Here is a 72,089-nt window from a genome sequence, read left to right on the forward strand (position 1 = left end):
CTTTTATTTAAATTCAGTCTCATTAACATATGCCGTATTATTAGTTTCAGAGGTAGAATTCACTGATTCATCAATTGCATACAACACCCAGTGCCCATTACTTCCAGCGTTCTCCTTAATGCCCGTCACCTAGTTATCCCATCCTTCGCCCTCCCCTCCAGCAACCCTCAGTTTGTTTCCTAGAGTTAAGAGGCTCTTGTGGCTTGCCTCCCTCTCCGTTTTCCTCTTATTTTATTTTTCTTTCCCTTCCCCAATGTTCATCTGTTTTGTTTCCTAAATTCCACATATGAGTGAAATCATACGGTATTTGTCTTTCTCCGACTGACTTATTTCACTTGACGTAATACTCTCTAGTTCCAACCACACCATTGCAAATGGCAAGATTTCAATCTGCAAATGGCTGAGTAATTCATCTTCCCAAAATTGTCACTCAAAACATTTTAGGAAATATTCTTCTGGCACTTTTTTTTTTATGCTTATCAGCACACATGGCCACCCTCCCCTCTAGCTGGGATCATGCTAGACCTACTGTTTCATAATACACTTTTTTTCACCTACTATAGTGTAATCATTTTCCTATTATTAATTTTGCTTATCTATTGTTTTATTAGTCATTATAAAAACCCAGAGAAGTAGCAAAGCAGTTATTAGCCCCATTTTAGAGATTAAGGGAATGAGGCACAGAGTGACCGTATTAAAGCCATAGAGCAGCTCAGCGTAGGTCTTCCAACTGCCAATACAGCACTCTTCTCCTCCATCAAATCAAAAGGGCAGAAAAGCACAAATTGAGGTATCATTAATCTTCCTTTGCAAGGATTAGAAGAATTAATGATAGGTAGTTTCTATAGTGACTTCTTAAGAAAGAAAGGCTAGATAATAGTTTACTATTATATCTATAATGATACTAATGTACGGATGAGAGAAAACACAATGTTTTCAGAAATTTAAAAATATTTGGGAAAGGTTGGTGCAGATGTGGGATTCTCATCCATTGCTGGCAGTGATAAATTGGTATGACCACTTTGGAAACTGGTAAAATATAAGTAACGTACAACTATTCTAACACCCAGCATTTCCAGGCATAGATATAGACCTAAGAGCAGAGCAAGGCTCAACAAACTATGGCCAAATCTGGTCTTTATAAATAAAGTTTTATTGAAATACAGCCACACCTATTTGTTTATGTATTAGGTAGGGCTGCTTTTGCACTACAATGGCATAATTGAATAATTGTGACAAAGACCATGTGACCTGCGAATCCTAAAGTATGTACCATCTGACCCTTTATAGAAAAAGTTTGCTGCCCCCCTGCCTAAGAGGAAAAGTGCACATATTCACAAAAGGACAAGTACAACATTTATATGTACAAGACATTTATATGTACAAGACATTTATATGTACAAAAAGACATGTGCAAGAACAGTTTTATATACATTTGCCAAACGCTGAAACCCACGCAAATGTCTACAATAATAGAACAAAGAAAGGTTGGTATATTTACACAATAGAATACTATACAATAACAAAAAAGACAAAAAAGCTATTGCTACCTGCAATACAACATGACTGTACTTCATACGCATACTGTTGAGTCAAAGAAACCAGACACAAGAGAATATCTACAAAATGATACCATTTATATCAAGTCCAAGAATGGTCCAAATTAATCTGTGGTGATAGAGGTCAGAATAGACTGTAAGGAGGTATAGAGAGGCTTCTGGGATTCTAGAAATTTCTATCTTATTCAGAGTGGTAGTTAAATGGATGCAACCATATTTTAAAACCCATCCAATTCTATGCTTAAAAGTACATTAATCCTCAAAAAAAATTATGAAGAAAACTTGTAAAGTATGAGAAATTCTCTGAAGAGCTAATAAAAGAAGTATACCAAAAAATCTAGGATATTGTCAGATGTGAAATTCCCACCATATTATGAGAGGTCTCTGATTAGACAGAATAAAGTGGCAGTGTTTTTAATTGAACTATGTTTGACATATATAATATTGTGTACTATTAAGGTATACAACATGTGATCTAATTCATTTATATATCGCAGTATGATTGTAAGTGGTAGCTAACATCTCTAGCACATCACATAATTATCAGTTCTTTTTTGTGGTGGGAACAACTAAGACCTAGTCTCTTCGCAAGTTCAATGTTTATAATATAATATTATCTATTATTAACTACACTGTGCATTAGATCTCCAGGACTTATTTCACTTTAAGTTGCAAGTTAGTACCCATAAACAACGTCTCTCTTATCCCTTCACCCTCCAGCCCTGGAAACACCATTTTTTGTATTTGCCTTTTTATATTTGTATTCAATCACTTCTCTTTTTTTTCTTAAATCTGTCTGTATGTATTTATATTTATGCTGGCTGTTACCTATACCTGGAACTTTCTTCCCCTGTAAACATCTGAATTGCGACTCCCCTGCTTCCTTCAAGTCTTTGCTCAAATTTCACTTTCTCAGTCTGACCTACACAGACCCCCTATTTAAAACTGCAATCCGGGGCACCTGGGTGGTTCAGTTGGTTAAGCGTCTGCCTTTGGCTCAGGTCATGATCCCAGGGTCCTGGGATCCAGTCCCACATCAGGCTCCTTGCTCAACAGGGAGCCTGCTTCTCCCTTTCCCTCTGCCTGCCGCTCCGCCTGCTTGTGCTCTCTCTCTCTGACAAATAAATAAATAAAGTCTTTTAAAAAAGAATAAAAAAAAATAAAACTGCAGTCCATACTCTCATCTCAATATTGTGGATTTTCCTCACTGTGCTGGGTTTTTCCATTGCACAAATCACTTCCTTATATACTATGCAATTTACTTCTTTATTACGCCTGCTATCTCTTTCCCAATAAACTGTGAGCCCCATGGAAGAAGAGATTTATATCTATCTTATTACTTCTGCATTCCTGGCATCGGATAGGCATGCAATAAATATTTTGTTGTATAAATAAGTGAATGAAGATGGACAACTATTCTTTTGACACTAGTATTTAGAATTACTATGATCCGTAGATTCTTTCTTTCTTTTTTTTTTTTAAGATTTTTTATTTATTTATTTGACAGAGAGAGACAGCCAGCGAGAGAGGGAACACAAGCAGGGGGAGTGGGAGAGGAGGAAGCAGGCTCCTAGTGGAGAAGCCTGATGTGGGGCTCAATCCCAGAACACCAGGATCACGCCCTGAGCCGAAGGCAGACGCTTAATGACTGCGCCACCCAGGCGCCCCCATGGATTCTTTCTGAAAAGAGTACAGTCATTCATCCTCCCAACTAGTAATACATGAGCATGCTTGTTCTTTTCTATTTTTATTAGCATTGCAAGTTATCAGTCTTTTTAATTGTGGACTATTAGTCAGAGGCAACTATACTTCGCTGATCTTTTTATATTTCATATGTTCATTAATCATTTGCATTTTCATTTCTAGGAACTGATTATGTCATTTGGCCACTTTTATTTTGGATTGTCTTTTTTTAACTTAAAGGGACCTTGTATAAATTAACTTAATCCCTTATCTATCAGATATAGTCTAAATATTTTATGCCATTCTCCCTTTGTATTTTAAACATTTGACTCGAAACCTTTTGACGCTTTTCTGTTCAAAGAAGTGTAAGAATATGAATGTTCCCTTTTATTATCTAGATGAAACAAAGGATGTTTATTTTATAGCCAAACTTTATGTTATCTTTTTGCAGGGAAGGACAGGGATCAAGGCTCTTAGTCAAATTGCAGTAGTCTTTAGTAGCAAGGACAGGAAATCATCAGTCTGTAACTTTGCAACAGTCTTGCCTTTCGGGAAAAGGGAAAGAGAAAGATAATTGCTAGTCTAGGTTTAAATCATTGGACCTATAGCAGAACTCTTTCTACATCAATGAGAAGATTCAAAGTTTGTTGATGTTGCCTTTCCCTTTGTTTTTCTTAAAACAGAAAATCCAGTTTGGTCTCAGGATAACCAAGCCATGATTCTGTGAGCAAAGAGTAACAATTTTACAACACAATACATTCCATTTGTATAGTGACTTACAGTTCCAAGGTACTTTCATAAATATTATCTCATTTAATCCTCAAAAACAAAACTGTTTCACAAAAAAGTAATCAGAGTTTCATTAAAAGCTAACCCTGGTGACCAGGGTCTCATCACATTGATTCTGTGACAGAGCCGAACCCCATGGCATCTCTGGAGAATTTCCAATGCAACCGAATTATTCAGAAGTTTAATAAGTAACAACATTAAAGAAAATGATATTGGAATATAAGTTGAAGAGGTTGGGCCTAAAAATAGGTTATTTCTTCTTTTTGTTTTATAAAAGCCTTCAAGTTCCTGTGTATCTCCTCTGTCCTACACAAAAACAGTGACATCAGCCTGGTGCTCGTGTCTACTCTTGATCTGCGCCAGTATTTACGATCCACAGAATACAAGCCAGGAGTGTCAAGAGAAAAAGCCTTCTGGCAAATAGAACCCTATTATTTTACCAACTCTTAAATCTTGAGGGCTTTCTTTCTCTACAATACGTTCTTCTTGGTTCTGGAGGTTGAAGAGATTTTTTTAGAAGATGAAAAAGAATATTAACAACTTTTTAGAGAATTACCAATGCCTTTTTATTTTAGAAGTACACGAGCTTACAAGATGAAGCCTATAAATGTATTTGAAAGGTCTTGAGTCATAGTCAAATATGTTTTGTTTTATATACTTTATTTTTTTTCTTAGGAAATTCACAGTAAAGACCATAATGAAGATAAACATAAGGAATAGTGCATTAGGTTTACCTTTACAAACGTACCTGGTGAGGCGTTAATACCACTGAGCTCTGCATGTAGGGTACAGAACTTTATTTCTAAGGCAGGGCTCATGCATGTATGCTCTGAAATAATGTGGGCTCCCTTCGCTTTATAAACTAAGCTGAACTCCATATCTGCCCACATGTTCCTCACTCAGCTGGCTCCTGCCATTCTTAATTAATCCAGTCTGTGCCAGATATTTTTAATCTTTTATGCCATCTGTTTCCAAATACTGTGCTGGTCAAGGCCTGGCTGGGTTTCCATACTCTTCAACCTTTCCTATTTTAGCTTTTCGGGTTTTGATTGCCGTGTTTCAGAGTCTGGTTTCATTAACTGAAGTCGTGAACTCAGCAAAGGCACCAACTCTGCCCTTACTTCAAATAATTCTGGCCTTGGGCACTTCCTTAGTATTTAATGGGAGAATGAGAAGACCTTGATCTGCCTAATAAGGCAGCTGGCCAGCCAGGCAGTGTATCAATCTCAGTCTCAAGACCTACTCATCTCATCATCGCCCCGTGTCAGTAAACCGAGGACTTGCGGCGTTCCAAGGGAAAGGTTCAGAGAATCATGCTGCTTTTCTTGTGCTATCAGCACAGAGGGACTTTTGGCTTGGAACCCCATGTGGAACTTGCTCACATGGATTTATTCCAGAATATCCATTTTTCTCCAAGTAACACTTCACCAAAAAGATGAAAATAAGGATATGTCGAGGATATCTCTACATAAAATGCTTATTCACTTTCTATTAAAATGGACTTCTTCTTGCATAAACTTGTTTTTCTTCTAGAGAAAACTTATTAACCTATATATTTCTGAATTGTAGCTTAACTCAATACTAGTCCCAGGCAGTAGAAATTTCTTTGGGATGAAAGCATGGCACGCATGTTGAAAATAATGTTACAACAGCTGACCCTTGAACAACACGGGCTTGAACTGCGCAGGCCCACTGATATGTGGATTTTTTTTCCCATGGCTATAGTACCGTACTGAAAATGTATTTTCTCTTCCTTGTGGTTTTTTTAATAACATTTTCTTTTCTCTAGTTTACTTTATTGTAAGACTAAGGTATCTAATACATATAATATACAAGATAAGTGTTAACCTACTATTTATATGTGTTAACCGACTGTCTATGTTTTGGTAAGGCTTCTGGTCAACACTAGGCTATTAGTTTTGGGGGACTCAAAAGTTACGCAAGGATTTTTTTTTTTTTTAAGATTTTATTTATTTATTTGATAGAGATAGAGACAGCCAGCGAGAGAGGGAACACAAGCAGGGGGAGTGGGAGAGGAAGAAGCAGGCTCCCAGCGGAGGAGCCTGATGTGGGGCTTGATCCCATAACGCAGGGATCACGCCCTGAGCCGAAGGCAGACGCTTAACCGCTGTGCCACCCAGGCGCCCCTACGCAAGGATTTTTGATTGCTCAGGGGGTCAGCACTCCTAACCCTGGTGTTGTTGAAGGGTTAACTGCAGTCTAAAAATCAACTTAATAGCTTATAGTGTTAATACCTTTCCTCAACGTCAGTCTAAAAACCAAGTTTATAGCTAGCAGTATTAATAGCTTTCCTCAACCTAGGTCACTGTTTTCCACCTAGGATTTCATTTTCTAAGGTAAGGACCATACCTGTTTAATTTTTTCTTCACCTACAATCTGCCCAGGACTTAGAGATAATATGCAGTGACATTCTTGAATATTCAACCGTGGGGGCCCTGCATTTTGTATTTGGCAAAAAGGATGAATGAATTTATACTTCACCTCTCCTTGCAATATAATTCCCTCCCAATATTCTTTACTAACCTTTTCTTATTTTTATTTAATGAGCCCCCAGGATTTTCCCCCTCTTGTCACTTCTTTTTCTTCCCTTATGCAAAAGAAAAAAAAAACCATAACTCAAATATCTCCTTTCCGGGAGTGGGGGTGAGGGGTGTTTTACCAAGATCAGGCCCACTACCTTTCGGGCACTAGCTAACAGGCGCAGGTGCTCTCCCCACCGCCCCCATCCCACCCACCTTAACTCTAGCGTCCCCTGGTAGGCTGGCCCCTCTTGTTCTGGTCTGGGCATCCACCATCCACGAAGAGGAGACAAAGAGCTCAAGAGCCTTACATACAATTCTTGATCCCGCTAACTCTGCTTTAAAGTCTTCAATAACTTCCTGGCAGTTTTGCTGAGAGCAAGAGCCTATGCGAATACCTACAAAAAGAGGGTAAGTGCCCTTTCACTTTTTCTCCTCACTGAAATGGATTATACAACTTGTAGTTGTTGACCCCATGTGCTCATCAATAAGTCATCAGTTGCACAACCGAGACTTCTTAGTGGTTTAGGGGGACTCCTCCCACATCTTCTCTAAACCCTATTTTAGAAAAGGGGACCATAGGGGAATTCTGGTTATAACACCCCCTTCCCCCATCTCTTCCGGAAGCTGCCAATGTACTATCTCTAGAAACCTCAGGTAGGTCTGAGAAACCCCTGATCCAACCCCCTGCCCAAGTTTCAAAGGGCTCTGATAGGTTAGGTCATGACAGAAATTTCCAGTCACTTTTTGGGCTGTTTGGGCTTAAGCAAAATCACTAATAAATATCAGTTTATCCTCATGCTGCCTTCACTTTCACAATTGCTTCTATGCTGCACTGAAAAGAATGAGCCAGACTTTCCACAGAGTTTCATATCCTCCTGAGAGAACTTGAGAAGCCAGGATCCTCTTTGTTGACTTTTCCTGAAGAGAGCGAAGGAACCAAAGAAATGAACTGTCCCAAATATTTAAAGATCTCTCATTGCTGGGGGCCACTGGGGCACAAAAGGTGTCCTGAAATGAAGTAGGTAATTCCGCAGAGACCATTCGCACATACACTCTTACTCAGAGGCTTTGGGAAATGGATGCATTTTGTTTAATTATTAGTTAAAATACAGCTTATAAGTCAGAATATTGGTTTGGCTGCAGTAACAATGAGACGAAAGAACAGTGGCTTTAGAAACATAGACTTTTTATGTCTTTCCTGTATAAAAGTACAGGGAGGCAGACAGGGAGGCAGCTCCATGATCTTGATCTTCTTTTCATCATTCTTTCATCCCCAACAACTGGTTTCCATCAGAAGGTCCACAGTGTCTGATGTGGACCCCACCACCACACCTGCTTCCCAGCCAAAGGGAGGAGTACAGAGCATGGGCTGCCACCCCTCCCCCAAGAGCACCTTTGTTCACAGCCACTGGGCCAATGTCTATGGCCACACTGGTCTGCAAGGAAGGCTATGAAATATACATTTTACCTGGGTAACCACTACCCATTCATTCATTGATTTTAGAGGGGGGCAGGAGCAGAGGGAGAGAGAGAATCTGCCCAGCACAGAGTCAGACACAGGGCTCAACTCGGGACTCCATCAACCAACACCGAGACCATGACCTGAGCCGACAAAAAGAGTTGAGTTGGACGCTTAACTGACTGAGCCACCCAGGCGCCCCACCATTTACCCCTTTAAATAGGAGAGAATGGATATTGGGGGCAGCTAGTAATTTCTGCCACAGCCTCCCCTCCAAGGACTAGGATATAGTATCTACAGTCAATACAGAGAGTGGTTCTGCACTGTTTTCCAATCCCTTCTTACTAAGGAATGGATGAAAACCATAGTCTGGAGTTACTCTATTTTCTTTGTTTTGACTCCAAATCTTTTTCCTGATCCTTTTCTGTGGCCCACATGTTTTAGAAGCCACATTGTTCTAAAAATACACAGCCATTTCTCTACATGTTCTTTATTTACATTTATACTAAATGCAGATACTTGTATTGTCTTGGTCTCAAATTTATAAATGTTCACCTTAAGGTAAGTCTCTTCATCAGCTACATTTCTGGACGTATTGATGATCCGCTTTCTATGTAAGAGAGACAAACAGCGTGTGAACTTTAAGGAGGCAACTGGGAGGGATGTAAGTATTGTGGAGTTCAGAGTCAGATTTCTCTGTATCAAATCTCTGCTCAGGGACACCTGGGTGGCTCAGTCGGTTAAGCATCTGCCTTTGGCTCAGGTCATGGTCTCAGGGTCCTGGGATCGAGCCCCACATTGGGCTCCCTGCTCAGCAGGGAGTCTGCATCTCCCTCTCCCTCTCCCTCTGTGAGCTCTCTCTCAAATAAATAAATAAATCTTTTAAAAAAAGAAAAGTCTTAAAAAAATCTCTGCTCAACGTTTTACTAATTGCCTGCTCTTAAACAAGTTACTTTACCTCTCTGAGCTAGGTATTTTTCAGTAGGAAGTAGGAAGCGAGATAGATTCCCTTATGCAGATATTGCCAGGGTTAAATGATCGGCTGCACAAGTGTCTGGCACAGTCCCCGCTGTGGAGCAGGTGCTCAGGAAACGATCATTCTTTTTGCTTGACTTATGGACATACTTCATAAAATTCCTTCATCTAGAAATGTTGTTCTCTTCCCCCTGCTCTGAATCATGACGAGTTGAAGACAGCCCTGATTTTTTGGCCACTCAAGCACCGCTTTAACATGACATATTGCCTAAAGAACTCTTGTCCAGAGTGCAGAAATCTTCGGTTCTGTGACACTGAGCCTCCCCATCTCTCACAGTTCCTTCCCCAGTAGTTATAGAAGCGCTGTCTGTTGCCGTCAAATTGTTTCGTACCAACCATGTATGAGCTAAATGTGCTCGGGCAAGACAGTATTTACTTACCAATCTATATCATCTCTAAATCTAAAAAGAATTGCAGGCAGCTTGTAGATATCCAGTACAGTGAGGTAAAACTAGAAGACAAAACCAGAAAAGGAAACAAATGGAAAACAAAGAATGGGGCATAAACCAAGCCAGGAAAGAAACGAGCGCTACAATGCACACTCGAGAGTTACCGAGGCCTCCCTCTGCCCGGGGACTAAGCAGTGGGCGTCATTTCGCGGGGCCTCTCTCCTTGGCTTACAGATGGCCACCTTCTTGTTCTCACGATGTTCTCCCTGCACATGTGCATACAGATTTCCCTTTCATATAAGGACACCCGTCATCCGATAATGAGGTTAAAGACCTCATTTTAACATCAATGCCTCTATGAAGACCTTGTCTCCAAATAAGTTCACATTCTGAGGTACTGGGGGTTAGGACTTCAGCATGTATGTTTTAGGGAGACACAATTTAGTCCATTGCTTCCGATAGAACAAACTCAGATCATGTTACTTTGTTTTATTTTGCGTTTTTTTTTTTTTTTTCAGATTTTTCTAAATCTTGCTTCTGGTTTTCATAGGGTCCTAGGATGATCATTAAACTTCAATGACTGCAAAGAGGGCTAGAGAGACCCTACTCACGTGGGCTTAGGGATCCCTAGGATTCTGCTAAAAAGCCATTTGCTGCCCTTTGGGTGAAAACTGCTCTGGGAGCAGCTGGTAACGGAGGCGCTGTCAGCTCTGTCTCTTCCCTCCTCCTCTACCTAACATAAGTCAAACTTTCTTCCACTGTGTTCCATAGCACTCTCTGGAGTTCATGACTGCGTCTGCCTTCTAGTAGTTTCCTACAGCTTTGCTGAGTGCAGTAATGTATCAAAACATCTATAGAATTTGGATGAATGCCTTTTCATGCTGCTGAGAGACATGTCATAATTCAAGAATCTGTCTCCAAGCCCAAAAGACCAAGAAAAGTTTTTGCCTTTTTAGATTTTCCCAGCAAAAAGAATAAGACCACAATCGAATCTTTGCGGCAGTCATGCCTCAACATTTGCAAGAGCAAGAAGGTGTGAAAATCACAATTTTAGAGTCAGAAGGCCTTCAATATCATCTCCTCTCTCATTTTCACGAGAGAGAATGGAGGCCCAGAAAGGAAGTCTCCTGGGTCCCCATGCAGCCATCTTCCTATTAGGCTTTCTTATTATCATCAGACCCAAATATAACTGCTTCAAACACTGCCTACGGATGGGACATGAGAACCTAACCCAAGTGCCCTTTATCTGAACCCCTTGAGGCCATATGTGTCTCTGAGTTCAAAAAGTGTTTGCACGTCAGAAAGGCAATTCGGTGCGTACACCATACATCCCATGACATTCCTGGTGGGGCTGCGGCAACACCTTCTGACCAAACACATTCTAAACCTCTCTGCAGCAAAGTGTGTGAATGTGCACGTTACATGCAATAAAAAAGGATCATATGTGTCTTCATGGCACTTTGTGGGTCCTACCTAGAGTGCGCCCCAAATGAGTTAGGAAAAACTTACAGTTCTCAAAGTTTTCCATTCTTTCTGGATTTGGGGACTGGGGATCAAAGACTGTTGGCTCACGTCCCTCTAGAAGAGAGATTCTCAAGCTTGGTTGTGCGGAGGAACCACAGAAGCACTGAGTCAGCCTCTTTGGGCTGTGGCCTGGGAATTGGAATTTTTGACAAACCACCCAGATGATACTGAAGCAGATGGCAACAGACAAAATCCAGAAACACTGCAGCGCTACGGCAGGAGAAACAGGTGGGGACCTCAGCTGGGCTATTTTTATCACTCGTCTCTCCCAGCACCTCCCTTTGACATCTGTTTGACCCTGCAAACTAGCTTCACAGAATTTTTCCATGACATTTTGATGGGAAGTGGGTGTCCAAAGGGCATGCACATGCAAATAATAAAAGAGACAGGAGAGAAAAAACAAAGCTAAACGAAGAGGAGAAAACTTCTGTTCTAAGAATGCTCAGGGTACGGTCTAGTCATCAGATTATGTCACAGGTATTCATTCATTAGTTACTGAGCACCTACCACGAATTAGACACTGGCACAGGCAGTTGCACAACCACACAAGAATTCCATACTAAATAACGTTATTCTTCTTATATTTTTTGCAATGCTCCTTCTTCCTCCCCGAGGGTCTTCTTGTTATTGATTTTTTTGAGGGGTGGGCTTTGGCCGTGGAAGCATACTGAGCCCCTCCAGGCTGTAGCTCCATCTGCTGGAATAAAAAGAAATTAACCAGTGTCTCACTATTCTTTAATATAGATGATTCTTTGCACCCGTGTTATATCATAACTCATTATTTGACCACTTCACTTGCGCTAATGGAAGTTATTTGTTTGTTAGCTGTATGAAAGCGTATGAGAGAATTATCTATGAACGCCAACGGAGAGCATTACTCTAATCTACATGGTTGAGAAGGCTTTCGTGTTAAATAGGTTAAGACCCAGGGAAACATCCCTAATATAGCCTGCACTTGCTGGAGATGAAGAACTGACCTTCCTTGCAAAAGTCTTACTCTGAGCCTGAGCTCCTGAGAAAAGCCCCCAAGTGTGGCTATCACCGCCTCTCGGGCTTGGCAATAGGTAACAAGCTAGGCAAGGGAGCACAGAATAGCATGGAGCGCTCGTTAGTGGACCTTCTGGGTTTACCATCTGTCTGCGGAGCCTGAAGTCGTTCTGCTGATCACTCCTCTCCCCTCTCCTTCATCTCTTCTATCACCATTCATTTTCTCTGCAACATCCATTTTTCTCCCTAAATCCCCTCTTGTGTTTTACTCACCAAAGCTGGTGTTCTCACTCCTCCTCTTCTGAAGGTCTATTCCTCCAGGTTTGTCTCTTTGTATAGTTTACATAGGGAGATCTGTTGGTGTCTGCAGACGTTTCTATGTTGATGTCTCCACGTGGAACAGCATCTCTGCAGGTAGATGTGTATCTCAGCAAGAGGGAGTGGAGGGGAGAAGGCCACGGCTATGTTTAGTCCCATCAGCGGCTCACATGTGGCCGCATAGCAGGTGCTCTTCTTAGACTGTTTGACTTCTTTGGAAAGGAAGGATTTGAAAAAGTGGGGGAGAGGAAAGAAGGTAAGCAGGAAGAATGAACACTTGTGGAGGTGGGAATGGATGTGACCCAGGGGAGGGCCGGTGAGAGAACTGGAATAGAAAGGCCTGTCTCCCCAATGTCAGCTCCACAAATGAGGGGACCTCATCTATTCTGTTCTCTGGAGTCCCTGCAGGAGCTTGAACAGGGCCTGACACACAGAAAGCACCCAATATTTGTTGAATGAATGAGTGTTGTTGGGGTGGTGGTTCCACGCTACCTAGAGGAATACCTACAAGTATCTAGAAGTTTGTAAATTGTAGAGTGTTTCTCAGTCGACAAATACAGGAACATCTGTGGTGCCAGAAAAGGGTTGGGGAAGTAAGGATGAGTCAATCAACTTCGGCCCTGAATGCCAGACTCAGCATTCTGAAGCGGAGGAAGCTGTTACAGTAATCCAAACTGCAGAAAGGGGGGTTTCCATGTGCTGGAGCCTGAGGCACCCTGCGGGAATCCTCACCAGTGATCACTGCTCAGCTCCTTACAAACTGGGTAACTTGGGACAGGTTTCCTTTCTCATATCTCTGGATTCTTCTCCTCTGCCTGGTCTATGAACTATAAATGTTAGGGGTCCTCAGTGCTTATGAGCTGCCTTCTCTTTAAGTACGTTCTCCCCTTCAGGCCAATGGCTCTAAACACCACACATATGCAGATAACCCCCTATTTTTCTCACCCAGATGCATGTATCCAAATGTCTAATTGGCCTCTTCCTTTGGAGGCCTGCTCATCTTTTTCCTACACGGCCAAAACTTAACTCTTGATTTCATGTCTCATTTCTTTTTCCCAAAACCTGCTTGTACTCCAGTCCTCCCAGCTCAGTTACTGGCCCTGCCATTCACCCGGTCACTTCAGCTAGAAATCTATCTTTGGGTCCTCCTTTTCCTCACTTCGTCCCACATCCACCGGCAAGTCAGAAAGACTCTACCTCACAGACAGGCCCCTCATCCTTGTACTTTTCTCCCTCTCCGCTCACTCCCAAGCCCAAGTCCCCACCAGCAACTGCTTTCACTGCTGCATTTGCCACCCTTCTGGTCTTCCAGGCCTCCGTCTTGCACTCCTACAAGCCATTCACCACACTGACAGAGAGCTATTTTATTTTATTTTTTAAAGAGATTTATTTATTTATTTGAGATGGAGAGTGTGCTTGTGTGAGTAGGGGGAGGGGCAGATAGAGAGGGAGAGAGAGAATCCTCTAGCAGACTCCCCGCTGAGCGTGGAGCTTGGTGCGAGGTTCAATCCTAGGACCCCAAGATCATGACCCCACCTGAAATCAAGAGTCAAATGGTAACCAACTGAGCCACGCAGGTGCCCCACCCCCAGAGAGTTACTTTAAATATTAACCTAGATTAGTCTTTTCACTGCTCTGAATCTATTCAGTCTTCTCATTGCATTGGAATAAACCCCAAACTCCTTGCCAAGGTGCACAGAGATCTCCTCCTCTGGGGCTCCCCCACCGCATTTCCTTCAACATCCCCAGCCCCACTTTGCCCTGGTCACTCAAACATGCTAGCCCCCACTTGTGTTAAGGCCTCTGAACTCCCCCTCAGGCCTTTCCTGGTTGAATCCTTTCTTATCACTATGTCTCACCTTAAAGAAAAGCCTTCTTGAATTCTTCTAGCCAAAGTGGGCCAATCCACCTGTAACTCTGTCTCACAAGCCTCTGCTGTTTACTTCACAGGATTCTTCCCGGTCTGTACTTATTTTACTTATTGACTTGGTTATCCCCGACTAGGAGATAAGCTCCTTAAGATCAAAGACACTGTCTTATGCACAGTGCATCTCAAGCGCCTAGAAAAATCCTTGGAATAGACTAAGGATTCAGTAAACATTTGTTGAATCAATGCATGAGCCTCTATAGGCTTTATTTTCTTATTCCGGGACCTAATGATAATACAACATGCCTCACAGAGTTATTACGAGGGTTAAATGAGAAAATACTAAGAAAGCAATAAATGTTAGCTGTTATCACTATTACTAATGCTATTTTTCCATATTACTACTAATAGTAGTCATGGTAGTAATACCATTGTTCTTTTCAATAACCCTTATGAGGTAGTCAAAATTAACTACAATTTACTGATAAGGAAATGCAGAGCAGAAATGTAAATAACCTCCTTCAGATCACATAGCTAGTACAAAATAGAGCTTGAATTTTAAGAGTAAAAAATTAGAAATAAGTACAGGTCTCAAGCCTGAGTGGTTGGAGGAAAGGTAACATAAACTCCTGACAACATAAGTTTTGGACAGTGGTGGCTCCAGGGGTAAGACGTATGGTGCTGAGCAGAGAACTGGATTCCCAAGGTTTGATGCATAGTAAACTATTGGAGATACAGAACTTTTATTCAGAGGAAAAGACAAGAGAAGACAAGAGTTGAGATTGGAGCATTAAAAAAATATAACCTCACTATTGTGATCACAGTAGCATATCTGGAAAGCTGTGCAGGTAGAGTCTATTAGCAGACACACACACACACACACACACACACACACACACACACACACACACAGTCCTTGCGACTGAAGGACGGTGCATGCTCCACAAATGGGTCTCTCACCCTCTCTCTCTAATCCACCCACACTCCTATCTACCCTGCCCTCACTGGAATCCCCTTTGGTATTTCTGTTTCCAGACCCTTCCTCACAGCATCCCAGATCCATTTGGGAAGCTCCTGCTCAGCTCATCAAGGACTAACTTTAGGACTCTAAAGTAAATGTCTCCCACCTACTAGAATAACAAGGCAAAATATGACAACAAAAACTCTTTCTCTTCTTTTTTTTTTTTTTTAAGATTTTATTTATTTATGTGACAGAGAGACAGCCAGCAAGAGAGGGAACACAGCAGGGGGAGTGGGAGAGGAAGAAGCAGGCTCCCAGCGGAGGAGCCCGATGTGGGACTCGATCCCAGAACGCCGGGATCATGCCCTGAGCCGAAGGCAGACGCTTTAACGACTGCACTACCCAGGCGCCCCAAAAACTCTTTCTCTTCTTATATTCAGATTTCTAAAAGTAGCTAAAGTTTATATAGCACTTATATGCCAGGAACTATTCTAAGCACTTTAAGCATGTTAACTAATTTGTTCCTTGTAACAACCCTATGAAATAGATGCTATCATTTTCTTTATTTTATGGTACATTGAGACACAGAGTGGCTAAGTAAAGTATCTAATGTCACCAAGCTACTTATAAGAGTGGGGTTCTAATCCACACAGCGGGGTTGATTCCAACATTCAACCAAGCTTGAGAATCACTGATCTAGGACACAGAGAGGCTGTCTCTTCTTTGAATGTGAAAATAAGAACAAAGAAAAAGATGTAAAGATAGGTTGTTCGAATGGAAGATAAGTTCAATTGATGAAGCTCACACATATTGAATTGGATCATCTTGGTAAAAAAAAAAAAAGAAGAAGAACTGTTTAGATAGGTGGTTTGATGATCTGTGGAGAGAGAAGAAGGGAGTTTAAAGACAGAGGTCCTTCAAATCGCCACCGTGAGGATAACACTGAGGAGGATCCCTCAGCAGAGAAGTAAGAGGCAACATGAAGAGGTAATGACATTGTGGCACCTGAATTTTCATTGAGCCAGACCTCACACTGATTGGTCCTCTAATAGCTGTGCTTCATAGACTGTTGGAGATGTAGGGAAAGCTGATGGAGGGTGACCCATGGTTGGGTTGGGCTCAGGAAGATCAAAGAAAATGTCAGTTGACATGGAGTCTGGTATTGTGCCATGGTGAGCTAGAGAACAAGTTGAGTAGATTTGGAGAGTGGGAAAGAAGGCCAGTGAGGAGACGGTATTTTGAGAAAGGAACATTCACAACTGAGATCCCAAATAGGAAATAATCCTTTGAGATTTATAGCTCTTAGGGCACATAAAAACATTTAACATTCAAGCACTTGTTTCCTCTAAAGTTCAATAGAGTTTTATGAAATGAACAGCAGACACAAATTCTCAGATCAATCACCAGACAAAGCTCTACCAACAACCAGCTATTAGATTTGGGACAAGTCCCTCTGTGGCTCTCCAGGGCTCAGAGTGCTTATTTACCCTGGGAAATGGCTTGCCTGGATAATTCTCAGGACTTGTGTACCTGAACTACTAGTCACCTTGTTGGGTTTCTCAGCTGCATACATCACCAACCTATAAAAATATTCCTCCTTAGGATGCGTTTCTTTCTGTTATTTCCCCACCCCAAAATATTTTGTGATGCCTTCTCTTATCTCCATGTTCCCATCCCCCAAACGGCTGTAGCAATCTTGCTATTAGAAATAAGCATCTTGAGGGGAAAAACCTCAAGGTTCCCATTTGTTTTCTAGCATTAAACTAGCAAAAGAGTTTACTGGCAATCCACTTAAAGCGATGGAGACTTATTAAAACCAAAAACAAGCCGCTCGTGGGAAAGCTTTTGTGCACTTGAGCATAACTCTTCATTTGTGTCAGCCAAAAGTCGTACTGACTTATACTGTCAGGCATTTTAACCAAATTGAAGTATCACATTATCATTACAAGTTTCACAATTTGTATCCTAGAGTTTTCTTCTTCTTTTTTTTACCGAAAAGTTGAGTTTAAGGTAAAATTTCAACCTGTAAAGTGAGGGGGCTCATCCAGCACACTGTCAGCTGACTTGCTTGTTTCATTTACTATGAAACCAACTTTTGCTCTTGATTCTCCCTCCCCTCCTCTCCTCTCACCTACTTCCTGAAAATGTCATTCAGGTCAGTGTTCTCAGTTGCAAACCAGGTGCCGCCCTGGGGACGGTATCACACTGTAGCTGTAATGTTTAGATACAGGTTTACAAATAGAGTCTGATGACAGAATCGTCTTTATAATGTAGACTCCACAGAAATTTTGAATTTCTTAGTTACTAGTGAGCTTGGTTAGAAAAGTAGAAACTGTGTGTGTGTGTGTGTGTGTGTGTGTGTGTGCATGTATATGTATATGTGTGTGTGTGTGTGTGTGTGTGTGCATCCAACCCATCAATTTGCAGATGAAGTCTACTGAAATGTAAGGGAAACCTTATTAAAAATTTATTCTATTACTAGCAATAGCAATAATGATTGATACTGTTCAGTACACTTCCACATATGCTTAATATGTGTTTTTCATAGTAATCTGTAGAATTGTGCAGAAGGTGGTTGGGAGTTCTTGGTGAAGTGCTTCCTAGTTTATAGATGGCTGGTTTTCTTGTAGAGAGGAGAGAGAGAGGGAGAAAGGTCTAGTTATCTTCGTGTTCTTACAAGGACACTAATCCCATCATGGGGCTGCACATTCATGACCTGATGTCCTTCCAGCGGCCTCACCTCTAAATACCATCACATTTGGGCTTCAACATATGAAGTTGAGGGGAACATAACATTCAGTTCATAGCATGTACCTTCTACTCCCTCTCATGCCCACCCACAAGCCTGTTTGCCCATGCTGAAGGAGGAGATTGCTTCCTGTTTGCCCAGCCAACTATGAACCAGCTCTGGTCCTGGCAAACGACCATCCTCTCTGACATCCAGTGGGCTCTAAACACACTTTCTCCAGCAAGACCTAAACCCCAGTGTAAGGAATGGAATGCCTCCTTCCAAGCTGTCTATCCATGGGTACTCTTCCTCAGCCCTAAGACACCCTTTAAAGTTCTGTTTACATCTTTATTGTTCCTCTTCTATCATAGTTTAATAATTCTTTATATTAAACTTCCCCTGTTTTCATTCCTGTTGGTTTCCATCTCTTGATTAAACTGAGATTAATATAAGTTCATTTGGGAAAGTAACAACACATATGTGTTAGAGATATTCAATCTACAGGCAATGTTTAAGAATATAAAAGGATTCTTAAATCCCTTGCAACTGCTACCAGCAATCTTCTGAGTGTCCACAGTCACCAGGCTGGGAAACGCTGGGCTACAACTTGCAGGAACCAAAGCACAAATTCTAACATGGAGATGGAGCTGTTTGGGAAAGGCAACCCATTTTCCCATCATGCATGTTCCACCTGTAAACTGAGTGTTCTTTAGCAGTTCACCAAATAGCCCCCTGCCTTATATCCTCACCCATCAAACATATGCTTAATAAATGTTGGTGTCAGCTCTACCCTTCTTTCCCCAGCCTTTCCCAGATCATCACTATGGTGTTTGTTGTTGTCCCTCCCTCCTAACCTGCAAGGTCCATCCTAGTCCAGCTTCTGAATTCATCTTGCTCGAGATTAGACCCAGTCCCCTTCTCCCCACCTCTTCAATCCAAGACAGACTTAATGTTTGTAATGTTCATATATTCTGGATCAAGAGGGATACTGCTGACCATCCAACATCAACACCATTTCCTAATACTCAAAACTCCCTCAACTCCCAACCCACAACATTCATCTTATTCCCCATTAACAACTCTTTCACAGGGGAGTCAGAGAAAGTTAACATGGCCCAGCTCTCAACACACAAATTCAAATACCCCATTATGACTTGTTTCTTCCATGCCCACACTTTTCATCCAATCAGGGGGCTTTTCCTTCCCCCTCCAGTTCCTAGCCCAGCTGGCTCTGGGCTTTCACATTCCAGGATATTTCACCAGACATCTAAATCTCTCTTCTATTTCTTACCAGAACAATTTGTTTCCACCCAATCCAATATCCTCTTAACTCATATGTTCACATCTAAACACTCAGCAAAAAGAGGGCCCTTCAGATACTAAGACCACCCATTAGAAGACAATGAGGAGTTAGGAATGAAAACAAAACACTTTCACAATCATATCTCTGACTGTGCTTTAACATTCTATCATTTCCAATAACAATTCTTTCTTTGTGTTGTTCAGATTTTAGAAGCTACATAACCAGTACGTGTTACAGTAGCTTCATGGTAGTGACAAGTGTCTGTACAAATTTTGTTGATCGAATTGTCTCTGAAACTGACTCATTTTGCCTTTCAATGATTGACCTTATAAATTACTTCAATACAGTATGAAGTTAGCCTCATGGTGCTTCTCAGTGTTTTAATTTAATTTAATTTAATTTAATTTAATTTTAAGATTTTATTTATTTATTTATTTGACAGAGAGAGAGACAGACAGCCAGCGAGAGAGGGAACACAGCAGGGAGTGGGAGAGGAAGAACAGGCTCATAGCGGAGGAGCCTGATGTGGGGCTCGATCCCATAATGCCGGGATCATGCCCTGAGCTGAAGGCAGATGCTTAACCGCTGTGCCACCCAGGCGCCCCCTCAGTGTTTTAATTTTAAAGACAACTAGTCTGAAGATAAAATGGAATAGAAGACTATATCTACACTAGCATCTAAAAAAAATTAAATATGAAGGGGAAAAAACTGAACAGAAAATTTGCAAATTTATTGGAGGAAAATTTTCAAGTCCTTCTGAAGAACACAATAGACTTTGAAGGGGTTTAGAGTATGCCATCCCAAAATATGACACTCCAACAAGGATTGTTTGGGGCTAAAAGCAATTGAGGGGGAAAAAAAAGACACAAAAACACTCTGTCCTACCCCCTCTACCAGGAAGGGCAGGATGATTCTTTATAATCAAAAGTGACTCTAGACTTTTCAGCCCAGAGAATGTACATAACAAACTTTACTAACTAGCCCATACCTTTCATTACTTTCCCCTATACATTTACCTTCTTCTTTTTTCTTGTCCCTTTTAAACAAATTTATTGTCCTTTTGTTAAGATGCTATTTAAGTCCCAGTTTCAACCACCTCTTTGAGTTACTCATCAATGGGGTTTCTCTACACTGAACACAGCATGTGTTAATAACTGTTTGCTTTTCTCTTGTTTTTTTTTTTTTAATATTTTATTTATTTATTTGACAGAGATAGAGACAGCCAGCAAGAGAGAGAACACAAGCAGGGGGAGTGGGAGAGGAAGAAGCAGGCTCCCAGCAGAGGAGCCTGATGTGGGGCTCCATCCCACAAGGCCAGGATCACGCCCTGAGGGGAAGGCAGACAGCTTAACCCAGGCGTCTCTGCTTTTCTCTTGTTAACTTGTCTTTTGTCAGTCTAATTTGCAGGGCCTCAGCTGAGGAACTAAGGAGGGTATAGGGGAAAGTTTTTTCTTCCCCTACATCTTAAATGAATACAAAGACATATCTTGGCTATTGTGGATAGGGAGACTCAATAATGAAAAGGTGTCAATTCTCCCTAAGTTAGTTTCTAAATATGGTATCATCCCAACAAAAACAACACCATAAAGTTCATATGGAAAAATAAACAAATTTAAATAACTAGAAAAACTAAAAGGAAAAAAAAGAATATTAAGAAATGGAATTTACCAGATAATGAAACAGGTCACAGAGTCTTATTAATTAAATGTCTGATATTGGCATATGAATAGAAAGACCAGTGGAATAAAATAAAATCTTCAAAAATAGACACAAATCCATTTAGAAATTTGGTATATGATAAAGATGACATCCATATTAATAGAATAAAGATGGATATTTAGATTAACGGGACAACTGATTGTCCTTTTAAAGAAAAAGTAAGATATATCTATGCCTCACATTGTACATAAAGAGAAGCCTTTCATTATGTTAGATATTAAAAGTAAGAACAAATAAAGAAATAAAAATTCTAGAAGAAAATATGGGTGAATTTCCTGCTAACCTTGGCATAAGAAAGGCCCTTCTATGACTGAAAATAAAGAAGCCAAAAAATTAAAGAAGGTAGGTTAAATAACATGATTTTTTTTTTAAATCCATTTGCCTGGCAAATGCAGATAAACAATGTAAAGGAAAAAATGATAAACTGGAAAGAAATTACAAATCAGATCAATGACAAATACTATCCTCCTGAAGAGATAACATACTCCTTAGGAGCCCCGGAAATTAAGATTAGGAATAATCCCATAGAAAAAACAAGCAAAGCACATGAATAGACATTTCATAGAAAAAGAAATACTCCCGGTGAAATAGAATAGAAATTAATATGATAAATACAAATGAAAACTACATTACCACAAGGGAGAAATGGTGCAGCCCCTTTGGAGGAAGTCTGGCAATACCCACCAAAATTTTGGTTCAGTGTTCCCTGGACCCAACAATCCCACATCTGGACGTCTTTCCTACAGCTACTTCTGCACACACAGTAAATAAAAATGCACAAGGCCACTTATTGTGGCAGAGCTTGGACAGAAACCAAAAAAAAACTATGGTCCATTTACATAATACTACGCAGCTGTGAAAACATAATGAAAACCTTTTCTGTATTGATATAGAGAGGCATTCAGGCTACACTGTTCAGTAAAGAAAACAACATGCAAACCAGTATGTATTATATGCTACATTTTATGTAATAAAATGAGGCGGGTAGGTAAGAATATATTTTAGTCTTATCTATTTGCATATGCATAAATAAATATTGGAAAGATAAACAAGCCAACAAACCAACATGAATTCATAGAGTAGGGAGTGAGACAGGATAGGGCAGATGGGGACAATGTGGAGTGAACATCCTTGTGTGTACCTTTTATATAATTTTGATTTTTGAATCATGTTAATGTGTTACCCACTTGGAAAAAAATACTGTGTTCTTTGAAACAAAGGATTGCTTTGCATTGCAAATAAGACAAATAGCAGGGCCTTGGACCCAAACAAGAAAATTCTCAGTTTCCACACTTTTAACATGACTTTTTCAGCTGTTTTCTTCTTTGGAACATGACTTTTTAAGCTGTTTGGGGTTTTTTCTTAATGGCATGAGTCATGGTGGATTTTTACATTTAATCTCAAAATGTTCCCCTCCCCACACACTCATGCACTCACACTGTACCTCCACCAGTCACCTCCCCACCAACCATGCCCCCACTGCGTCAGTGAGGGCTTTCACCAGCCAGCCTCCTCCAGAGCTCTGACCCAGCTGTGCTCACTGCTTTGTCAGACTTGTGTTCCGTTTGGACCAGGCTGAGTCCAAAAGGTTAAAAGCCATCACTCTCGTATGTGTTCAGGATACAATAAAAAGGAAAATAACATAAAGCTTTGACAATGACTTGGGATAAAATTGTAAAGTGAGGGTTGTCATTAAGCCTCTCCTATTTCCCATTCTAAGGACCACCTGCCACACTGTGATGTCTTTTCCAGCAGTGCGCTCAGCCCCCACTTGCTGCCCACCGCCTTTCTGTAACCCACCATTAATAAGAAGACCACCAATGTGGTGGACCCAATGCAAGGTAGCTGCTATTTATTATGGACCAATGTATTCTCTCTTTCCCTTATTCCAGACACTGCTTTAGAAAGCTGGTAAATATTACTTTCCACTTTTTTTATGTAACTTGAACATGAGGCCCAGAGAATTAACTAAATTCCCAAATTAATATTCCAAGTACAGTTGACCCTTGAACTATGTCAGTCTGAACTACACGAGTTCACTGATATGCAGATTTTTTGGATAACTACAGTACAGTACCGTAAATGTATTTTCTCTTCCCTTTGATTTCATTAATAACATTTCCTTTTCTTTAGCTTATTTTATTGTAAGAATACAGTATATAATACATATACAAAATATGAGTTAATTGGCTATTTACGTTATCAGTAACGCTTTCAGCCAACAGTAGACTTAGTAGTTAGGTTTGGTGGGAGTCAAAAATAATATACACAGATTTTGAACAGTGCAGGTTGTCGGCACCCTTAACCCCTGAGTTGGTCAAGGGTCAACTATACTCAAAGTAGCAAAATCAGGATGGAATCCTAGTGTGCCGCATGCCTAAGCCAGCCTCTCTTGCCTGACCCATATATACATTATCCCCATTTTCTCTTCATGAAGCAAGGAAGATTTCTCTCTCTTACCTATCTAATATTTTGGGGGGCTATTATTGTGGAAATCAATCTGGGAAACCAAATACGCTCTAGTAAGAATGGCTAGTAAATGTTTACTGAGAGCTGATCATAACAGATAAGGTTACTGAGCATTTACTATAGACTAGACACTGAGCAAAATGCTTTGTGTATGCAATATTTTAGCCTTTACCATATTTTCAGAAAGTAGGCATTATTGTCACCTTCATTTTATAGATGACGTTTAGGCTTGGAGGGCTGGACATTCCCAGGTTGCAGCGAGGAAGTGGCACAGCCTGGATGGAAGCAGACATCACATCTCGAGTCTGGTGTATGGCCATCACACAATCCTTGTCCCTCAGTCGCATCTCCAAAGACACTGGTAACTGAAAACAGTCTTGGAAAGCACAGCTTTAACCACAAGAAATAAATCTATATTAGCGACCTAGTCTCCAATGCATGAAACAGCCTTCTTAATAATTGTCTAAGCTTTCCACCCATGCATACCTTCTCTGTCCCTGGGCTAGCCTTTGTTCCCCTGAAATCAGACCTAAGTTGAGTTCCTATAGTGGATCAAAATAAGACTTTCTTTCTCCTTAGGTCTCAAGGGATTCATGGTAAGATGCCTCCAAAGACATCGTACCCACATTCCAGACAAGTTGCATCCCCACAATATCCGGTCAGTCGGTACCTCCCAGGGCTAGCTTGTCCTCTCTTTGAGCCCCAGACCATTTCGTCCCACTCTTTCTAAGTGTAGTTTTCCCTATTGGTCAGACAAGGGTTGTACAAATAACCCCAGGCAAGCATTTTCTCAAGAATGTCCCAGGGACCTTTAAGTCCATAAGATGCTTTGTCCCTTCCCCAAAGTGTGAATTAAATATTTTGGGAAAGAGCCTCCAGTGGAATGGCACCACCCATATATTTTGTCTTACAGAATTTAACTATACTCACCTGACACACAAAAGAAGAAGGAGGTGCTGGGGAGTCCTTTATGCCCTTTACTGTTCTCCCCCCATTTCAAACTAGACTTGGTCTCCACCCTCAAAAAAACAGAGAGATCACCACTAAAATGCAAAAAGAAACTAAAATATTAATTCTTTCCTGTTGTAATTCCATAGGCCTAGCTACATTGTTAAAGGTAGTTCCCCTCCTTGTAAGCAACCACTATGATTTGAAGGATCATTTTGACTGTATACTATTTTTGCCTTTTTTAACTCTCTTTAGAATCGGCTGCTCTCCTATTTCTGTAGATATGGTTTCATTGGAATACAGTCACACCCATTTGTTTACATATCATCTGTGGCTGCTTTCAGGCTACAAAAATAGAGTTGAGTAGTTGGGACATACACCATATGGTTCGCAAAGCCAAAAATATTTACTATCTGGCCCTTTACCAAAAAAAAATTGGCCAACCCCTACTTTAGAATATCACCCCCTGCAAGACATGACTCCACTGTAGTGGTTAAGGGTTTTATGCTGGAGTCAAAGCAAGAATTTCAATTAGAATCCAGTGCCTCAGTTTTGTTGGCTGGGCTTTTAGGCCTGTTTCTTAACCTCTTCTAAACCTCAGCTTCTTTGTCTGTAGAACAATACCTATCAGAATGACACGGGCTCCTAGCGCAGCGAGGATTCAGAGAGCTACCCCATGAAAGCACGCACATAGTACTTGAAAAGAAACAAGTCCTCAATAGGTAGCAGTTATTATTATCAATATTATTATTGATATTCTTGTAGCAGTTATTATTATCAATATTATTATTGATATTCTTACTGATATTTTGAGTAAGATTTATGGGCATGTTAGCATAATTAAGAGTCCAGGAAGAATTTTAAAAATAGGAAGTTTTACTTTGTTTATTCTATCATTTCCCAAATTACTATGACTAGAGAATGCTTTTCCAGTACTCTCTGGGGACCCTCCAGAGACACTGCTCTACCTTGAGTCATTGGTGGGAAGAGTCTGTGTTCCTCCAGACCTTGCCTCTCTACCTCTCCTCCTTTCTCTTTACCTCTCTATTATCTCTTTCTCCTCATTCTTTTTCCTTCTGCGCTCCAGCTCTTCCTCTGAAGCTCTTAATGCTTCAAGCCTCAATGGTTTCTTACCCTTCATTTTCAACTCCCAGCTAACTGAAAGCCAGCCAGTGTGAGGGTTGAGACAGTCCTTGCTAACGTATTAGTGTCTGAAGATGATACCCTTTTGCATTCTAACAGGGCCTTCTGGACACATAATGCCTTACCCAAGTTAATCATTCCACTCCATCTGAGAACTTAAGGCATCACAACAGCCAGCTGAGAAAAAGATGTTAGGTCAGGGGGCTGTTTGGTACCTTCCAATGCACAACTGTATACCTGTCTATAAATAGACTAGTGTAAGATAATTGCTAAAGGAATATTTGGGCATTTGTTTGATTAAGGAACGTAAAGAAGCAACTTGGAAAGGAATCCCCATTCCCACACAAATGTTGACACCTGCCCCAGACTGGCCACTGTATCCCCCCACCTCTGCTTCGTAGAATTTCAACAAATTCTGTATTTCTTCATGTCTGTGCACTTCTGCTAGACAGTTGCTTCCTTTTTCAAAAAGTTATTTATTTATTTATTTATTTATTTATTTATTTATTTATTTATCAGAGAGAGAGAGAGCACAAGCAGGTGGAATGGCAGGCAGAGTAGGCAGAGGGAGAAGCAGGCTCCCTGCTGAGCAAGGAACCTGACGTGGAGACTCAATCCCGGGACCCCGGGACCATGACTTGAGCCGAAGGCAGATGCTTAACCAACAGAGTCACCCAGGCATCCCGACAGTTGAATCCTTTATAGCAAGTATCATGTCCTATATATCTTAGTTTCTCCACATAATAGAAATATTTGTGGTGGGAAGGGAGGTAAAGAGGATGGAAGGGAGAGAGGAAGAAACTTTTTAACTAGCTTTGGGATTTTCTCCTCGCTGAGTTTTTCTTTGCTTAAAGCTTCCCTTGACTTGGTTTCATTACATAGCTGGGCAAGAGGGGATTTGATGTAAGATGACATCTGACACAGATGGTATAAATAAGTGGCAGTTTAAAGTTCTCAGACTTGACTAGAAGCTGGTGAGGATGCATGCCCTAGAAGGGTCCTAAGATCTGGGAGGGGAAGTGGTGATTGCTTCCCTCTCTAGTGAACCCTTCGTGCTTTAACCATAAGGGAACCTGATCCGACCTGGGCTTCCCCCTGAGAATTTGAAACTTTGGTGGTCATCCCAGGTACTGACAATCCCTTGATGAGGAAACCAAGACTCAGAAAGATTAAACATTTATTCAAGCTCCCACAGTTAGTAACGTGGTAGACCCTGAATCCAAATTCAAACCTGTTGGACTCCGAAGCCCCTTCTCTGTCTGCTACATACACTATCTCTTGAAAAAGATTACTTTCGCCACCGCCGAAAGGAAATCAGGCTCTTTCCCACTTCGAACCTGTACTTAATAACACAGGCACTTCCTTTAATGTCTATGATAAGAAAATCAAAGCAGGGGACATGCTCATCTAATGAATCAATGCGTTCTTGTGATCTTGTCCAATTCTTATAACATGCACTGTTCTAGAATTACCGAAGAGAATGGACATTGCTGCCCATCCTGGTTCAGGACACTCTCTGGGCTCATTTTTCCATGTCTGTGCACCCATACTGGATGGATAACTCCTCTGAAAGAAGGATCATGTCCCATGTGCTTGGAGCTTCCCGGTGCAAAAGCAGAGCCTAGACCCTATATTTCTTCCCTCTCTTCTGTAGGTGAGGAGGTAAATAAACTATTTATATTCACCTGTTAAAAATTCCTCGGATGTTATCTTGTTTGATGGGCCTGACCTGTGTTTAGAACACGATCTGAAAGAGGAACTACAATACGAGAAAAAGAACAGGACACCATACTAAGTAATTCATTAGATCAGTAAACCTCTATTAAACACCAGCTTAGTGCTGGAGACACAGAGAGGAACAAGAAGACTGTGCTCACACTTGAGCTGCTTGGGAGATGTAGAGAGATAAGATAAGAATTACAGAATAATGAGATAAAAATGATTTGGGGAAATACAAGAGCACCATGGTATAGAACAGCAGTCTTTAAATTGGAGTGTGTGTGCCCAGGATGCAGCAAGACTTCCCAATGGTGTGTGGATGTAGATAGTTTGGAACAGATATTTAGATCCTCAACACCCATATTTCCTTCTTCCTAAAGTTGATCTGCTCGAGAACCTGCTTTTGCTAAAAGTATCATGTTACATTTCTTTTCAAACATAAAAAAATATTCTCATGCGATGAAAATCTGTGGAGACACTGAAGTGGGGATGGAAGACAAAAGAGAAAAAGGAATTACAGTGTATAAAATCCCCAATTGTTAAAGAAAAGCTTGTCCATGTATTTTTTTCCCCAAAAGATGATGATGATGGCTGCCTAGAATATGGTATACCTACTTTCCATTGGATACATTTTAGAAATTAATATAACATTTTAATTGAAATCTACTGTTTACAATACTAAGAAATTACAACCTTTGGTACTATTTAAGCTTATGATGAAAAATTGCAGAACACCAAGCTGAAAATACAGAAGGCGGCACATAGTTTTAAAAATGATTTTAGGGGATCAAAGCAAAGATGTTTGAAGATCAGTGCTGGAAAAGGATGGATATCTACATGAATGGCCAGGAGTGGGCCACCAAATGGGAAGGAGTACAGTAGGTAGGGGAGACTAAAGCAGCCTGGGAAGGCTAGGGGTGGCCTCTATGGTGGAGTGGGGGAGGACTTTTCAGAAGGGACAAGCATGTGCCACGCCTCAGAACGAAAGAGAACCTGGATCCTTTAGATATGACAGTCATGTAAGCTTAAACACAGGCAAATGGTGGAAAAGGAGACTGGGAAGGATGGTCGAGATTCATCCAAGGAACAAAAACCTACCTTAGCAACCCATCTCCTTCACCTACTTTGTCACGATTCTGGGCTTAGGGTCATGGCTGAAATGGACTTGAGTCCAGTGAACCTAGAATTACATCCTACCTCTGCTCCTATTGTCTGTGAGAAGTTGAACAAATGGTCCTCTTGGTCTTTGTTTCAGTGTCTGTAAAAACAGGAGAATTCAGAGTACTTACTTCATAGAGCTGTTCTAAAAATTAAATAAGAGCACCTATGCAGAGCAGTTGGCACAGTGCCTGTTATATAATAAGCACCAAGAAATACTGGTTATTTATATTATTATTATTCCTAATACTTTAATCTGATCTTATCATCCCTTGCTTAAAATCCTTGATTTGTTACTTTTTGCCTTTAGTATAAGAAGCCAAACTCTCTCAAGTTGTCTGCACCTTCCCTCTCCCTACGTTTTAGTAGCAACACCTACCCAGCCCTCTCCCCAGACATGAAATGAGAGAATAAAGTAATATCACTATGAGCTAGTTAAAGTATCACAGATGATGCTGCACAAAAGGCCCTAGTGACTTCTTCTAAGTCAGGAAATCAGAGAATCTGTCCCTGCACCCGGCTCTGTCCCCCCATCGCTCTGCTGTCCCTGCACCCAGCTCTCTCCCCGCACCATCTCTCTGCTGTCCCGGTCTCGCGCTCTGTACAATTAGTGCCTGGATGTCACATATTTGATTAACTCATTTTAAAATGATGCAGAAAAGAGGCAACATAATCCAATTCTGAAATGACAAGTCTTCACTGAGGGACACTCAGTAGAGTGAAATAGACATAGGGAAGTTAACAAGTGATTTTGAAATATGTGGTTGGAATTGCCCCAATCAAAATATCTTTTAGTTCCTTTTTACTGCTCTTTATTTTATTTTATTTTATACTATTTGAGGGAGAAGCTTTTCAGATGTAGGACAGCTTTTATCATTTGACTTATCTGATTTTTCCATCCTACCTTGCCACTTTCCTCTCTCTGTTGGCAGGAAGGAGACTCAGCTTTGTCTCACAGATGGCTAGAAGGCCTGGAGTCTAGCATTTGTAACATCCTGACTCTAATCACAGTTCTGTGTGTGCACGCTGAGGCGTGTGTGTGTGTGTGTGTGTGTGTGTGTATAAGGAGGGGTTTCAGGAGAAAGGTGACAGAACTCATTATCCCTGCCCCAACAAACTTCATGTGTCACCCATGATACTCAAACTATAACAATAAACATGGGGAGACATAGGACAAGTTTCAGCTACATCCTAGGAGCCTAATCTAAAGAAATTAATATCTGATTAAATGAAACAGGTGAGGGAAAAAGAGATGTCTAAGAAAATGCACATATCTCTAGCTTTGGTGACTAAATGGATAGCTATACCAGTCACTGAGACAGGAGTTATGGGCTCAGTGATCCAATTTATATATTTAAGGTCCTTCCACAAGATAGTTCAATGGAGATGGTTAGTAGACAGCTGAATATATGGGTCTGAAGAACAGGTGTGAGATCAGGGCTCAGGGTACAGAAAAAGTTGTAATTAAAGCTGCTGGTTACTGGTGAGCCTGCCCCGGTAGAGTATATAGTGTTGAGAAAAGAAGAACCAAGAGAACCCTATGAAATTGCATCATTTAAAGATAAGAAGCCACAAAAGAATCAATAGGTTAGAACGAAAACCAGAGAGAATATTATCTGAATAACTAATAGAAGAATGGTAGTCACATGTGAAAGAGGAAGCAAACAGGACTCATTCATTCACTGATTCATTCATTCATCAAACACTAAATGGCTAATATGTGCCAGAGATTGTTCTAGATGCTAGGGACAGAGGTAAAAATGAAACCAACATGCTCTCAGGGAACTCTGTTTATTGAGTAAGACAGAAAAGAAAGCAGACACTTATAATACAAGATATAAGGAATAAGTGTTCTGAGATGGCATGGGTATGATTGGGCCTTAGGGACAGTGCCTTTAGTGGAGTGACAAGGTCAATTACAAGTTCATGTGACTGTGACATTCAGGGAACTTGGTTCTCAGCAAATAAGAGACCAGAAGTGATAACTAAGGATGAATATGGGTGGGGAGAGGTGTTACTGTTGAAGATAGAAAGATAGAAATAACTTGAGTTTATTCGAGAAAGAGAGAGATAAGAGATAAGAAATAAAAAGGAATTCACTGATCTATAAGTTCTCTGGGGGGAGCTAGGCAGGAGGCAGAGAGCAGGTGGGGAGGATATTGGAACCCAGAGTACAGGTCGACCAACTAGCCCTGTGGAGGAGAGCCTGTCTTTCGTAGAGATAGCTGTCAGGAAGAGGATGGATGGGTGGAAAGATAGACAGGTAAACTTAGGAACCAGGGTGATAGCTTTTTAAGTACTAGAAATGATCAATCAGCAGATAGAATTATTAATCACATCTTTCCCTCCACTCATATGACCAAACACACACACACACACACACACACACACACACACACACACACACAAACAGTGAGTAAAAGGATTCGCTTGAATGAGCAACCTCAAAGGCCTTTCAAAGAATCTCGTAGACTTTGCTGGAAACACTTTCATCAGCAGCCTGATACATGGGAACTGGGTCTGTGTGGCTCTGCTGGGAAGTGCTTGATTGCCTGGGCCACAGTCCTCCAGAAGAGGGGGGCTTTCTCATATCAGCAACTATGAGGCACAAAGGTCACCAGGTCTGAGGAAGCAGTACATCCACTTCCTCCCCACACGTTTCCTCTGTAACATTAGCACTCAGCCTTCTGCCACTACTGCTTCGTCGAAACTTCTCCCATGAAGGTCACCAATGACATCTTTATCACTAATTCAAATGGCCTTTTCTTCCACCCCGGTCTCAACATCCCCCGTAGCCTACTGTTTATCAAAGTTATTTTGATGACGCTGACACAGTTGGTCTCTGTCTGGCTTCAATGACACTGCAGTACTGTGATTTTCCTCCTGCTTGTGAGTAAAAGGAAATTCCTAGAGGACGGAAAAGCAGCACTGAGAGTGTAATTCAATGAAGGATGCATTGGTGTTCGTTCTCATGAAGGCTACAAGGCCCAGCAAAGTCTAACTTCCTCCCTCCTGAATCTCTACTCACTCCACCCCAGCCACACTGTCCTCGCTGTCCTGGGAACTCATCGGACACCCTCAAACCTTCGCCATGTACTCTGCCTGCTATGCTCTCCCCTCGGATATCCCCATGGCTCACCCCTCCCCTCTGTAATATGTGTTTACTACATTTTTGAAGCATATTCAATTCTGTTCAGAAAGTTAAGAAAAACAATGCGATGGATAAAACTCCTAAGATATGCTAAATACAGTAAGTGTCCTATGAGACATGTTCAAAATAAACATAATGAACTAGATATATGATTTTAAAGGCATGAAATAATCCAAAGTGTTATTTCTACAAAGAAAGGGATCGAAGGACCAAGTAGTAAGGTACTGATCATGCCATCTCCAGGCTGACAGCTGAGTAATCTCAAACTAGCCATCGCTTGGTGGTATGCTTTATGAGAACCTATGTGATTGAAGCATCTGATTTGGTCTGTGAACCTTTCTGCTCCACAAAAAAACAGCTGGCCTGGTACTTGCAGGTCCCCCTCCCCACCTTATCAAGGTCATTTCCCACAACAATCTTCTCCAAGTCTTTGTTTAAATGTCACCTTCTCCATGAGGCCCACCCTGACTACCTATTTAATATTGTGATTCCCATCACCAGCCCCCTTATCCCACTCTATCATGTTTTTTTTCTTAGCAGATAGCATTTTCCAACATTTGTCATTGACTTCTTTATTATGTTCATTGCTTATTGTCTGTCTTTTCCAGTAGAATATAAATCCTCTTGATTTTTGTCTGTTATTCAGAGATAGCCCACCTTCATAAAACAGGGCCTGAAACATAAGAGTCACTCAAAATTAGTTGTGTTGAGTTGTCATATACCAGGCACGAGTAAAGGAAATGGCGTGAGTGCTGGGGTATACAGGCTGGTGCTCACAGATTACAAAGATGTGAAAATCAGCATCAAGCTCAGCTTTGAGCAACAACAACGATGAAAACTTTGTAGTGCACAGCCCCAGGAGAAGGTTAAACAACCCAGAGTAAGTAATTTCAGTGGGGAAGACAGGAATGTTGGGACACTCTAATAACAATTTTTGGATGTAGGGGGAAATGTTGAGTGGGGGATTAGCTTTTGTATCAGTGAACTATTAAAAGAAATAGTAGATTTTTCATCAGTTTCGTCAAACTAAGTTTTTGAAAACACCTTTTTCTAAATTTAGCTGCAAGCTTCACTGTCTATAAGGGCTAAGCAGATAATTAAGTGAAGCAAGAGGAGAGTAATAGAATAGGGCGTGGTGTGGATTTTGGTGAACTGGAAGCCCACATCCCATTAACGACAGCAATCCCTCCTTGGCTTCAGCCAAAAGTTGAGATATAGGAGTGTAGGCCCAATGTTGCCATATACAAGAATGTTAGAAATCCAAATTCTCTTTTTCCCCCTAATTTCTCAATTTTCACAACTCCGAGCTGAACAAAGCCCACTATTTTGGCCTGACTGTTATGACACCTGGATTACAAAGGCTCTCGGACATTCTTTGTTAGCCTCCATTTCCAACCCATATGATCTCTCGTTCTCCACATGGGTCTTCCTCTCCTTTCAGCCACCTCTACCTTGTGCTCTCAATACCCTGGTGCAGCCCAGCTGCTCCTCAGAAGCTGACCGTAGAGAAAACGGAACCCAGCCCGGCCCATCTTTCTATTCTAGCTCTCTCACTCTTCTTTCCTTAAAGACGCACATATTAAGACCCATCATACCGCAACAATTTCTCAATCACTCTAGTCTACAGCAAAGTGTCTTGTAATTTTTATGGCTTTTGAAATAGATCATCTACAGCTTTGTGACATTAGACTCCTTTCCTATGTACCTGTGTTGTTCCCCTAACTAGACTGTAAGATCCTCAAGGGTTAGTGGCTGGTACTAGAGCATGCAGTCCTTAGTGTCAGAAAGATCAGGTTTAATCTGGCCTTGGCCAACTACTATGAATGTGACATTGAGCTAGTAACCAAACCCTCAGCCTGTGTCTTCACCTATAGAATGCAAATAATACTTCTTCATAGAGATCCTGAAAAAAAAAGGAAGATGAACAGAAAACAGACATTCTCAATGGATAGAAAAAGTGTCTGGCACATAATAAGAATTGTATCAGCATTAATTGCTTTCATTCCTATAAGAAAAACCTCAATCTTAGGATTTTCAATGCCTGAGGCAATCACCATTCATACGATCTCTCCCTTTCTTCCTGTTTTGTATACCCTGCGGTGACTCGTATAGTGTTGTGCTCAACAGAACATTCACAATAAATATGTGTTGAATTGTTTCATCTAGAGAACATTATACTGGCTCTAATAAAGGCATTTTATGCCTGGATTTAATTCTACCAGAGATCGAAGAGCACACATTTCTCTGACATTTCAAAATGAGTTTTGTCCATGAACTAGACAACGAGATAAACAAAACTTGCAGGATTTCCTTCATTCCTAGAGTTAGAGTTTATCTAAACATTTGTTTTCAGATGGGAAGGTGAGGACGAGTTTGCTCCCCAGGAGACACTTGGCAATGCCTGGAGACATTTTTGGTTGTCACAACCGGGGCCATGTGACAGACATAGTGGGCACATGCCAGGGATGCTGCTAAATATCTTGCAATGGATAGAACAGCCCTTCGCCCCCCCTCCCAAGAAAGAATGATCTGGAGGCAATCACCATTCCTACGATCTCTCCCTTTCTAGAACTCTCTGCTATGCCACATTCATGAGACTAGAGAGAGCAAGTAGTGGGGATCAACAGGAGGCCAAGTAAGTAGGGGGTGGTCGGTGGAGAATCGAAGAGCCAGCTCTGAAAGAACTCGTCAGGACTCGTGGACCCCGAGGAGCACGGGACTGCCAGCAGGCTCTCCACTGCTGCCATACCAAGGCATTCCTGTCGGTGTGCACCTGAGTGCTCTCTTCTTGAATCGTCTCTTATTTCCTCACTCAGTTAAGCATGGAAACCAACATGTGCGACCTCTTTGAAGGAGACTCGTCTCAAGTGCAAGCTGACAATGACGCTAACGTAAGGTTGACTTAAAAGGACCAGAGCCCTTTGTAAATGTGTTCATTCTCACAGTTTCCCAAAGAGACAAATGCTTTTATAAGAAGGTCAAATGTCTATCTTATACTCACACTTCGAGGCTGTGAATAAATGTGGTTATAGCTCTGGTTTCCTCTCTCGGAAATTTCCTACATCGGTTGCTTGGTTATTTCCTTTTCTTTAGTTAAATATAATCTAGCTGAATGTGGCCTTTTTTCTTTGTTCTTTTCTTTTTCCCTCTCATTGCCTCCCCTCCCACCTTCCCTCCATCCCACTTCCTTTCTTTTCTTCATTTGTTCGTTGCTTCCTGCCACATCCCTTCCTTCCTTTCTTTCCAATTATAGGAACAAGAAGAAAAGTTCTCAGCTATGGTTCCTTCCTAGCCCTTTATCTTTCCATGGGAGCTCTAGAAACAGAAATTCGTCATCTACTTAAAAAAATAACGTCGTGCTGCCATCTTGTGGTAAACTGAGATATTCAGCAAGTCAAACAAATGCTGAGTTCAGAATTTTTGAAATGCCTAAAAATGCACAGCCGTGCAGTTGGGGCCCCAGTCAACGAAGAATTGATGTTATCGCACCTCGTGGTTTAACAGTGAGGGCCCCAAGCTAAGCCCGCCTCAGGCCCTCTATTCCTCCCTGCCCCCAGGGCCGATGATTTCTCCCAGGAGGGAGGCAAACTTACTGTTCCCAGACTGAGTCTTGAGTATTGAATAAAACTTTTACACAGGCCTATGGCATGTTTTAGGTATTTGGAAGGAACTTCTCAGGTTTTGAGTAGTTGGAGTTCTTTTGTCTCAAGTCATCCATGGAGATCTAGACCTACTTATTAACATGGGGGATTGCCCTAAGTCAGGACGGCTGCGTTAACCTAGATGAGTAACCCAAATACAAATGGTTTGGGAAACACAGAAAACAACACAAAAAAGTTCGCAAGATATTTTTAAGGGTCAAAATAATACATGTTCAATGAAGCAATACAAATGTCTATTGCTTTCTCACAGCAAGGGAGTCACACAAAAAGTTGATATTTAATGAAAGCTCTAAACAGTATGGCTCCCCCAGAGGATGTTAGGGCCCCAAACTCAGCAGATCCAAAATGAAATTCATTCGAGATGCCCAGGGGGCTCCGTTGATTAAGTGTCTGACTCTTGACTTCCATCCAGGTCCTGATCTCAGGGTTGTGAGATCAAGCCCCTCACCATGGAGCCTGCTGTAGATTCTCGCTCCCTCTGCCCCTCCCCCAGTTCTCTCTTTCTCTTTCCCTCTCTCTCTCCCTATGTAAAAAAAGAAGAAAAGAAAAAGAAATTCATTCATCTATTTCCCCAGATCCCCCACACCCATCACCACATACACACACACACACACACACACACACACAGAGAGAGAGAGAGAGAGAGAGAGAGAGAGAACAGCCAGAATAGCTCTTTAAAATACAGAACTCTGTATTTTATCACTATCCTTAAAGTTCTTCCCTGTCTTCCTTGTCCTCAGATTAAAGTCTAAAATCTCTACCCAGATGTGATTTCCTGCCCACTTCTCTAGCCTCCTTTGCCATCTGCATTGACCTTCCTGTGATTCTTCTCAGTGCTATGCAGTCTCTCACCAGGTTCATTTCCCTTCCTACCTGCATCTATAGTTCTCCTTTTGTAACAATCCTCACACTGATAATTCATTTTTTAATTTCTATTTTTCCTGTTACAAGAGGGTGAGGGCTATGGGCATTTTGCTTGCTACATATTGAATGCTCAGAAATATGTATTTAATTTACCTCTGAACGTGGTTTTCAGCAACAGTGAAATAAGGTAAGATTCTAGAGTGGGAAAGACTAGGCCCCCTGCCAGTTTCCAGATAAGAAACAGGCCCAGTGAGGGGTGCCTGGGTGGCTTAGTTTGTTGAGTGTCTGACTCTTTATTTTGGCTCAGGTCATGATCTCAAGGTCAGAGGATAGAGGCCGGTGTCAGGATTTTCCTTTTCCCTCTCCCTCTGCCCCTCCCCCTGCTCATGATCAATCAATCAAATCTAGGAGAAAGAAGGAAAGAAAGAAAGAAAGAAAGAAAGAAAGAAAGAAAGAAAGAAAGAAAGAAAAAGGAAGGAAGGAAGGAAAGAAGGGAGGAAGGGAGAAAGGAAGAGGAAAACTTGGTGAAATTCCCTTTGTTTGTTTAATGGCAGACCTGTAATCAGAATTTAATTATCCCAACAAACAATTCCCAGGACTCTCTGGGAAAAACAGAGTGCTTCCTTTGGCATAAATACTGAGTGTGATAAGAGTTTGAGGAATAAATGTATGCCTGGTCTGCGATGCCTCCATAAGCGTGAAGCATCTCCTGTCTCCCTGTCCTTTGGGAGTTTATTCTGAGTTCTGTGGTTCTGTTTGTTCAGAAGCTTTCAAGAGTTCAATTCTAAGACTGTATGGTTGGGGAAGGCCCTTTCAGAGTCACTCTGGTATGCTCTGGAGAAAGGAAAGAGAAAGAAAACAACCTTTTATGTTTTTAGCATTTACCACCACTTGATAAAACATGTTACTCTCCCCAACTTGAAGATGAGGAAATTTAGGTCCAGAGAAGTTAAGTGACTTGGTCAAGGGCCCTGTGGGCAAATGAACTGTAATGACTGAGGCCCTCAACAGCGGCCATCTTGGCCCCGAGAACAAGAACACTGGGCTGTTAGGCAACCCTCAGGGGAGATTGAAGACCTTCCTGTTGTTGACTGTGAATTCAGCCTTGGGAATGAGCTAAAGCAGCAGTTTCCATTCCCCATCAGTGATACTGTGATTTATAATAGGAAATGTATATTTGGTCTTCCTCCTGGGTCCTGACATCTGAAACCCTTGTTTCTTGTCTAAGGAGGACTTTTTTTGTTCTAAGGAGGCAACTCTGGGAGGCCTCCTGGATGGCTGCTGGATGGAGGCTGGTCACCAGAAAGACCAGGCTGGGATTAGAAGCTTAGAATTTGTACTTTTTTTTTTGAACATTTTGAACATTTTTTGAACATTTTTTTCATGTTCAAAATCATTAGCCATCAGGGAAATTCAAATCAAAACCACACTGAGATACCTCCTTATGCCAGTTAGAATGGCAAAAATAGACAATGCAAGAAACAACAATTGTTGGAGAGGATGTGGAAAAAGGGGATCCCTCCTACATTGTTGGTGGGAATGCAAGTTGGTACAGCCACTCTGGAAAACAGTGTGGAGGTCCCTTAAAAAGTTAAAAATTGAGCTACCCTATGATCCAGCCATTGCACTACTGGGTGTTTACCCCAAAGATACAGACGTAGTAAAGAGAAGGGCCATATGCACCCCAATGTTCATAGCAGCAATGTCCACAATAGCTAAATCGTGGAAGGAGCCAAGATGCCCTTCAACAGATGACTGGATTAAGAAGTTGTGGTCCATATATACAATGGAATATTACTCAGCTATCAGAAAGAACGAGTTCTCAACATTTGCTGCAACATGGACGGCACTGGAGGAGATAATGCTAAGTGAAATAAGTCAAGCAGAGAAAGACAACTATCATATGATTTCTCTCATCTATGGAACATAAGAACTAGGATGATCGGTAGGGGAAGAAAGGGATAAAGAAAGGGGGGGTAATCAGAAGGGGGAATGAAACATGAGAGACTATGGACTATGAGAAACAAACCGAGGGCCTCAGAGGGGAGGGGGTTGGGGGAATGGGATAGACCGGTGATGGGTAGTAAGGAGGGCACGTATTGCATGGTGCACTGGGTGTTATACGCAACTAATGAATCATCGAGCCTTACATCGGAAACCGGGGATGTACTGTATGGTGACTAACATAATATAATTAAAAATCATTAAAAAAAAAAAAAGAAGAAGCTTAGAATTTGTAGTCCCATCCCCCACCTTCCACAAAGGTGAAAGGAGCTGGAAATAGAGTTTATGATCCATCATGCCTATGTGAGAAAGCCTCCATAAAATCCCAATAACAGGGGGTTCAGAGAGCTTCCAGGCTAGTGAACACATTCACACCAGGTGGGTGACTCACCCCCATCTCCACAGGGACAGAAACTCCTGTGCTCAGAACCCTCCTAGACTGTACCTTATATATCTCTTCATCTGGCTTTCTTCTACTCCTTCATCACATCTTCTAATAAACTGGTAGATGGTAGTGTTTCTCTGAGTTCTGTTAGCTGTTAAAGGGGGAGGAGGTCATGGGAAACTCCGATGTGTAGCCAAGTCAGACGGAAGTTGTGGGTAGCCTAGGGACCCACTACTTGTGGCGGGGGGCGGGGGGCAGTCTCGTGGGACTGAGCCATTAACCTGTGGGATCTGATGCTATCTCCAGATAGTGTCAGAATTGAGTTATATTATAGGACACACAGCTGGTGTCACAGAGATTTGCTCAGTGTGGGAAAACTCAACACACATTTGGTTACCAGAAGTGTCAAGTGTTATGAGTGTGGTTGTGGTGTGAGAGTAAAGGAGACACAGAGGAGGGAAGACTGAGTGGTTTTCTCGCTCACCATCACAGGCAGGAGGCAGACCATAAAGCAAACCATATTTATACAAACTTGCTTGGATTCTAGAAGCTCTGTAGCAGGCCAATTTTAGTTATCGCTGATGTATTTACTTGTCCTATATATTTGTGATATGCAATAAATCTTTTAAAAATCAGAACAGCCCAAGGACTTCTCTTCAGAGATGACTAGGAAGGAAGCTGGAGAGGAGGAAAGATGGCCTGGCCCTCAGGGGACAGTAAGGATCGGGAAAGCAGGCTGAGTCACCAGAGCCTGTGATAAAAGAAGAACAAAAGAATCCAGAGGTGTGTGGGTCTGAAAAGAGGACCTGGTCTGAGTAAGAAGTAGAGAAGCTGTGCAAGGTTCTCTGGCAGGTGCAGGGCCAGCGATGATGGGACCGGGGTTCACACCTAGGTGGGAACAACTGATAATCCTCTCAAACCCCGTTTCCTATAAAGGGATGGCTGGCAGATGCCAGGTTTGCTCTGTGAACGGAGTACTGATTTGCGAGCATGATTGCGTCTGTTCAAGGACACATGGACGGTGACATCTGATAAAGTTGCAGCAACCCGTCACTAGAACTTCACCTCCAGAACTGAGGATTGCTGGCCTCCCAGACTGGACAACCGGTACAAAGGTGAGTCTCGGTCAACAAAAGCAATAGGCTGTATTTCCAAAGATCGATCTTGCTCCCTTTGTGTATTTATTGCACAATACACCACACATTTAAAGAAAATGACTTTGAGACGCTCCAGGACCAAGCTTTCTGCTACACCAACCTCCAAGGAAGAACTGGAACTTTGTCCAACAACACTACCTCCCCTCTATAGATAAACTTTCTTGTATCTACCCCCAGTGCCATGCCGCTTTCTCTCTTCCTTACACTTGCCTGGCAAAACCCAATCCTGGTTAAGTCCAACCCTCCGTCACTCGGTGCCTGCAACCCAGCGGCTGCACATGGCTGGAAAAACCACCCAGTGATGGCTGCTGTCTTATTTGAAATTCATGACAGCAAAAGTTGAAGGTTCTCTTAGGCCCCTAGTAGCAGTTCTACCATATTCCCCCAGTCGGCTCTCCCTTGGGACCTTTTAGGTGACTGTCTCATACCTCTTCCTCTCTCTTCAGCCCTTCATCACGTTCTCCTCCTTCCTGATTATTCTCAGTTGGATGCTTTATTTCCCATTTCATGACATGAGTGGAAGCAACCAGAACAGAAATCCCACACACTGCCACTTCCCCATCCATACACACGCTTCTGTGCCCAATAATTTTCTTTCTTCCGTAACTCTGGGCAAACAGTCCATGATCTAATCTAAGGCCAACTCGTACACCATGTCCCACACCTTCTCATCAACAGGAGGACACCATTATCCCTTTCTCTCACTCCTCATTCATTTCCCCCTCTACCGGATCAGTCCCATCAGCGCCCAAACACGCTGTAGTGTCACTCCTGTCACGTACACACGTAGCTTTTGAAATTCCCTTTCCCCTCGAGTTAGTAGCCCATTTCCCTTCCTTCTTTTATAGTAAAATGCCTTCAAAGAGTTTTTAATATTCTGCAACCACTTCCTCTCCTCCCATCCTCCCTCGAACCCACTGCAATCAGGCTTCTGCCTGACCGGTCCACTGAAACAGTCCTTGCCAAGGTCAGCAACCTTCACACGATTAAACTCAATGGTCACTTCACAGTCTTCTTGTCTGACCCGCCGCTCATGTCTGTTGTTCCTCTCTACCTTCTTAAGCACTTTCTGCACTTGGCTCATACGCATAACTTCCTCTTGGTTGTCCTCTGAGCTCATTGGCATCTTCTGAGTGTCTGTGTCGCCCGACCTCTGGGTGCTGGAATGCGCCAGGACACAGTGCTCTGACCTCTTTTATACTCAGTCAGCCTGCATCCACTTCCCGTGTGAACTTAGCTTTCGATGTCACTGTAGGCCAGCAACTCCCACACTGACATCTCTAACCAGACCTCTCCCCTGAATTGTGGCCTCTGAACTCTCCCTGCTGCACATCTCTGATAATCCATAGATCCTTGATATCTAGAAGCTGGGGTACCAAGAGTGTTCCCTCCATTTCCCAAACTGATAGGAGTGGCTCACTGTGCCTAAACTGGGCAAACAATATTATTTATGCTGAACACCAGCTTTGCTTCTGGAAGTCTGGAATTTGATACACACTGGGCAGAAGCTGCCTATGTGACCAGCCTCCAATAAAACCCCCGGGCACCGAGTCTCTTGTGAGCTTCCCTGGCTATCACTTTCTGCTTGTGTTGTCACAACTCATTGCTGGGGAAATTAAGTACATCCGGGGTGACCGCACCTGCAGAGGACTCTTGAAAGCCTGTGCCTGGTTTCCCCAGGACTCTACCCCATGTGTCTTTTCCCTTTGTTCATTGTGCTTTGTATCTTTTCACTGGAATCAGTCCTAGCCATGAGTGTGACTCTATGCTGAGTCCTGTGAGTCATTCCAGCAATCCCTGGACCTGGGGAGGTCTCTGGGGTGCTCCACACACACATATCTTTGGGCAAGTCACTTCATCTTTCTGTGCCTTAGTTTCATCTGTAAGGTGGGAATACCCAGCTTATAGGGTCATTGTGGGGATTAAATGAGTTAATATATGTAAAGAACTTAGACCAGTGCCTGGCTTATGGTAAACACAAAGTAAATATTACATTATTTCAATCTGAAATGTCCAAGAAGGTACAGTTAGATAATACAGGAGGGTAAGGACCTGAATATCCCTGATTTTTCTTTTTTTGGTCTTACTGTGAAAGTGTTACTCTTGTCATATCACAAACATTTACGTCACATGGGACTCTACATTTACATATGTTCATCTCTCTGGAATAATTCAAATCTGGAATAATTCAATTCTGGTTTACCTACAGAAAAAAAAATGATTTGAAGTTCATCCGTCACTTTGTTTTCCTGAATAGTCACATAAATATACACGACAAACTCAGTCTACTAGAATATAATCACAAGACATTTTATTGACTCTGACCTATTGAACATTTTTATTCTATAGGACATTTTACTATTAACAGAGTTCAGAGATAGTTGTTTAAAAGGTTACACATAACAAAGTCTTCATTTCTCTTACTAAGCATTCGTGAGGCTATTCTATGCAAAGCCCTATAAAGGCACAATGTTGCTGTGAAAAGGCATTTTGCATTTTATTGTATACTATTTTTTAAAGATTTTATTTATTTACTTAGAGAGAGAGAGAGAGATAGGACAAGCAGAGAGAGGGACAGTGGGGGGGGGGGGGAGAATCCCAAGTAGACTCTGCGCTGAGCACAGACCCCAACACCAGGCTCAATCCCATGACCCTAAGATCATGACCTGAGCAGAAATCAAGGGTCAGGTGCCTAACTGATGGAAACACCCAGGCATCCCAGGCATTTTGTATTTTAGACAGTGACTATCCTTCCCACTTAGCAAATGGGAGCTACCCATCAGACCCCACCCTGCTTCCTCCAGAGTACAGGGAACTCTGCACAGTACTTCTAGCTCAATTCTCAGGTGCACGCACACCTCCACAACACAAGGTAGGGGAGTGAAGCCCACTCGTCCTGGTGAAGCTTGCACTGCTGCACCCCACATTATGTCAGGTTTTTCTCCGGGGCCCTCTCATCTTTTTGGTCAAGACCAGGCATGTCGCAATCTGCATGACCCATCTTTTCACTTCTCTTTGTAAAGCATTTGAGTGTATTTACTCGATGACTCCCCTCTGCTTGACACCCTTCTGTGATTGGGGGAGCTGGCTAGCACAGGCCAACCAGATTCAAAAACTTATCCTCCAGGGAAACCCTGTGAATATGGTCATTTGTTCATGCCTCTCAAATAAGAAATCCCAGTCTATGAGGTTCCCTTTACTCTAGGTTCCCTTTGTATTCTTCTCATGTGGTAGGCAGGTGCGTGGGTGCCCAGAACCTGGACTCTGAAATCCAGAGCCCTTCAGTTCTCACTGTGGTCAGTAGGGGGCGCCTGGGAGATGAGTAAAGGAGGGCAAGTGTCCACCCTCGGACCACCTTGTTTACAAAACATCAGAATTCTCTCATCTTGAGTAGTAAGGTGCTACTGAGATTTGAGCTGAGAATACAGTGTTTTATGTAATGAATCAAAGACAACTTTGTACTGGTCCTAGAAGGTCCTGATTCTTGCCCTCCCCCACCTCCGTTTATTCTCATCAAAGCAGCCAACTATCCTTTAAAAACTTAAGTCCAAACGCGTCACATCTGTGCTCAAAGCCTTGCAATGGCTCCCCATCTTGAGTAAAAGCCGAAGGCTTCGGGCGCTACAAGCCCCTGCATGGCGTGGCCCCTACTTACTCTGGCCTCAGCCCCATCTTGCTCGCTCTGCTGTAGCCCGTGCTATTCCTCAAACACACCACGCACGTTCCTGCCTGCTTTCATTCCAGCTGTTCACTCCTCCTGGATCTCCTTCCTCAATACACACGTGGTGTGCCCTCATTTCCTAAGGTCTGTATTCAACCCTGGCACTTCTGATTCATTTCACCGTGTTTTATTTTTCTCCACAGCTCTTGTCTTCATCTGACCTACTATATATTTACTTGATGGTCTTCCTATGGTCACTGTTCCTCACCAGAATGTCAGCTCCAGAAGGGGAGAGACTTTGCCTGCTCTGCCCAGGGCTTAATCCCTAGTACCTAGAACAATGCAGGGTCCCGGGTAGGTACTCTGGAGGCTTTTATAATATGAATGAATAAATGAATGAAAACTCAGACACTAACAAATAACACAATTTAATTCCTGTTTCATAGTCACAAATTGACTTCCAAGCATTTAGTATCCGAAACAGGACAAGGAACAAATCAGTGAAAAAGCTGGAGGAAAACAGACATCCCTTGAGAATGACTTTGTGTATAGAAACTTAAATATCTTTCAAAACTGAGTTGGTAACTAAGAGTGATAAAGGATCCTAAAATTACTGCAATCAATAAATCCCAAGTCTAGAGAGATCGAGCTTTATGCAAGTACCAGGTGCTAATGCCAGAAATCCCTAGTGCTAATTTTTTTTTTTTTTCAGTTCAGGCAGTGTTCCCTGGAAAATCTATCTTATGTTTTAGTTAAGGTCAAGGTTTCATACAAGAAGCACAGATTTCAAATATGTTCTCCCATTGTCCCTCTACTTGTCAAATGAAGTTCCTCGATTTTTGTTTCAGTAATACAATAGTCGTAACCATAGCATGGACACGACTTTGAGGATAGGTTGGGGGGGGGGGAGTGCAGAGATAGAAAGAACTGAAGGAACTATGTATCATAAGATAAAAAGAAATAGATGTCTAGTTCAGCAGTTCTGTCTGGTTCGGGGAGCATTTATTAATCACCTTCAGAGTATCAGGCACCATGCTAGGCACAGAGTAATCAGGGATGCTTTAGAAATGAGTTGTTAGAACAGACACACGAACAGATCATCGTGTTAACGTGATGGGTTCAGGGCTGTGAGAGAGTCATACTGCATTCAGCGAGAGAAGGAAATTTCCCCGAGGGCTGTCACTGGTGCTCTGGACTGAAATGTCGGGTCCAAAGTAAAGTATTAGAGTTTTATTGGCCAAGTCTTTTGTTAAGAAAAGCGCAGACTTTAGAATGAGATCAACTTGGGTCTGAATGTAGGTTTCACTGATCACCAGCTGGGCAGCCTTGGGCAGGTCACTGAACTACCCTGAGCACAGGTTCCTCATCTTTAAAACGGAAATAATTGACACTCGACCCTATCGGCAGAGAAAGTACAGCATAAGAGGTGAGACTCTAAAGCTTGTGTATCTGTGTTTAAATCCCAGTTCTGTGGCTAACTAGCGACACACCTGCGCAAGTTATTAGCATATTTATGGGAGTGAATCAGTTTACACTTTTGTAAAATGGGAATGGTTATAGTACCTACTTCATGATGATTCCTTTAATTAATTTTTTAAAGACCTATTTTATTTATTTCAGGGAGAGAGAGAGAGGGGGAGAGGGGCAGAGGGAGAGAACCTCAAGCAGACTCCCCCTGAGTTTGGAGCCCCTTTCCGAGCTTGATCACAAGACCCTGAGACCATGACCTGAGCCAAAACCAAGAACACTTAATTGACTGAGGCACCCAGGTGCTCCTAAATTAAATTAACTTTTTATTAAGACTTCATGGTTTTAGAACAATTTCAGGTTCACAGCAAAACGGAGCTGGAAGTGCAGAATTCCTATATACCCCTCCCCCACACGTGCACAGCCTCCCCCACCCAAATGGTACATTTGTCACAATTGCTGAACCTACACTGACATGTCATAATCACTCCAGGTCCACAGTTTACCTTCGGGTTCTCTCTTCGGTGTATATTCTACGGGTTTTGACAGCTGTCTAATCACATGGGTCCGTCATTAGAGTATCATGCAGAGTATTTTCATTGCCTTGGAAAGCCCCTGTGCTCTGCCTCTTCATCCCTCCCCCTTCAGCTCCTGGTAACCGCTGATCCTTTTACTGTTTCCATAGTTTTGCATGTTCTAGAATGTCATATAGTTGGAATTGCACAGTATGTACCCCTTTCAGATCGGCCCCTCCCATTTAAGCTTCTTCCCTGTCTTTTCCTAGCGCGATAGCTCATGTCTTTCTAACCCTGAAGAGCAGTCCGTCTTCAGGATGCATTATGGTATATTCATCCATTCACTCATTGAAAGACGTCTTGGTTGCCTCCGAGTTTGGGCAATTATGAGCAAAGTTGCTATGAACACCCACGTGCAGGTGTTGTCTGGACATAAGTTTTCAACTCCTGCGGGTAAATACCAAGGAGTGTGATTGCTGAATTGTGTGGTATGCCCCTCTTTTTAAAGAAAAAAAGAAAATGTTGCCCTCTCTCTTCCTAGGGGCATTTATCATCATTTTAAATCCATCTTCAAACTACCATATACATAGTTACAGTAGGGAGGAGTGGGAAATATCTTTCTCACTTTAAATATTTCTTCAGCTTAGCCTTGTAGTAGTAATTATAGCTGACATAATGACTCTTACGCATATCCTTATTTACATTCTTCTTTTCCTTCAATAGCTGATTTCAAATGCCAAATCTCGATTCATAACTCCCAGTTGAGCCTTAAGTACATCTTCCAGCCTCGTATTTTAATGTTCACAGTGATTACCAAGGCAGTAAAAGATGCTGAAGTGTATTCTAGCCATCAAGAAAAGAATCCATTGTAGGACGACAGATGGTAGCTAGAGTTATTGTGGGGATTATTTCACAATGTATAAAAATATCGAATCACTATGATGTACACCTGAAACCAGGAAGATATTGTATGTCAATTATACTTCAATAAATAAAGTAAGATCCTATATTATTTTTACAAAGAAAAAAAGATTCCATTACACATAATATACTACCAATGATAATTGCTGTGTGCTGATTCTTAAGAAATGGGTATATCGTGTGTGTTTGAAATGATAAATTCCTATTAAGCAGAATATTTGGTAAACAAGAATACTGTTTTCCCCGCCATGTTGGAAAACCAAGTTTAATGCCTACAAGGCACAATAAAGTGGAAGTTGATAACACTGTGTCGAGGTATTGGTGGGTTCCACTTACTCTGGAGAAAGGAAGCTCAGGAACTTTCTTGATTTAAAGCACAGCGATCCCTAGTTGCCTGGGATTCAGAAATTTCAAGCCAGCTGATGAATTAGAGGCCAGTGTTTATTCCAGATAATAAACCCATTTTGTTGAAAATGAATATGAGCATTATATATCATGTCCTTAAAGGAAGTTTCCTCTGAAGGCAAGAGCAGCCTTCAACCAGATGTCAATATTCAGTCGTTTACAAAGGACTGTACACTTTTTCTTAGAGGCAAATTATACCACTGTCCTGGGTCTTCCTGGGCCATCTTTGAACATTAACCAAGGTCAATAACTGCACTCAAAGAAAAGGGTGCCAAGTCGTTGTGAATGGAAGGGTTTCCAAGAAGGTAGTAAGAAAATGGCAGTTTAATGAGCTGTGTTTACCTCATGGGACACCGAAACATGGCAATTTGTTCTTTCATTTATTCACCCATTTTTTCACAAATAAGTGTTGCTATATTTTATTTTATTACTGAGATGTAATTGACATATGGCATTATATTTCAGAGTGTATCATAAAAATTTCAGAGTTTCACAAGTCGTGCAAATATATAAATTATACTCATGTACATTTCGAAGAATCTGTGACATTCCTTGATCTTCTCTTCCACTTAACTGCACTCTGCTTGGAAAATATGTAATTTAGAACAAACTCTAGTTGACAAATACACATCACAATTTCCTGTTGCAAAAAAGAAAAAAGAAAAAAAAGGAAAAGAGTGATTTGATGAACAAAAATAAAGCAATTTCTCCCATTGCGGTTGCCAGTTTGGGCCTTCGCCCTGGTGCCAGATGGCCTCCAGGTGGCGCCAGAGTATAGCAGATTTCTACCAATGTGTCAAACCAAGCTGAAGAAATACGGGTTTCCTGACGTGAAATAGTCAGTTACCTAGATAGAGAAGTAAAGCGTGGTTTATCTCTACATTATTTTCATGATTTTTAAAAATTGCACTTTGTACTATCAATAATCTGGCTCTTTTGCCAAATTTTAAGAGGAAGGGATTATGAATGGTGATGTTTTCCTGACAATAACTTCCTGTAAATATCAGCTATTCACACACATCTGTTTACGATCCAAGCTGAAATTCAGGCTTTTTGAGGGCAAGCTCTGTTCTTCGTTGTATATTTTCCCAGCTTCTAGCTTAAATAGAGCAAGTGCCCAAGAAATCCTTGATTAATTTTTAAATGATGCAGAGAAAAGAAGGAGCACATTTTAAAACTGAAAAGCCAGGGGGACGCCTCTTCATCTCGGCTCAGGTCTTGATCTCAGGGTCATGACCTCAGGGTCTTGAGATCAAGCCCCACCTCAGGCTCTAGGTTCAGTGAGGAGTCTGCCTCTCTCTCTCTACCTCTGCCCCTCCCCCGTTCATGTTTTCTCTCTCTAAAGAAACAAATTTTAAAAACTAAAACAAAACAAAACTGAAAAGCCAAGGGGTTTTGTGATTATTGAGACTGTAGAAAGTGGAATACAGAGGAGAGATTACTTAGTGAATTTGAAATTGGTATGTGGAATTGTGTCATGAAAAATGCCCTTGATGTGGTCGCAGTCACTGTATTTTATTTTATTTTATTTATTTATTTTTTATTTTTTAAAGATTTTATTTATTTATTTGACAGAGAAAGACAGCCAGCGAGAGAGGGAACACAGCAGGGGGAGTGGGAGAGGAAGACGCAGGCTCCTAGCTGAGGAGCCTGATGTGGGACTCGATCCCATAATGCCAGGATCACGCCCTGAGCCGAAGGCAGATGCTTAACAACTGCGCCACCCAAGTGCGCTATATTTTATTTTAACATGCTATTTGATAGCAATGATGTCTTTTTGGCACTTCTAGGAGTCCACTTCCACCCAGCAGAACAAATCCAGAGACTGTGCATCTCACACAGTATACCCATCAGTGCTCAGTGAAGAGGAAATCCTCAATACTTTATAGATGAATGAACGAACGATAAGCAGCTAGAGAAAGTCTTACAATGCTAGTTTGAATCAGTAAGTTGTAATTTCTGGAACAAGTTGCCAGGCATCTTCCTTTAGGGAGTGTTGCATATACTGATCTATTTATTTATATTTCCAAAGTCTTTTCTTATATTACCTAGTGTGGCTTTCTCACATTTACCCCCAGATTACACGTGCTCTACTCTCATACCTTCTCATAGGTCATAGGTCATATCTTCTCTAATAGTCATATAATTGATGAGACAATGGAAGAATTCGGGGCTATTTTTTAATATTTTTTCCTGCATATAAGTGTACTATAAAAATTTCAGAGTTTCACAAATTATGTAAACCTAGAAATGATGCCATATATGAAACATGACTTAAACATATTATGTCTGACCAAGAGCATTTAAAAGAACCCATGACATATTCCTTTATGTTAAGCGTGTTCTCTTAACTCATTAAATCCCTAAAGGATGATTTGTTACTGGCCAGCTAGGGCAGGGGAGGGCGTGGGGTTAATAATTTTTAAAACTATGAATCGGTCTCTGGGTTCACATTAGCTAGCTTTTCTTTCTACAGCAGCTTCAGATTTATGCTGTATTCAGCAAATATGGATCGAGCTGCCTTCAAATATTAAATATTTATCCTCTGGGATGGGACCTGAAGAAGTGCTGATGACCACCTGTACCTCATGGTCACCCAGATTCAAAAATAAATGAAAGATTAGCCCTGAAATTTGGGGTGGGTGGGCACACAATAACAGAATGCTTTCTACGTGACATCCCGTCGGTGGGGCCATGGGGAGAGCCTTGATTGCTCCTGGAGAGAAACGCACCACAAGTGAGAAAAATGAAGAGGGTGTTAAGCCATGTTGCCTTTAAATATAGCAACGATACTCTTATTTTGGCAAGTGTCAGCAAATTACTGAGTAATGGAATCAAATTCAGATAGAACCATATAAAAGGATTTGTAGAATATATTCTCTGGCCAACCTTTCTCCCTGTTCCATTTGAACCACAGTCTTCTTCCCTCTGTGGCCTTTTGGGTTGTTTTTTGAGGACAATCCCACCCACCCACTGCCAGCTCTCTCAGCCTCTCCCTTTCCTCTAGTGTCAATAAACAAATAGGCACAGACAGTGGGTCCAGACTTGAAGGCTTCTCAGACATTTTGAGGGTACTTGTTAAAGAAGCAGAGGACAGGTCCTCCCTTACACCTAAGGATGGGGAGCTCTGGGGGTGGGGCTGGAAATCTGCATTTTAGATAAGCCGTGGACTCACTTCTGTCAACTCCCCCTGGCAAAGGAAGCAATGATTTACAGGGGTGCTTCTCAAATTTTATGTGACCGGAATCACCCGGAAATCTTGTTAAAATGCAGATTTTGATTCGGGCGGTCAGGGCTGGGGCCTGAGCTTCTGCATTTCTCATAAGCTTCTAGTTCATCCTCCTGCTGTGGCTCCATGGACCACATTTTGAGGAGCAAGGGTTTAAGGCAGATTTAATCCACGACCTGTTACAGGACGCCCCTACTCATCTCCACTGGGAAAGTCTCCTCCTATCTGGTGGAACGGTGGAAATGTTCCTACTTGGCCTTACGATGTAGGTTTGCCTATTGAGCAACAAGCTCTGGAGGCTGAGCGTGCATTTGCAATACACTGTTCTGATCACGTCCAACCTACAGCAACGTTAGCTGTGATTTCACAGTGTATCGTCAATAAGGTACCGCAGGGTAATTAGGCATCACTGCTAAGCAGGCCACATGACCGACATAATTAATATTGCTTTTATACAAATCCCATCCTTAGATGTCCCTCCTCATTGATTGTTCTCCTCCCAGTGCTCTCACTCACATGAGGATGTGAATAAGTTTAAACCAGAGTTGAGATGATTTTGTGAAGCCATTTTGGTTTTGACCTAAGGAATAGTTCAGGAAAATAGAAAGGTGTTGAAAAGTAAGTCATTAAAGAAAAGAAGGTAAAGTCAGAAAAAACAAAAACCGAAAACTTGCCAGGTTCACAGTGTTGTGCAGACTGCCTCTTCCCACATGCCCTTGAATGACACAAGCACATCCAGGATAAATGGCTAACTCGAACATCTTCAGAAAGACAGGGAGTAAACAGATTTCGACACAAACTTCTGACAGAGGGTTGGGGCGGGGGGAGGGGGGAACAGGGGTTGATAAAAAGGATATTAATGTGAAACACCCATATAAAAAGGAACTTTGCCCAAGCATACTTTATGTCTTACAGGGATATTTAAGGTTGAGAGGTTAGAAAGGAGGAAAGTAGCCTCAGAAACAAGGTTTCTAGGTTGGTCTGGACCTGAGTTGTTCTCAGGCACATCACTGCCAGGGAAGGATACTGTCAAGTAAAACCCCAGAAAAACAAGAAAATGGTAATATTCATTTTATTTGTAGTGTTTTCATCTCCACGATTCTGTTTCAGCAATCTGTCTTAGCCAGCGGATTAGAACAAGAAGAAGGGAATAGTTTATCCAGCTGAAGGATAGCAGAATACGGCACATTTAGCATATTGATTATTTTTAGCTAAAGGCAATTGAGAAGCAGATACAAGAGAAGCTGTCCACCCTCCCCCATTTGCCTAAAAGCAGCACATGCCTTTGTAGAGCTGTCCCCTCCCCCACTCTACCAGGAAGGACAGAAATTAATCACCAGAGACAACTATAGACTCGTATCAATCCAGAGACAGACACCAGAGGAATCTACATATGAACTTTAGTAAGTAACCTGATCTTCCATTAGTTCACCCATATATTCACCTTTCCACAATTTGCTACTCTAGAAACTCAAAGTCTTTTTCCTTTGCCTCAACACTTCTCTGCACATTCATTGTTTTTTGGTTTAGGTGCCATATTAGCCCCAAGTTCTAACCACCCCTTTGAGTTACTCATCTCTGAGTGCTCCCATGTGAATGTACATTGCACCTGCTAATAAAAGTGTGTTTGTTTTCTCTTGTCATTCTGTCTTTTGTTAGTCTGATTAAAAAAGCCCCCCTGAAGCACCTAACATGAGTAGAGGGAAAAGCTGTTTTCCTCCCCTACACAGCTGACTATAGAAAAATCACCTCATGAACTTTAACCAATATAAGGTATTCTCTTGGAGAAATTCAGTGAGGACTGTAACACTATAAAAGGATAAGCTGAAATACACCATAAGGTAATAGTTCCAATGGCATTTTCATTCTGTTATAGGAGCAGAAAGCCTGGGGAAAAGAAAATAGGAACAAAATTCCAGAAACAATAAAGAAATACAATGATAAATTAATGATCTTATGATGGCAGGTGCCCAGAATAGAAAGGTCATGTTTCCCAGGGGTCCAATCTTACGAAAGACAGAGTTACCATGCATCAGAAACTGCTCTTTAAAGAGTGAAGACCTCATATTAGAAACTTCCCTCACTTCTATAGTCTAGATTTAGTCCCTCTTTTGTCACAAACACATTCTTTAGAAGTGTAAATTTAATACTTAAGTTGTAATTTTCCATTCTCCCTAATCATAATAAAGTTTTGAGATACGAATTTTTTTTTAAGATTTATTTATTTACTTGAGAGAGAGAGTGAGTGTGCACAAGTTGGGGGGAAGGGCAGAGGGAGAGACTCTCAAGCAGACTACCCACTGAGCATGGATTTCCGACTCAGGGCTCGATCTCATGACCCATGAGATCATGACCTGAGACAAAACCAAGAGTTGGATGCTCAACTGACTGAGCCACCCAGGCACCCCAAGATAAGAAAAATATTTTAAGAGGAATCTCCTGTTAGGTTGCTCAGGGTGGTGTTTGAGCAACTAAGTTTTGACAGAAATCAAGTTAGAGCATTGAAATATTCTCCCATGGCAGCCCATCTCCTCCAGAGGGCCCCAAGGTAAGTACATTTCACTGGGACTGTTGGGCTCAATCCTGGTAGGACTCCCACCTTGAATGTGGTTGGAAACAGCCCTTCAGCTTCCTTCTGCCTCTTCGGACAGAGACCAACACTGCCCACTAGCTTTGAGGGTTCACTAAAGCCCCAGAACCACTTTGTAAAGAGAGTGCCCCCTGGCTCTTCACAGGTCCCCTGTGTCCCTGGGATTTCCAGGTGTCCGTGGGACATAGCAAATCTGCTGCATCCAAGTTCCTCCAGCTAGACTTGAACGTCATGTGGTGGTGGTAGTTCCACTTGAGGTAAGGCTGTATAGTCCACACCACCACATAGATGACTAACGTGGTCTATGAGACAGGAACCAGTTGGGCATTTTGTAGTGTATTTTTCTGATGCAGGCAAGTCAGTCTGAGTTGTACTTCTCCGGGCATAGTATGGTAGTGTGCTTAGAAATAGAGGTTCTAGAGATGCACTACCTGGATTTGAATCCACTTACTTGCTCTGTGACATTAGGAAAGCTACAAACCCTTCCTCTGTCTAGTGTCCTATCTATAAATTGAGGAATATATATCAATATATAAATATGTAGCTACCATGGGGGGGGGAGTCTGATATGGATAGCTATAATAAGACGACCCTAGGATGGGGTGGAGCCCATTTGTTTAAATCAGATTCAGCCAGGGGAGTGAAATCTAGCAAATTACACTACAGACAATTATGCATTCAAATTGCATATGCATTCAAAGGACCTGCAATCTCAGAAGGGGGTCCTGAAGGTTCCTAATTGTACAACATTATTCAGAGGTCCCCCACCTCCTTCAATGAATTAACATGCCTCTGTAGATCCAACCCTAAAGGTATACTGAAAGAGATGTGGCTACATTCTTTGAAAATCAACTAGTATGCAAAGAAACTCAATAACCACCAAAAATGAAGCCACAATTTTGCTGTCTCTTCTGTACTTCCCTCGGGTTCTGTACATGCAAACCAAGTTATCCCACACAAGCCTGCTCACCCACAGGCAGGATTGGGGCTAAAGAAGGAATCCAATATAGTATGTGGCAGAAAACCACAAGCCCAGGGGCGCCTGGGTGGCACAGCTGTTGAGCGCCTGCCTTGGGCTCAGGGCGTGATCCCGGCGTTATGGGATCGAGCCCCACCTCAGGCTCCTCTGCTGGGAGCCTGCTCTTCCTCTCCCACTCCCCCTGCTTGTGTTCCCTCTCTCGCTGGCTGTCTCTATCTCTGTCAAATAAATAAATAAAATCTTAAAAAAAAAAAAAAAGAAAACCTCAAGCCAAAAGAGGGGCTTACCTTGGACTAGTAGTTCTTAAACTTGGCTACGTAGGCTGGAAACATCCGGGGAGTTTTTAAAACAACAACAGCAGCGTATGCTGGTAAACTGGCTCTCAGGGGCAGGTGCGGAGAACTCCTTTGTGACTTGTAGTGTCTGCCGATTGCTATGATACAAACACCACATGGTGGCCGATTTTGAGCCACCAACGTGATGAACACGGGCTTGGGAAGAACCTCCCAGCCAGGATGAGCCAGCTCCAGCACACGATGGGCCGCCCCAGAGACCGTTTCCGACGGGGCGGGGGGGCGGGGGGGGGCAGAGGGTCGCTGAAAACCAGCCGCAGGTGATCCCAGTGGGCCGCCATGTTTGAGAACCGCCCATCCAGTCATCCAGTGTCTGTGGCTCTCAGGCTGCTTCTGCCCGCACCTTCTCACCCTCTGCTCGACAACTGTCCGGTCAGTACATTGTTTCTTTTTAAAAATTCTTGCCGTTTTTGAATATTGTGCTTTAGGGACGCTGCGTCTGCTCTCCTGCCCTCGGTTGCTCCCTGGGAAGCGTGGTGTGGATGGTCTCTGAAAGCTGTTGATTTGTTCAAAACCGAGCGTTAAGTAATGTGTTGGAGGCACGTTGTGGAAAACGAGGTAGGAACACACTCTTCCTGACTTCCAGAGGCTTGTCGTCCGGTGGGCGAGGGACAGCAGTGAGCCAGCGGCGCGGGGGGGGGGGGGGGGGGGGGGGCGGGCGGGCGGGGGGCGGTGCGAGAGGGGCGCAGGGCAGGGCGTCAGCGCAGACGCCACTGATCTGCTAACCGGCGCTTCCCAACCCCTTGTTGCACCCAGTGGAGGGACTGGGGACTAAAGGCTCTTTTCCCCCCGGGCCTCCGGGAGTGGCCATGAGACTGTTCTGCTCAGGGAGAGAGAGAGACGAGCCAAAATCAGCTGGGATTTCCCAAAAAGGCTTTTCCTTTTTCTGTTTAAAAACAAAAAGAAAAAGAAAAGCATATCCAGCTGGTGCAGCATCTTTGCGCGGGGCCCGTCTTACTTCTATGCGGAGCCCAGGGCTGCGGCTGGCGCTGCCACAACCGTTTGTAACCACGAGGTAAACGCCAAGAGAATCACGGGGACACTTGTTCTAGCATCTTCCAGGCATTAAACAAATACCAGAAGCTTCCTCTGTTTGTACACAGGCTTCTAAGTCAGGTTTTCTCTGATTAGCAGCAGAACACAGCCCAAACTGCAAATGGGTACAGGCACGTACCCGAACTGGAAGGCGGGGATGCTTCAGAGGTTGATTAACGATTGAGCCAAATCGTAGAGGATGAGGCAAATTAGTGATGGGGGAAGGGAGGGGTTCGAAGCAGGAGACCAGTGCGAGCAGATACCTGCGGGCACAGAAGAGTATGGCTGGTTTGGGCACAGCAGGTAGAGAAGGTGACGAGGGGGCCCGTCTGAGGGCTTGGCCGAGCTGAAGCTAGAGAAGCCAGCAAATGCCAGATCATGAAGCATCCGTTGTGGTAACCAGAGAAATTAGAAATATAGCCTCAAAATAAGTTAACTTTTGAAGAGTTTTAGGCTGAGAAGGTACATGGTTTAATTTGTGTTTTAAAAAAATGTTACCCTTTAATGCAGGATGTAACTTCTCAGAATTTTTTTATTCAACTCCTTAATTTATAGTAGGGAAAAATCAGAGACAACCTGAATGTCACCAATAAGACATGGTAAAATAAATTAGAATACTGCCCTATGATGGAATATTTTTACAACTGTATTTTTAGGCAATGTGTTATTATACCAGTGAAATAATAACTAAAGAAAAATGCACAGTATAAAGTTTTACCCTACAAAAATCCTTTTTTAAGGAAGAAATGGAGGAAACATTAGAAAAAGAAATTAGGGGGGCGCCTGGGTGGTGCAGTCGTTAAACGTCTGCCTTCGGCTCAGGGCGTGATCCCGGCGTTCTGGGATTGAGCCCCACATCAGGCTCCTTCGCTAGGAGCCTGCTTCTTCCTCTCCCACTCCCCCTGCTTGTGTTCCCTCTCTTGCTGGCTGTCTCTCTGTCAAATAAATAAAATCTTAAAAAAAAAAAAAAAGAAAAAGAAATTAGGAAATAATAATGACGGTTCTTGTTAGATAGCAGAGTTACGACTGATTATGTTCTTCTCTTATAGTTTTTATTTTTCTGATTTTCTAAGTAAGACATTTTCTAATGGGGGGGATGTAACTTAAAATGTAAGAATGGCGGCTGGAGGGGGCCAGACTAGAAGAAGAGAAATCAGTGAGTTGGTATTTATTGTTTAATTGGTTTCTGAGTCTTTGTGTTGGGTGAGCCAGAATTGGAAAATAGTATTCCAGGAAATCCTCTGGACCTTGCTCTCCTCCACACCTACTGTGGTCCCCCAAGATTTCATGATTCTCTGGAATCCCATCCCATCTTTTGCACTTTCAAGCCTCCTAAGTGAATTCTGACTCTGTGGGCTTCATTAGTTCTGGCTTTTCCCACCACATATGGTGAGCTCCTATCCCATCCTCCTTGGATGTAGGAATGCCTGTGTTTTTCCTCCCTGGGAACAATGTGATCACATGTTTGCGCTCACACTAGTCACAGTTTCTGCTCTGACCACTGCTCTGCAAAATGCAGCCCTGGAGAGCCTGGTTTATATCACGGGACTCTTTGTTACTAATGAATGGTAACAATTGGGCGGCGGTGGGCGGAGGCCTAGGTTGGGCCTCTACTCAGAGGCAGTTAATTGGTGGGCTGACATCTTAAAGCTGAGTAGGCCCATCAGGTTCCTGCCCTCAGGGACTTGAATTGGAAGTACAGAGAGAACCAGGCAGTTAGCAACAGAGGCTAAAGTTGAAGGGATGCGTAGCTCAAGCCAAGAGGTAAGGCTGTGGGTCATGATAAATCATGAGAAAGCAGACATCATGCGTGGGCAGATTCAATGATGTAAGAAAAAAAAGTATGCAGAGTGGAGGCGAAAAGTGAGTTGTAGTGAGAAGTGAACAGAGCAAACCCACGGAAAATAACCAACTCACATAGACAGAAAGGAATCTGAGTGAAGGGTCTGACACCCCAGCTGATAAAGTTCGTAAACACTGTTGCCTTAACAGATGCTGGCTGATCTGCTTCTAATTTTTTATTTTGGTTCATCTGCCTGTGTTCCATGGGTTTCCTCATAATAATAAACCTGCTGCCCCACCTTCCTTTGTACTTTATTTGACTTATGTTGTGAAGGTTTGTGTTTCTTGAAGTCAGAAGGGCTAAACTTGAATTGTATTGATCCATGAACTTATTTATTGAATTATTTCTTCACTTATTAATTCTTTCATATATTCCATATAATCTATTAAAATAGTGCCAGTACTGTATGTGCTAGGGACAAGAAGATAAACAATAAAATACTTGCCCTTAATGATTATTCAGTATTTGCCCTCATGGTGGTGATAGAACCTAAATATGAGAGGTAAGTAGAAGGATGGAACAGATATGGTTGAATATGGGATGTGGGTAAGAGAAGATCGAAAGAAAAGGCAGGGGGAGAAATTATAAGTTATGTTTCAAGCTTCTCCCTGGGTCATTGAGAGGGTGACAGTGCCATTCACCAAAATAAGGAATTCTGGAATAAGGAATGTTGAGTTTAAAGACATCCAGGTCTGAAAGAATTAAAAATGAAAATAAATGAAAATAAAAATAAAGACATCCAGGTCTGGGTATCAAATATGCAGCTGTGGAAAACTATCATAACTTAAGACTGGGATAAATTAGCACTGATTCAGGAAAAAATAAATATTACCAATAATACTTGGATCTATGGCTTTTACAATGAGAGAAAGGCTAAGAACAGAATTCTGGGCAATAGTCAAGGGGAGGCCAGAGAAAGAGGTTTCCAGGGAGAAGACAAGGTAGGAATGATCCAAGTAATAGGAGAACAGGAGAGTAATCTATTGTGGATGCCAAGGAGCAGATTACTTCAAACAGGACATAATCAATAGTGCAAATGCCTCAGAGATGGTGAGAAAGATATAAACAGAAAAATGCTCATTGTACTTGTAATACAGAAGTTATTGGTGCCCTAAATGAGAGGGCTTAGTGAGAGAAAATCTTTAAGATGCATCACTAAGATGGCAATGAGCTGAGGATCAAGCAATAAGTGTGAGTTTATTCATTCGATAAGGTAGAATCTGATAGGTAGGAGAGAGACAGACCCTACCCAAGGGTCAGGAGTTAGTGAACCCGTATAGGGGAGTTTAACTCAGATTCCAACTGAATGCCCACACAGAACTGCTCCTCTGTCTTCTGGACTCTTACTCATTTCTCCCAAGTCCATTGTGAGCCCCTGCATGAGCTCCTGGCAGTCTCTTCTGCTTCTTCTCTTTCTGGAAGACTAGAAGAGAACCAACTACTCTTCCAACATACGCCCTATCTCTTAGGTCTTCCCAGCCATTCCGCACCTGACTACAGGGCCATGTATGACCTGCTCTTCTAAAGGACTGGAGAAATAAAGTGGGAATTATATAAGAAGAAACTAAAAGCTGTGCTTAGAAGTATGGTTTGGAAGAGGAGAGCAGATGTGGCCAAGATCAGGTGTGGGCCTTTCAAGTCAGAACTCCTCTGGGGTTCCCCACATCTGTTGGCCCATATTCACACACCTCTCACGGCAAACATTCTCAAAGCACCACTTACAAAAGGGAATGAAATATATTGTTAATGCTTTCATAATTTTTAAGATTCTTCTCTGCATCAATGAGACACAAAATCACAATCCCTTCCTGATACTAGAGAAATTTTGAGATGAGATATTTCAAAAGAATTCAAACTTTGGTGAGATTCTTCTTACTTTCCATATGGGGGAAGGGAAGGGAGTGCTTAAAGCCTACCTTGACTGCCCTGCCAGGAGCATCAGAAATGGATGATTATTGGAGCCAAGTTCCTGAGTAAGTAGAAGGGGTGGGGCTCTGGGGCACAGGAGGAAGAACTCATCTTATGGAGGAGAATGAAAGGATTGAGAGCAGGTGCAGACATATTTGTAGATGTGGGACAGGATAAGACAGAATTCTAGTTGATGGATTTGTTTTCTCAGTATATTACGAACAAAAGCTTCTAGCAAAAAGAGTTGAGGAAATGGATACTACCACTACTACTAATAACAGACCCATATATTGGGTGTTGAAGGTGGGCCAGGTCCTTTTTATACACTGTCGTATTGAACCTCCACCTCCACCTTCTGAAGTATGACTAACCCTTAAATATAAGTTTGCTAACAGAGGGCTTGTTCCGTATTTTAACTATTTCTTAGCATTGCTAGGGAAATGGAAAATGGTATATTGAAAATTTCCACTGAATACCTGTGCAACTTACATGAAAAGCTATTCAAATAGATGTGCTGCTCTACATTTGAAATAATCTATCCATAGGCAAGATTTACTACCCCAGTCATTCCCCAGCATTCTGTGGAGACCCTGGATTCTAGAATTATATTAATGTCTGAGCAGCAATTGTAAAAATAATCTTTAAATGATGTAACTTAAAAGGACCTTAATAGTTTGGTCTTCTAGATCCTGATCATGAGACCAGCTGGGGAAGAACTTTTGAAAGGACTTCAGGAGTACTGAATTATTAGGATTTATCAGATGCTTGGGAGAAGGAGAAACATAAAGCCCCACCTAATTAGGGTCATGTCTCTGGACTACCACATCAGAAGACCTGGAATTCTGTTCAACTGAACACATAGTAATGAGTAGCAGCAACGTATGAGCATTGTGCCAGGCTGCAGGGCTTCCATATGAAGATGATTCAAGCACACTCAGTGCCCATAAGGAGCTTGCAACCAGTCAGAAGAACCAGAAAAACACATACACAGAAAATGTTGCCTAGGCTTCGTGGTGAAGGCAGCCTGGGGATGGGCCTTAAAGGATGAGTAGGATTTCACAAGGTAAAGATGAGAAGGAAAGCACTTAAGACCAAGTGACCAACAAGGCACCGATGTCAAAGACTCAGGGTATTTGAGGGAAGAATTAGTAGTCCAGTTTGGGTAGAGCAGAGATTTTCAGAATGTGGTTCCTGGACCATCAACCTCAGCATCACCTGGGAACTTGTTAGAAATGCAAATTCTCAATTATAGAGTCTCTCATCTCAATTATTGAGTCACCACATGACCCAACAATTCCACACCCAGATATATATTCCAGAATAATTAAAAACACAAAATTTGTGCATGAATATTTATAGCAGCATTATTCATAATAGGCAAAAATGCAAAGAACCCAAATGTCCATCAGTTAGATATGGATACATAAAATGTGTTTCCTTGCAGCAAAATGTTATTCTGCCATAAAAAAGAATGAAATACTGAAACATATTACAACATGGATGAATCTTGAAAATACTGTGTTAAGTGAAAAAAGCCCGTCCCAAAGGACCACATATTGTATGATTCCATTTCTATGAAATGTCCAGAAGAGGCAAATTCATAGAGACAGAAATTAGATTAGTGGTTTCTAGAGACTGGGGTGAAGGGGGAATGAGAAGTGGCTGCTAATGGGTTTCTTTTAGGATGATGAAAATGTTTTAAAAGTAATAGTAATGGTTGTGAGACCTTGTGAATATACCGAAAACCACTGAATTGTGTACTTTAAAAGGATTGTTATCGTATATGGATTACATCTCAAATGAAAGAAAGAAAGAAAGAAAGAAAGAAAGAAAGAAAGAAAGAAAGAAAGAAAGATCTCAGGTCTCACTCCAGTCCTACTGATTCTGAAACCCTTTGGCTGGGACCCAGTAACCTGTGTTTTAACGACCCTTCTGGGTGATTCTGATGTACACCCATGTTTGAGAACCACCTTAGGGCAGGGGATCTTAGTCTGGGCAGGACATTATTATCACCTGGAGATCTTTAAAAGGTATCTATTTCCTGGACCCCACCCCTAGAGATTCTGGGTCATGGGGCCAGGGAATCCATGTTTTTTGAAAGCTACTCACATGACTCCTGTACATCACAGTTGACAGGCACTGGCCTGGTAGATTAATGAGTGATGGTGTGGGAGGACACTGGAAAGGCCGGGACCTTGCTGCAGAGAGCCTTGGAAAACAACCTTGAGGAAAGGAGATTGTTAGATAGGCATGTGAAGATTATTCTGCGAATAGTGGGTAGAAGAATGGGTGCGTGTAGGCACTGAAGGCCATGCGATCAGTTAGGAAATTTGGATAGGCATGGGAATCAAGGGCAGAAAGCAGAAATATTATGGTAGGAACGAAAAGGAAGGAGTAGGGAAGAGACATGGGGATAGATCTACCTTCTATCTTTGAAAATTAACACGATGGAGGGTAGGGAAGGAGAGAAAGGAGTCAGAGTTGTCTTCAGAGTTTGACATGTAGACGATTGGATAAAGGTAATGCCATTAAAACAAATAAGTAGATCAATGAAGCATTTTCACTGGTGTTTTTTGGTGCAGAGGAACAGAAAGGGCAGGACGAGGGGGAGCAGTCCAAGAGCAGAGTTGAAGATAAAGAAAAGGAGCTAAGATAATCCATGATGCACTGATCTTAAACAAACAAACAAACAAACAAACAAACAAAAAAACCCAATAATTCCAGGAGCAAATTGGTTTCTGCCATACTTTTTGAAAATTAGCATTGCAAATATATTCAATCATTGGAGCTTTTATTAGTTTCATATTGCTGTCATAACAAATTACCTCAAATTTAGCAACATAGAAGAACACAGCTGTGTTACGGTGTTCTGTAGGTCAGATGTCTGACATGGGTCTCACTGGGCTAAAATGAAGGTGTTGGCAGGACTGCATTCCTATCTGGAAGGTCTAGGAGAGAATCCTTTTCCTTGCCTTTCCCTGCTGCTAGAGGCCACCTGTATTTCTTGACTGGTGGGCCCTTCTTCCATTTTCAAAGCCAGCAGTGGTGAGTTGAGTTTTCATCATTCTGAGTTCCTTTTTTGCCTCCCTTTTTCACTTTACAGGGCCCTTGTGATTATATGGGACCTACCCAGATAATCCAGGATAATCTCCTTATTTCAGGTCAGCCAGTTAGCAACCTAGTTCTATACCTAATATCTAATTCTATACCTAGCAACCTAATTCTATACCTAATGCAAACTTCGTACTCATTTGTAATGCAATATATTCAGATTCTGGGGATGAGGATATGGACATCTTTGGAAGGCATTATTATTACTATACAGCCATTTCATACTTCTAGACTCCTCATAATACTAATTCAATTTAGGAGTTCCAAGTCTGTTCTAGGATTTTATAATACACATAAGATTTTGTTCCTTTTTACAGAGTCCTTACTCTATAATACCAAACCAACAACCACCAGTCAGATAAGAGTGGGGGGCATCAATAGCTCATAGTTCAACATACAGGAGTCATATTAACTTAAGAGTGTGAGTATCAGCAAATTGCTAAGAGTCCTTTCTATTGTCTTAAAAGTCAAGAAGTTCTTAATCACTCCCACCACCTTACTTCTATTTTGTTCTATTTATAGGAGACTGGTATTTGTTTGCAAGTACCGTAATAACAAAGTGACACAGACAGGGTGGCGTAAACAACAGAATTTTATTTTCTCACATTTCTGGAGGCTGGAAGTCTGAGATCAAGGTGTCCGTGGAGTTGGTTTCTTAGGAGTCATCAGGCTTCACTCCTGGGCTGGAAGATGTCAGTCTTATCTCCATGTCTTCACATCATTTCCCTTCTGTACATGTTCGTGTCCAAATTTACTCTGATAAGGACCCCAGTCATGTGGGATTAGGGTACATCCCAATGGCCTCATTTTAATTTAATTACTTCTTTAAAGAATCTTTCTCCAAATACAGTTATATTCTGAGGGATGGGGGGTTAGGACTAATACATATGAATTTTTGAGGGAAATGGAATTCAACCCATAATGTAATAGGATACTTATGTTATCCCCTTATAAGATAGACATATTATCAAATGAATCCCATGTGCCTCCTCTGATTGTTGGTGGTTGCTTCAGGGCATCTTTTGGGAAGGATGCCAAGGGTGTATCTGGGCTCAGTTGGAAAGAGAAGTAGGATCAACTAGCAAACTAGCAATGACTGCCACGGACACTGGCATAGCATGCCAGGGATGTGCAAACCTTCTTATTGATGCAATTATCACATGGGATAAGAGATTCTTCTGCTAAGTACAAAGTAGACCAGCATCCAGGAAGAATAATTAATGTTGGACGCTGATGGACTGACTCAGCAGTTACATTATAACTTAGAATTGATTGTCCCGCCTTCTCTAGAAGTTTTGAATACCATTATTCATGCTCTATGGTCCCAGACTGACCAGTGTCTAAGTATGTGATTGATAATTAGAGAAACTGCCTAAGGAATCCAAGTCATTGACAAGCCAGAAATATGAATTACCCATTTGTAAAGTATGCCTTTTATAGGAAAATGAGTCTTTAGAGAAGGTAGCCTTATATTATTTTGACTCTACTACATATAACATGAATTCATTTAACAATAATACCTTTAGATGTTGTTCACAAAAAAGAGTTGGTTAGAAAACTATGGGAACTTGAGTTGTTACCCCAGTATGCCGTACAAATATTATTTTCCATGCTCATGTTTGTTTCAGTGATAAAGGTTGAGAATTGATACCCTAAGGTAATGACCTTTCTAAGTCCCTTGAGAACGTACCGCTCATTCTCCTGGTCAACTATCTCAGGGATTTAAGGAACATTAGCAATATTTTGCTCCCCATTGCTGTTCACAGTCCCGTCATATTTTTCCCAGCTCCTTTAATAAAGAAAAATGTCAAGCATACAGAAAAATCGAAAGCTTGGGGTAGGGGGATGGGTGAAATACGTGCTGGGGATTAAGGAGGGCACTTGTGATGTAGAGAAGTATTGAATCACTATATTGTACATCTGAAACTAATACTGTATATTAACTAACTGGAATTAAAATAAAAACTTTAAAAAAAAAGAAAACTATGGGAACCTGATATTGTTTTCATTGAAAGTGACAAAACATCATTATTCAAGGATTAATATGATTTTTATAAGATTAGCCCTGTGGAGAAAAATCAGTTGGGCTAGAGGTCCTTAGAATGTTTTAACGTGTTTCTAGATTATCAAAACTCTGCCATAAAAACCAAGGTTTGAGGCAGCCATTGACAAGGCACACTGCCTGGAATTATCATTTCTTGGGGTGAGTCTATAACTGAATTTAAGAAAATTTGCCTCAGAGCCTTATCCAAATGACCCCAGTCATGTGTCTTTATTCTTATGCAACCAGTCAGCCTGAAAGTGTGGTGCAGGTAGATAAAACTGTTCCAGAAAAGACAGCCAAGTGCAAGTGGCAGAGACTTGGCATTATTCAACAACAGGGGTCACTTCTGTCGGGATTACTGATGTTTCGAGACTTGCATCAACAGACGCCCAGAGATTTTACAAGATAAGCCAGGATGTATGCTGAATGTACTGTACACCTTGTTTATTTTTACCACAAAAGTTAGCCTTTGCTGAGAAGGATGGAGTGACACTGAGCTGGCTTCCTGCCACTCTACTTAAGATCACGGGCACAGTGTCATGTGAGAGGCTGGAGCACAAGAGAACCAGTGTGACATTGCCAGGTTGACGGACATCAAAGCCTCCCTCTCAGGGTGACCTGACAACAGTAGACCAGGACTTACTGGAGTTACAGAGAAACGACACAAGTCATCATTCCTCTCTGTGTGTGAACAATGAGAAGTCCCCTGCTAGTTCTCATTCACAGTTAATATATGAACAAGAATAATTATAAAAAATATATAAATCATTTAAACTATCAGTACACAAACTGTGAAAAGTATGCAAATACTAAAAATATCCTCTTGTTAAACTTTATTAATCCTTTGTTCCTTCCCACATTTAACCATTGTTTTAAATGGCGTGAATATTCTTCCAAACCTGTATTTCTATACACTTATAGCCAATCTATGTACACAGATATATGTAGATATACAGATGCAGATATAGATATCTATATATACATATATCTCAAACATTTTACCTATTATTCAGCAACTTACTTACTTTTCACTTAACATTTTATTTTGGAGATTTGCCATCTTCATCCATAAATGTGTCTCTTCTTTTAAATTGTGATAGTGTATGATAATGTCATATTTAATCATTTTTTCTATTGCTTGCCATGTAGACAGTTTCCAATTCTCTGATACTGAAAGTGTTGCTATATATAAACTTCCTTTTCTATGTCTTATTCTGATAAGTGGTAGATTCAAGAAAGCAAATGTTGGAGAAAGTATATTTTATTTTGATTTTGATGAATACAGACCAATAGCCCTCCCAAATCATGGTTTTGTTTTATTACCACTAGCAGTATGAGAGACCCTTTTTCCCACACACTTTCCCAACATTTCATATTGCCAGTCTGTTTAATATTTTTCATGTATGGACCCCAAAATGGTATGTCACTATGGTTTTAGTTTGTATTGTTTTCATCTAGTGTTTACACACCTGCCAATATAGAACAGAAACGTGTGTGTGTGTGTGTGTGTGTGTGTGTGTGTGTGTGGAGGAAAGATGGAGGGGACCATGTGAGGTTTAGAGGCTAGAACTGGAAGTAGCACCTCACATTTGGTTCATCTACATTTCTTTTTTTTAAGATTATATTTATTTATTTATTTGAGAGAGAGAGTGAAAGAGAGCTTGAGCAGGGTGAGGGGCAGAGGGAGAGGGAGAAGCAGACTCCCCGCTGAGCAGGGAGCCAGATGTGGGGCTCGATCCCAGGGCTCTGTGATCATGACCCAAGCTGGAGGCAGACACTCAACCAACTGAGCCACCCAGGCACCCTGTTCATCTACATTTCTTGGCCAGAAGTCAGTTGCAAAGCCTCATTAACTAGATGGGGGCTGGAAAAGATAGTCTTTTAGGGTGTCCAGAAACACAAATAATGATGAGCAACAACTTTCTATGGCAAGGTCACTGTCAAGACATGAAAAACTCCTCAGACTTTCCTGGAGGCTAAATCCGCAGAGAAAAGATGCACAGAGGTGCAGTTTAGTTTACTATCACTACCCTACAATTTTAGATATGAAAGGAAGAGAGAGAGAGAGAGAGAGAGAGAAAGAAAGAAAAGAAAGAAGAAAGAAAGAAGGAAGGAAGGAAAGAAAGAAAGAAAGAAAGAAAGAAAGAAAGAAAAGAAAGAAAAAGACAAACAGAAAGATATCAAAGCAGGGATATTGAGATAAAACATTGGTTAATGATTGTGTTGCAACAGGAACCCAAGTCTCTTGATTGTTAGTTCAGTGTCCTTTCCATCACACCTGGTCTTCACAAAAGTTACAGTATTGACAGGTGGTATAGAGATGAATTTAACATGGTGTAACTCAGGAAGGCAAAGTGAGAACCAAGTGGTTACGGTGAAAGTGAAATGGTTTATGCTCAGTCAATAACATATAGTCGGTCTGAGAGGGAATGGGCTGCCTAGTAAATAATGAATGTACCATTAATGGAGTAGTAAGTGGAAGCTCCCTGGCGAGTTCTTGGGATGTTGCTGAAGCAAAGGTTTATAACAGGCAAACTCAACAGTTCTTTTCAACTGCAAAAACGATAACAAAAACATTGTCTATTTTCATTTTTTTCTGGTCAGAAATATAAAGATTTTATGGTGGTCTCCATAGGAAAAATGTTCAACCTAACTAATAAAAAATATAATTCTTCCAAAAAAACAAAAACATCTTGAAATGTTTAAATGCAGTAAAAGAATGTTAAGGAGCGAGAGGTATCTCAACTTTTTAAAGTATGTTTCGTCAATAAAGAGGGGGAAATGGTATTGTCTTCTTCACAAGGTTGTAAAAAAGGAAAGGCTGTAAGAAAGTTTGCGAGAAATGGAAAAGTATTCATGCAAGTGTTTTATAAGATAAAATTATCTATTGTAACTTTTGAGTTGTTGCAGTTTTATGCAGTTTTTACTGAGAACACAATGAGACAAAATCAATTTTTACTCCAGTAGACAACTATAATCTGTTATTGTCTTTCTATTTATTAATAGGCAAACAAACAGCTTGATGTTTCAGTGTGACTAGAAGAAATTTTTATTAGAAAGCATGATTGAGCTTTATGCTTGGAAATAATAAAATAGAAAAAAGTTATTTATCTAGCAACTACTCACATTAGTTATAAAAACCTAGAAAATGGAGTTTCAGGAATATGACCCTTTAGGGCTAGTGGACTAAGGAGCATACCAGTGTATTGGGCATCTACATGGACCCAATCAGCGTACTTGGTGTTAGGGACATAAAGATAGGAGAAGCAGTCCTAAAACAGGAGAAAGACACAAAATTCTAAAATAATACGCTTTGTCTGCAGACTGTCTGCAGGTATACCAAGACCATTCCTATTCCTTCTAGGCTCTCCCTGGATCCCAGGATCTGGAAGCCTGAAGACTACATTTGTAGTCTCTGTCTTTGGCAAGGTTCCGGTTTAGGTTCTGCCAGTGAGAGGCACCACATAAGAACTTAGAGGCAGGAGATAAAGAGGCCATTATCAGTTAACAGTGGTGAGGCATGTCTTTGACTGATGGCAGATAAGAAGTTTCGCAGCTTCTCCAAGAATCCTCCTGCAAATCACTCACTTTGGTGCTGCAAGCACCTGAGATGATCCGTGGTGATTGCCCACAATTCCTGGAATACCTGCTTTCCTAAAAGCTAGCTGTGGCTGAGCTCCTCCAACCCTTCACAATCTTTTCTTGGATTTGAATTTCCTGTATTATATCCCTTGGTACTTGAGATAACCTTGAGTGGCTTTTGTTTTCTTAACTGATACATGTTGTAGATGGCAAGACAGAAATATCTATAGTTGCTATGGGATTATAGCTTTTGGTTGTCAGAAGTGGCTTTAAGTAAGCATAAGCTTGAACTCGTGGATAGTGGGGAAACTGATAGACTTGGAAGGTGTCAGGAGCTCAGCTGCTAGGAGAGAGAGCTGAGCTGTGAGGTATGGGAGTAACCAAATAAAGCAACAAGCCACGAAGGGTCAAGAGAGGCATGAAAGATTTAAGCCTTTACTCACTTAATGTAATAGTAAAGGAAAAGTCTGAAACTGAAGAAAGTGCCAATTCCCCCGTCCCATTTTTCCCCCATGGATTGGTGGGCTGGTCGAGTTGGGTGGATCAGCACAGAAGTGGGGGTCCATTCGCTATTGAGGGAGACCTGCTGGGTAAAGCCTTTGTAACTGCCTGTGGTCGGGCCTGAAAAGATTGGAAGTTTGGTCCATCTTTATATATACCTTTTTGCCAGTGTGAATGGGTACAGATCACCAGGATCTTTGCATCTCACATTAATGCCCAACAGGGAGTATCCCCCAAACAGTGGCATTTAACCATCAAGCAGAGAAATGACTTGTCATATGGCTGTCAGCCTCCTTTCTCCATTGTGGTTGCAAAACAGGCCCATGAATGGAGACTCAGCATTGCCCAATACTTGTGCTCCTTCTCCCAGAGCTTGATGTAGCTACTGCCGTGGATGAATGCCTAACTTGGCAGCAGTGATGGATGCTGAGCCCTCAATATGGACCCATTCCTTAAGGAAGCCATAAAGCTACTTGGTGGCAACTTGATCACATTGGTCCCTTCTGCCTTGGAGGAAGCATGGATTTGTCCCTGTTAAGAGGCAATGTGCCACGGGCCCCGAGCATTTCTGCACATTCTTTCTGGGTATGCCAAGAATCCAAGGCCCTCATAGCTCTTACCCAGGTCATTTCTCAGGGTTGTGTTTGCAGCAATCAACCTTGAGGGGCAAGGTAATGTCTCCCTCCTCCAGGACAAACAGAAGGCTTGTTTATTGCTTCCTTTAAAACAACAGGTTCCCAAGCTGAGTATTCCTCAATTGTGATGCAAATCTACTGCCTCTATCTGGCTTTCCATCACACCCCTGTGAGCCTTGGAGTCCAGAGGAACTGACCTATATCATGCTACTTGTTGTGCTGCGAGGAAAAAGTCTCAGTCTCTGAGCCCCAGATAATTATAGCAATTACACCAGAACACAATGGTACTTAACATTCACGGATATTCTCCACCCACCAAAGCCCCCCAGGCAAGGCAGGATCAAGCAAAAGAATTTAGTGTTCAGTTCCTTTCCAGTGGTAGAAAGTGTCTAAACAGACTCTCCCCACAAAAGGCAATCTAAATCTTCCCTGAGACTCCCACACTGTGGGTAGCAAATCAGTATCCTTTTTCTTCCGACTTTGGCTTTGCTTGTTCTTTTTTCAGGTTTTCTCATGGGAGACTTGGTGCTGATAGACACAGAGCCTCAGCGAGTGCCCCAGGCTCCCTGAGCCACCAGACAGGTAAAGCCTGTAGCCCAGCCACAGGTGCTTCCCAGCACTGGGGCAGGTGACCCAATCCCACCAGTGGGTCCCGCCCATCAAATGACGCTGCCGCAGGTCCTGCTCCCTAGAGGCCACTCCTTGTTTGATCTGGAATGAGTGCCAGGCACTTTTACTACTCATGATTTATTTCACATGCACCGTAGGAGTGCAATTCTGGACTCCACACTGCTGGAATGGTGACTTGGTTTCCACATTTGTCATCAGCTTAACTCCCTCCATGAGCACTAGGGGAGCCCTCCTCTCCTCCCCCCGCCCCCTCCCCCCAACTCTTTGTTTCCAAGAATGAAAAACACTGCAAAATGCAGTTACGTGAAAATAACGTTTTAGGGGAAGGTGAGACATGAAATTACTTTTTTTTTTTTTTTTAAACAAAGAACAGGAAATATCAGAAGGACTTGCAAAGGTCGTTGGTTACTGGCTAGGCCCAGGGGCCAATAGACTCCTGAACTTTAAGACTTGCTCCTCGAAAGTCTGGTTGGCAACGGCCTCTATGATAGTGATTCCCATGCTAGTGAAGTTTCAAAGCCAAGACAAAACTTTAGGGAATAACAGGGTGTTCTTTTAGCAAGTATGGTAATTACAAACAAATACACAGAAGACCCCGCCATTTATTCTCATCATTTCTTCTCAAAAGACGTTTTAACATGTAAAGATGAGGAGAGCAGAGTTGAAATAAAGGAGACCCTTTAAATCAACAAAATGAATTCTAAGAAAAAAAAGTCACCGTTTTATCTTTTTCCTCATTTTACTCCAACTTTAGTTGTTGAATCAGATCTGCAGGAGTCCACGGGTGGACCTTGAGAAGCACTCCTCTACAGCGTAACTCAACAGAGGGCTTCTCGTGTAGCTAGGAACCACCATGGTGGATACCAGGATACTCTTCATCAGCTTCTCCAAGGCCTTTACTAGAGGCCTGCTCCAACCCTCTGATGGGGGAGCAGCGAGAAGTCATCTGTCACTCAGGATGGAGATTGCATCCACATGGAATCCGAACATCATTGTGCTGGGTAATCGAGGCCATCAGCTGGCCGGAGAGAAATTTCTGTTGCTAGTCCAGGTAAAATGGATCCTTTTTTATTCTCCCTGAAGCAATCCGTATTTTAAATATACTGTTTAAAATCTTGAAGACGGTGTTGTAAGAAGAAAAACCAGTATAATGAAAGTATTACCTTATGGGGATGTGTTTTTAATAACATCAACTACAGAAAGTGCCACACCAGGAGAGCCTATCAGAATTGGAAGCATCCAGTTCTAAAAGTCATCATGCCCAACTCTCTAGTTGAATCAGGGGTCCCTGCTACACTGGATTCTATGTATTCCGTAGAGGATCTCCAGTAGCTACCTCCATGGGAAAAGTAATTTCAAAGTATTAAAGAGAAAAAAATAACAAAAAGCAAAGTTAGGGGGTTCTGGGAGCATAGCCTGTGGGCATTGCCATCAGAAATTTATCAGCAACTGACCAGTCTTGCTCTCATGCAGAGTTATTTGGAAACCTGACACCTTTCTAAAATGTCTGCAGTCATTAGCCAGTAGTATACTTATTCTAGGCGACAATTCTGAGACCATTTGTCTGTTCTTTCCATAATATCACGAAACAGTGTTTCTCTTAGAAAGAACTGTTCATTTTCTCCTGAATATATTGGGTCCTTTTTACACCTGGTGGTTCTGCCATGTATTCACTCACCAGTACACAACCCAGAAGTCCGAAAAAAAAAAGGATTTTTAAAATAGCCCTTCCTGTGAATTTCATATTAAGGGAGGGAAGTCAAGCTGGAAAGTACCGCCTAAAACCCAACTCTGTATTTGGTCTGGTATTTGTGAAGCTACTAGAACGTAAGCCTTGCTCACAGTGCACTGATTTTGAATTCCTGAGTGATGCAGACAGATACTGTGGAGCAAGATGGGGCAGGTTCATACACATCACTTACCAGCAGGAACAGAAAGTTCCCAGGAGAGGGAAGGTACTATTGAGAAAGCATAACTAAGAACAGTGCTGTTTAAGAAAGGAGAGAAAAAAAGTTTCTGAAAAACTGTCTAAATTTGCACAGTCCCTAAACTGTTTAGGCTTTGGGCTGTGCTAACACCAGAGAACACACAAGCTAAACCAGCACATTCTATAAGAATGGGAAAGAAAAATCTGCTTGATCCTCTGTTCCAAGGACTGAAGAAAGGACTTGGCAAAGCTGTCATAGAACTTTATACCACACTCAGGTGACTTAAAGAGGGGCAACTTCCAGGATAGAAATTTCTCATGTATTTTGAGACACTGATTTGGGTAACCTTGAGCAAACCACATCTTCAGTGTTTCTTCACATTTCTACTAACTGACCTGTAGGACTTGGAGTGAACTAAAATGAGAAATGACTGAATGAAGTTTTCAAGAGGAAATGAGTTTCGGTATGAAATTGTTCCTCTGAGGCACCTCTGGCTCTGAGGAAGTTGGGTGAGAAGGCCACCACCACGCAGCAGGCCACACGCTGGCTTCCCGGCAGGCCCTGGCTTCCAGACCCACATCATTTCAGAAATTCTCCACAGTCTCTCTTCTTCACTGTGTCTTTCCAATATGGCTTCTTCTGCTTAACTCATTCTTTTCCTGCCCATAATGTTGGCACCATTGTTGTAAAAAGAGCCCTACAATAATGCTTTTATCACGGATCCCTTTAAAGAGGCTGAGCTCGTTAAAGAACCAGAAGGATCAGGAAGAGGGTCAAGAATTTTGATGGCAAGGCCAGCACTAGAGCAAGATACAGCTGAGATGGAAAATCATTTTATAAACTTGTAAAAAGTGAGTTCCTTCAAGCTTTGCACACCCATACCTTCTAGAGGGCAAACTACAAAGAAATGAGACTTGATTTTAAAAAAAATATATAGGACAGGTAAGCCCTTAAAATCAACATCTGAAATACCAGATTCAATCTCTGACTCTAACGTGATGAAGTCATGTGGCAGTCATCTTGGGAGAGGAGACAGCATTCCAGAAATGCACCCCGAGCTAGACACTCATATACAGGTGCCACAACTAGTGTGGGGATGTGCTGGTGAACGCAGGGCACCCAGAACCTTCCAGTTTGTCTCAGAGCCAGCAGCTGTCATTGATGAACCATGCCTTGGGGATGACCCCTCTCTGCAAATGTTTGTAGGAACTTCAACACTGATAATAAG

The 72,089-nt window shown here is 41.9% G+C and overlaps 1 long non-coding RNA gene across 1 annotated transcript; it reads right to left on the reverse strand.

Annotated features, from left to right (window-relative positions):
- Positions 1–7,641: 7,641 nt before the first annotated feature.
- LOC123803361 (uncharacterized) lies at positions 7,642–11,689 on the reverse strand. Its single transcript, XR_015726013.1, has 2 exons — positions 11,489–11,689; positions 7,642–9,519 (listed from the first exon to the last, which is right to left on the reverse strand). It is a non-coding gene; the product is annotated as an uncharacterized LOC123803361 (long non-coding RNA).
- Positions 11,690–72,089: the final 60,400 nt, after the last annotated feature.

This window comes from Ursus americanus, chromosome 11, assembly GCF_024610735.1.
Source record: "Ursus americanus isolate L20-20 chromosome 11, mUrsAme1.1.p, whole genome shotgun sequence".
Classification (NCBI taxonomy): domain Eukaryota; kingdom Metazoa; phylum Chordata; class Mammalia; order Carnivora; family Ursidae; genus Ursus; species Ursus americanus.